Here is a 71,518-nt window from a genome sequence, read left to right on the forward strand (position 1 = left end):
GACGCTGGGGAGGGCAGAATTGTTGGAGTGACATGAGTGAGCAAAGGGAGGAACTGGTTTTCCATAGGAGCAAGGAGGGTTCCTCTCAATTTAACAAAAGAGGAGTGAGAAGACAACAAATGGGGACAGATGCTAGTTGGTGGGTAAATGTGGGTGGTGTGGGAGCTTGCGGGAGTCATTTTTTTTCTCAGTGACTCAGAAGCAAGGTCATGGACTGAGAGCAAGGATCGGGGGAAGGTGTTGAAGGTGAGAGAAGACAGAAGTTATAAAACTGACATCGAAGAGATTAGGAGCATGAAAGAAATAGAGAAATGTCACGAGTACCTAGGTAGCATCAAGGGCCCACTTGACGTCTGTTGTCATTATTTAAAGTGTGCCCATTCAGCTTGTTTCCTCCAGCCAGGTAGACAAAACATGGGTACATTAATTAGCTAGGTTAGGTTAACTGCTCGACAAACTCCAAATCTCAGTGCCTTAACCAACCAAAGTCGATTTCTCACTAAGAAATGTACATGGACTATCTCACCTAATCCATACAATGGTTGAATAACATGAATACCATTATTATGCTCTTTTCCAGATGAAGAAACTAAAGAGTTAATTGTAGCAAGCCTAAATCATAATTTTTGTTTTAGGTATTAGTTTAATTTGGGGGTATTTTTTAAAAAATTTTTCCCTCATAAGATTAATTCAGAAAATGTAATTTGGTCACTATACTCATTCATTAACAAAATATTATTAGAATCAACTATGTTAGGCTATGTATTTCAAATTATGAACCATAATATTATATTAGGAATCTTTGTCTTTTAGTAGTTGGAGCAGCATTTCTTCAGTTAATTACCAGAGCCCAGTAACTTATTTTCTAGGTAATTCTTATTTCTTATTTTGGTTTGGTTTATTCATATTCTCTCTTCTTGTATCTTGTTTAGTATTTTAATTTTCCTAAGCATTTATCTATCTTATTTTTTCAGATTTACTAGTATGGAAGTAATAACTTTCCTCAAATATTCTTAATTCAACTTCACATTATTTTTTTAATATCATTCCCGAATTTAGAAATAATTGTGATTTTTTTTTTAAATGCAATTCTTTATGTAGAATTTTCTATACCCTTTTAATATACTACTTGTAGTTTTGGCGCTTTTAAGCTATTAACTTTAAAGTAAATACAGATTAACTCAAACACCTTTACTTCATTTAAAAGAAAGAAGCTCCTCCTACTGTTTTACTGAATTAATGCTAATTGTTACATTCTATTTCATGTACAGAGAATTAGAATTCCACTTATGTAGGTAAAACCAGAACGTAAGCCATGTCTCTTAACATTCAAAAATTTCTTACATGCAATAAAAATTGCAAGTGATCATTACAAAATTATTGACTTAGGTAGTAAACACCAAGGGTCAATTCAGCTATGCTTCTTTGTTGTTTGGGTATGGAGTTCCCCTCCTTGGACCAAAGAAGAGAGCGCAGCATAGTAAAATTAAATGTGGGCTTTGGGTCAGGACACTTACTAGCTATGTGCACTTGAACAAGTAACCATTTACTGAATATTTATTGGCACCCATGGATAATTAGGCCCTTTATTAGGAGTTAGGGATTCGTGAACAAGAAACACTGGCCTCTGCCCTTCTATCTTACCCCTGGACAAGCAGAGACATGAGTTATAACCCTGGTTCTTTTATTGTCTTTTGGTAACATGTGCAAGTCACTAAAGTATTTAAGCCTCGGTTTCCTAATCTGTGAAACAGAGGTGATAATACTTACCTCACGGGGTCATTGTAAGAATTAAATGATAAAAATGCTTATGTACTAATTAAATGCTTATGTACTAATAAAAATGCTTACGGAGCTTCCCTGGTGGCGCAGTGGTTGAGAGTCCGCCTGCCGATGCAGGGGACGCGGGTTCATGCCCCGGTCCGGGAGGATCCCACATGCGGCAGAGCGGCTGGGCCCGTGAGCCATGGCCGCTGAGCCTGCGCATTCGGAGCCTGTGCTCCGCAACAGGAGAGGCCACAACAGTGAGAGGCCCACGTACCTCAAAAAAAAAAAAAAAAAAAAAAAGCTTATGTACTAATTAAATGATAAAAATGCTTATGTACTAATACCTAGTACATAAGAGGTATATAGTAACTGTGTGTTCCTTTTCTTTCTCTCTGTGCTTTTTTCTTTCTTTAGAGCTGATCTCGGGGTGGGGGAGGCGTGGAAAAGAGCCTTACCTTTAGGCAGGAGCAATAGTGCCCTTTCAGTGTAATTACAGCACCCCCAAATAATTGCATACTATATAGTCTGAGTTCCTGAAACATGGTTTTTCCCAGCCTTGGCACTACTGACATTTTTGGCAGAATAATGCTCTGTTGTAGGGGGCTGTCCTGTGCATTGTGGGGTGTTTAGCAGCATCCCCGGCCTCTACACACTAGATGCCAGTAGCAGCTCCCTGGTTATGAAAATCAAAACTGTCTCCAGACATTGCCAAGTGTTCCCTTGGGGGAAAGTCACCCCTGGTTGTGAACCTCCACATTAGTGGATCATAAATTCACATGTAGTAGGTCTTGAGCATTTAAAAAAATTAAATGGCATAAGTTAACAAGAATAGAAATCTTAGAAAGTATTACAGGCAGTCAAGTATTGCTTAGTGATATAAATTTCTGTGAGTTGTCAAAAATTTGAAAGCCACTGTACTCAGTGAAAACTTTCATATAAACTCATTTAATCAGAAAACTCTACAAAATAAGGACAGATGTTATCCTCTGTTTTACAAATCAGAAAATTGACTCTCAGATCAGTTGAATGACTTGCCCTCAGGGTTACTCAGTAGGCTAAAGGAAAGATGTGAAACCCATCCCAGGTCTCTAAACTTTTAATGACAAGGTGTAAAGGAGATTGTCACCTGAGGGCAAAGATCTCCCGAAGGGTCCACAAGGGAAGAGATATTAGAGTGAGAGGTCTTTGGTGGTGGGTCCAATCATTAAAATTTAATATCAAAATGTTAGATGGAAATTTGAATAACATTTTATCAAGATATTATTTTTCCACACTGCTAACCTTTGTATACCCACAGTTAATTGGGGAATGAATAAATTAATGAATGAACATGGACCACACAAATCCCTGTGCTCAGTCAGCCAGGCCCTCTGATCACCTCCAGACAATCAGGCAGGCTGCTCCCTTTGCCTGGAATCTCCCTCTCCTCTCTTTCCCCACTGACTTCTAGAATCAGCTCTTCAGTAGTCCTCCGAGGGACACTTTCCACAAGTCCCCAGACAGGCTGATTTCCTCCTCTGTGCTCCTTCTATAAACCTTACCAAATTATGCTGTAATTTTGTTCCACGTTTGTTCCCTGATAACTCCCTGTGCCTTTACTCCCTCCCCGTTATCCCAGAGGTAGAAACTATGCTCTATTTTAAAAACCAAATAAACCACAGCACTCACCACAGTGCCTGGCAATGCAGTTGCTGTTTAATACCTGTTGACTGAATGGAAGGAAAGCAGACAGACAAAGCAATTATCTGATACTATAGAAGCAAAAGACTGTTGCTGCTCCCTGCCGCCCTGAGGGGAAAACTATACCGTCCATTTCACCTTATGGGATGACAGCAGTGGGGGCTCTAGCGACCCCTGGTGGCAGGTGGAGGTGTGAGCACTGCAGGCGGCTCGCCCTGGGTCCAAGCCAGGCTCCAAGAACCATCTGCAGTCCCCCGACTCAGCCACCTGGAGTTTGTGCCCTCACTGCCTAGTCTTAGACCCTAAACTGTCCTCGCTCTGTGTCCCCACCTTTGGTGATAAGACTCACTTAGGACCCCTGTTAAACTGATGGCTTCCCAGGACCCGCCCTGCAAGATTCTGATTCAGCGGGCTGGAGATGAGGCCCCCAATATTGTGTATTTTTAACTAGTACCCCAAGTGATTCTCACTACCAAGGCTGTTTGGTAAACTAATCATCTTCGTTTCACTCACGCTGTAGAATTAGGGCAGTTGTTTATTTTTCAGTGACTTTACCTCCAAGTGAACTTGGGAATATATTATTGGTTAAGAGACGAAATGCTCCTGAGGTCCTTGAAGGTGTAGCTTATTCGTATTTCGAGTATATTATCCTGCAGCCTTTACCTTCCAAATGCTCCAATATATTATTGGTTAAGAGACGAAATGCTCCTGAGGTCCTTGAAGGTGTAGCTTATTCGTATCTCGAGTATATTATCCTGCAGCTTTTCCCTTCCTTGTCAGCAGCAGGGTGACTCGAGTGAGGGCGCTTTCGAGGGCGACCCCAAACCTCAGAACTGTTCCGGCCACGTGAGCCAGACCAGGCACGTGACCCCGGGGCCAGGATGACCCTGGAGTGGCATCGGCCCCAGCCCACCCCTTCCTCCAAGGGGCAGGAGTCTGGACGCAGGAAGACAATGGGGGAGGGCTTTCCTTTAACAAGACGCACTGGCTGAAGTGGCCCGGGGCAAGGAGAGCAGAGCACAATAGGCCCCACTTTCTGGCCCCCTTTCCACCAGGCGCACGCCCGAACCACAGTCAGAGGCGGGGGCGAAGTTAGGAAGCTCTCGCTGCTGGTCACGCGTCTTCCTTTCGAGCCGGACGCAGTCAGGCTATCTTCTTCATGGGGTCTGAGGGGCTCTGGTGGGAAACAAAACCGCGAACGTTTTTGAATAGGGAGGAGGTCTTCGGCCGCCCGTGGCCTGAGGAAATCCTTCTGGGACGAATAAATAGTGGCTTCTTGTCTGAGGGCCCTCGGGACTAAACAATGTTTGCTTCTGTGGGGAGGGGCGGGACTCTTCATAAAATAACACGGTACACAGAGATCAAATCTTTTGTCCAAAGGCCTCCTCTCGGTAGACGCGGGCCGCTCGGGGACCTGCAGGCCGACCTCTAAACCTCCTGAGTCACCCTGAGGTGAGCCACACGCGCAGGCGCACGACTGCTCGGCGGCAGGGGCGGGGCTTTCTGAGGCGGGGCGAAGGCCAGTCACGTGGGCCGCGAAGCCCTCTCCGCGATTTCCCTACAAGGACTTGGACTGTTGGGCCCCGCCCCTGGCCGGGCCCTGGAATGTGCGGAGGGGCAAACCCTCAGGACAGAGTCAACCATTTGCTAAGAGGAAAGGGGGGAAGAAAAGCTTACATTGTAAGAAGAGGTATTAAAAAAAAGGAAAATTCAGTCATCAGACCCGGCGAACCATTACACCTTCTTCTACGTTCTAAGTTGCCCGCTTTACACGTCCTTCCCATGCACTTGGTCAAAACTGCGCCCTTTGAGCACACCGGCAACTCCCCCGCTCCGTCGCCCTTCCATTAAACCAGGCTCACACTGTTAGCAGAGAATGGTGACTCGCTTCCTTCCGGTCCGCTAAGCGGAGGCCGGAAGAGTTGTTTGCAGCGTCTCTGGGAGTGGAAGGGAGTTTGTAGCGGCAGTCAGGGCAGCGAGGGGTTCCCTGAAGCGTTCGAGTTCTCGCGGCTGAGCAGGGTGAGTGGTGCTCGCGGTCGGGCGCGTGAGGCCCATTTCGGGGCGCATTCCCTCGGGACGGCTTGGGGGGGGGGACAGTGGCGCTCCCCCGGCGCCGGGAGCGCACCTGGGCAGGTGTACCAGCCGGTTCCCGGGTTTTGAGCCCCAGTGCCAGCTCCAGCATCGAAGGCCGCGGCCGGAAGCGGCCCAGACGCCGACTTCGCTCCTTTGCCCAAAGTAGGAGCTCGGAAAGTGTGGCTTACTCTGCTGGCGCCGCGAGCTTGAGCGACAGCAGGCCTGCGAAACCCGAGCCCAGCGGAGCTGACTCTGGGACTAAGTTTAGTTTATAACGTAAACTTGCCCGATTCAAGAGAGTTTGCGCAAAAACTGTGCCCAGTGCGCCCCCCTCACCCCCCCCCCGCGCTGCATCTGTTGTTGCAGCTGTGTGGCTACGTTTAGTGGGAATAACCACCTCAAATTAGCAACTTCCTCAGCTCAGTGTCCACTTTTGTAATTAGAGTTTTATTTTTAAGTGATATTTGGACAAAGAGGAGTTCGGGGTTTAGTTTGCGGCTCCAGAAAAACTCCAAAATACAATACCGTGTTACTCTTGGGTGGAAACTCGGGGTTAAGTCAATTTCCCAAAGTGTTTTCCTTTTAAAGTAGTTGAATAGGTTTATCAAAGAGTGTATCAGTTCTTTACAGAACTTTGAAACAGAAATAAGCGTTAGGTTGAGATTTTAACTTACATGCAAAAAGTTTTGTATCTAAAGGTGAAGAAAGTGAATATTTCCTAAGATTACTACTATTTGTTTCATGTTCTGGAAGCCTTTTGATAAAACTTAACCAGAAAAAGCTTTTTATTTAAAAAAGTGACGCTTTACTGGCAAGTGAACCACGACAAAGAATTGCCTTTGTCAAGTGCTGAGAACTTTTTGGGTGTGGCAGTCTAAGGGAACTAATCCTACCTTCTACCGGAAGTTTGCATAGGAATTGAAAACTTGTTTTAGTTGGAACGGAAGCACCAGCCTGAAAATGTACTTTTAAAAAGCCGTGGTTAGCCCCCCAAAATTACATATACTTAGCTTTGAAAAAAGAAGTGCATTGATTAAATGAGACGGTAGATTTGGTAAGCAGATACTACGTGCTCTCACATTAAGAAGTGTTTTCTAAAATGGGAGTTTTTCCTTAAAGAATATAATCATATTTCCAGAATACTATCAATTTGAGTGTTAATTCTGTAGAAAAAGTCTTAGGATTAGTTTCCATTTATTACCACTACAAACGCTGGACTCTAGGATTCTAACTAGAGTAATCAAATGTAATATTGGTATGGATTAATCCCATTTTATAAATGAAACCAAAGTATCTAGAAATTCTGAAAAATCTTCTGGTTGCCCTTGATGTGTGGGGAAAGCCTCTTTGAGGATCTTTATTTTCCATTTCCCCCATCACTTAATCTAGTCTAACATCTTCCTTACATAGTTTGTATCCCTCCTTTTGTCACAACCCTGAATGATTCTCTGCGTATTTGATCAAGCTAAAAGGATAAATCTAGAAATTCATTACCACCAACACTCCCTTTCCCTGATTAAGACAAGATTATACTCCTTCAGGTCTGTAAACTGAATCTCCTTGACTGAATCTCTTCTATATATTTAATAGAAGTTGCCTCTGTGAGTCTGTGGGTTTTCAAGTTCCATACAACATATAGCCCTTCACACCAAAGATCTTAAATTAAATGCTTCAAAAATAGACTCTAGGGGCTTCCCTGGTGGCGCAGTGGTTGAGAGTCCGCCTGCCAATGCAGGGGACGCAGGTTCGTGCCCGGTCCGGGAAGATCCCACATGCCGTGGAGCGGCTGGGCCCGAGCCATGGCCGCTGAGCCTGCGCGTCTGGAGCCTGTGCTCTGCAACGGGAGAGGCCACAACAGTGAGAGTCCCGCGTACTGCGCAAAAAAAAAAAAAGACTCTAGACTATAACTTAGGATGAGTGAGTACATAACTCGGAAATCTCAGGTGCCTTCATGGCAATCTTCCCACCCTAAATAAAGAATAGTTACATTGATGAATAAAATATTTTCAGTTTTATTTTGCCCTAGTTCATGAGAGTTGTGTGTTTGCTGAAGGCTTGTTACATGCAGAGGGTTATAGGTTGACTCGTTTGGGGAGGGTAAAAGTGGACAGCATACTAGAATCATAGCAAGGAGGACAATGACAGTATCTGTCATCAATGATCTCCTTCGGATCATAGCTCTGTTCCTTATTTGGCTTCCTCTCCGCCAGTGTTTAGTCCACCCATACTTTCAGTTTGGTAGGGGAAAATAAAAAACACCCTTTCCTTATTTTGAAATAACTGACTGCAAAGCTGAACTCCCTGTCACTATAAGGATCTGGGTTTCTGGTGGGAGATAAACTCACAGATCAGAATCCAACCTCCGTGAAAAAGTAAAGGCCCATGTAGTAACTTGCCCAACGGTATACTACCAGTTTTTGGTAGAATTAACTACCCTAATTTGTTAGAACTAAGACTAACATTTAAGTCTCTTAATTCTAAGGATGTCTTGTAGCTTTTAGGATTTTTCAGTCTTCTCCCCCCGCCCAAGTCTTTTAGAAACAAAGATCTTTTCTGAACTCACAATATTTGATAATCATGTACCACCTTTGAGTTATTTTTCATTTTTGTTACGCATTGTTTTAACTTGAGAGCCATACTCCTGGAATGAAAACTATGTGACTCATTTCATAAGTTGAACCAATCATCTCATTTCTTTAAAGTTGCCCCCCCAACTATATTTTAGGCTCCTTGAAGATAGCACACCTACCTTACATTTCTTAATTCTTAAATAATAATCAGCACTCATGACATTTAATGCACATGAATGTAATTCTGCTGATCATATTAAAGGTTGATGGTTAAGTATTGAATGAGATAAAGAAAAATTCTGTGAGACCACTGTCAGTTCTGACCCCCAAAAAACCTTTATAATGTTTAAAAACTATGTTAGAATGCATTTACAAATTGAAAGAATGCATGATTTTAAAAAGGCTAAATAGGGGACTTCCCTGGTGGCACAGTGGTTAAGAATCCGCCTGCCCAGTGTAGGAGACACGGGTTCGAGCCCTGGTCCAGGAAGATCTCACATGGCCGTGGAGCAGCTAAGCCCGTGCACCAGAACTACTGAGCCTGCACTCTAGAGCCCACGGGCCACAACTACTGAGCCCTCGTGCCACAACTACTGAAGCCCACGCACCTAGAGCCTGTGCTTCGCAACAAAGAGAAGCCACCGCGATGAGAAGCCACTCAACCCAATGAAGAGTAGCCCCCACTAACCGCAACTAGAGAAAGCCCGTGCGCAGCAACGAAGACCCAACACTGGCAAAAATAATAAATTTATTTATTTAAAAAAAAAGCAACTGTAAAAAGGCTAAATAGGAAATATATCAAAATTCAAGAAGTGGGTGTGTGTTACTTTATAATCCAAACTAAGTTTTAAAAAGGTGTATAGAGGACCCGCACCAAATTGAGTATTATGAGTTTTTTTGTTTTGTATTTTATAATTTTATTTATTTATTTTTGGCTGTGTTAGGTCTTCGTTGCTGTGCGTGGGCTTTCTCTAGTTGTGGCCAGCGGGGGCTACTCTTCGTCGTGGTGTGCGGGCTTCTCATTGCGGTGGCTTCTCGTTGCACAGCACAGGCTCTAGGTGCACAGGCTTCTGTAGTTGTGGCTCGTGGGCTCTAGAGTGCAGGATCAGTAGTTGTGGCGCACGGGCTTAGTTGCTCCATGGCATGTGGGATCTTCTCAGACCAGGGCTCAAACCCATGTCCCCTGCATTGGCAGGCGGATTCTTAACCGCTGCGCCACCAGGGAAGCCCTATGAGGTTTTGTAGATTAAAAAAATCAGTTTTATCAACCATTTGACCTATAATTTTCATCAGTTTCTTTGTTCTTAAAATAACTGACATTTGCGCGTCATTAGGGGAATATAATGTAGTCAAACAAAACAGACTTTTTAAAGATGTGTTTTGTTTTGCAAAGACATGGCATACCTAAAATATTAAAGAGACGTGGACTGGTAAATATATGCCGCTCATTGGGTCTCAACTGCTAACCCAAGTCCTGGAGTCCATTTAAGAGATGGAAGAATAATACATATATGTTATAACTCCTTGTAGTTTTTAAAACTGCATTTAGAATAGAGGGGGACATTACAGTTCCATATAGTTTAGATAATAGTGGGATTTACTGCGTCCAGAGGTGTTACAGAGTGAAAATATGCATTCATAAAAGGGTGATTAAAGGAAACTTGGAAACTAGGGAAGAGTATATATCATAACTGCTATGTCACGTAGAGTATATCTTACCAGCAACACATTCCAGTGTATCCTAGGAGTGCTATATTTAATGGACTGGAATTTGTGACTCTCCTTTGTGGAATTTCCTTCTAAAATCTGAGAACAGATTTAGCTTAAAAAAAGAAAATCTGAGGCAGAGTCAGAGCTTTTCTAATTATTTCCATAATTGAATTTAGCCTGGCTGATGTGGTGTAATCAAGGAAAGAATGTAAGTAATAAGTTTTTAAACTCATGTGGAGCGTTGTGTTCTAAAGTCACTTTGCAGTACTGACATCTAGGTAGTACTTCATTCTTTGCAATCCACAGACTTATTTTTAGAGTAAGGGCATAGTGTTTTGCTACATCATAGTTAAATGTTGTTTTCAGAACGTAAGCTTTAAAATTGTTGTCCTGGTCAGAGAGTGAAATCAGTAGTGCCTATTTTAGACCTGCTTCAAAGAATATAACTGAATACAGTGTCTCAGTCTTGTGTGTTAGAGGTTTTGCAGACTGCCATTGCCACCTCAGCTCTGAAAGATGGTATGGTAAAATTTTATTATCTGATGACTGTGGGATTTTTAACTTCAAACAAACTTTTATAGTATTAAAGATTGTGTTGAAAGGAAAATTACCTCTTCATCTTAGGTATTATTAAACATTATTTTTAACTTAAATTTTACAGGGATAAATTTAGATTAGAGAGCAAAGGTAGTTTCTGTACCTCTTAAAATGCTTTCTAAAACTTTTTAAAAACTAAAGTGCTTTAAAATTTTTTATTGTGCTCTGGTTTTTGTTTCGAGGACTTAGTCACCTCAAGTGATTTAGCTTAGCTCTGTGCAACAAATTGGTTAAGATAGAGTGGAAATATTTACAAAACTTAATTATTGATGAATTACCTTTGGAGTTTTCTATACTTTTTCAGTTAGCCTTTTAACAGATATCTTTCCTGAAGTACTTTGATTCCAGGAGTGAGGGTGCAATAAGAAATGTTAGTTGCGAGTGGAAGAATGGTATTTGGCAGTAAGATTAGGAGATGAAGACCTGTCCCATCAGTTAATCCTCCTTCCTTCTTTCTGTCCACCTTAGAATGGGAGGCTGGTTTCAGCTAGGGCTGCAGAAGGATAGACCTGTTGAAGATGAGTTAATGTCCCTCAGTACTCCATAGCACTGATGTACAGAACCCAACATTTTTTGTTTCTTGTTTTCTATATTGTTATTAAGCTAGTAGATTGGGTTATTGGTCCTTAATCAGCTGTCCAGTAGTACTGGGGACAGGAAATCTTGTTGATAATGCTCTGAGCTTTGAATTAATGTTGGTCGTAGTTTCGTCACAACTACTAAGGATGAGTGAACTCAGAGCATGAGTCTGGTTTTTCTCTTTGTAGATTGATTCTCTGCATAATGGTATCGATTAGTTGAGAGAGATTTTTGCCAAGTGATACTATCCTGTGGAATAGTCTTTAGACACATCTCTAAGTGGCTCAAATGTATCAGGAAGGTTGGTTCAGCTTACTTTTTGTTATTTCTTGTATTTCCCTTATTTGTTAGGATTTAACCGCCACCATGTCGAGCAAAAGAGCAAAGACCAAGACCACCAAGAAGCGCCCCCAGCGCGCAACCTCCAACGTGTTCGCCATGTTTGACCAGTCACAGATTCAGGAGTTCAAGGAGGCCTTCAACATGATCGATCAGAACAGAGATGGTTTCATCGACAAGGAAGACTTGCATGATATGCTTGCCTCCCTGGGTAATGATCAGTTTTAACATTAATAAATCAAATAGAATTTCTATAACACCTTTTATATTTATTTCTTAAGCCAATCTAATGATGCTTTGTGAAGCCAATCTAATGATGTTACAGTTCACTAAGATTCAAAGTCTGGAGCATTGTTTCCCAAAGCATGGTCCCCGGAACACCTGCAGATTTCTGGCCAAGTTTCAGGGTTAGGCTGGGGGCCAGCCGTGTACGTGCATGCACTGCAAACACTGATCTTGATTGTGAGAGCAGTGTTATTCCTCCTGACATCCAGTGGAACAGCACACAGTCTCCACACTCTTAATACGGATCCTATTCATTGAGAAGACTTTTTTCCGAATAGTTTTGCTATCTTGAATGCAAATAGCAAACTGTTTAAATGACCGTCTTTCTTGTCAAAATGTTTACCATGATGAATTGTTGATGCGCTTTGTGGTGTAATTATCACCCTCTTAAAATTATGACCCTCTTTTTTGTTTAGGGAAAAATCCAACTGATGAGTATCTGGACGCCATGATGAATGAGGCTCCAGGTCCCATAAATTTTACCATGTTTCTCACGATGTTTGGTGAAAAGCTAAATGGCACCGATCCAGAAGATGTCATCAGAAACGCTTTTGCTTGCTTTGATGAAGAAGCAACTGGTAAGTCTGAGGTAACCTTTAATTACCAAGTGATTTAATTTTTGGTTATGGCAACTAAAATATACAATAACTTGAAATGTGATGACATATAATACCCTTAGGTTTATACCATACCTGAGGTTTGGGGGATTTGGGGGGACAGGTTTTGCCTATGGCTTGTTAGTCACTCACTTCACTGCCTCTGCCCTTAAATACTTAATTTACAATTTAATAGGTATATTTGAAACTTCTTTAGGAAACTTATGTTCCTCCTTTACTAGAATACTTCCACAAGGGTCAGATACTCAATAAATGTGTGTCAAACCAATATCTTTTACTGGAGCAATCTTGGAAAAAGTTTAAATTGCTGTAGGCGGTGATACCAGTACAATCCTATGTTTGTTTATCAGGTACCTCTCCAGCTCTGAGAGTGTTTAGATCTGGTATCTAACCTCTCCCTCTGGAATCAGGTGCCCCGGTTTCATAATCCTGTTCTGCATAATAGCTGTGTGATTTCAGGCGAGTTACTGAACTTCTCTAAGCCTCTGTTTTCTTATTTGTAAGATGGACAGTAATATTACCTACCTCAGGGTTGTTGTGAGGATTAAATGAGGAAATGAGATAGTAGCTTACTGCCTGCATAGAGTGAACTCTCAAAGACACCCAAAAGGTTAACTAAATACATGCCCGATAAGGGGTAACTCACATAGCAAGTTTTTGAGAAGGAAGGCACACCCTCTGGTTACACAGTCCAAGCATAATTTGGGCATGGAAGCATAGTCTCCCCACTCTGGCTTTCAAGACTGCTCATTTGGCCTGTTCAAGTAGACCACCCTCAACTCTTCCTAACCTCCTTCCAGACTCCTCCATGCGTTGTTGCCCTGACTTACCTCCACCATTTCTGCCTCTGCCTTTCCTCCTTATACCACCTCCTTCCTCCTTCCCCTTGAAATCAAGACTCTGAACAGTTATTTCTGGAAGGGGTAGGGAAGGGGCAGGCAGAAGAGACCTTTTTCCTACTAAAAACATTTGTGTATTGATTGAATTTTTTACAGTCAATGGGTATTACTATTTTAGTGGAAGGGAATAAAACCATAAAAGAGTAAAGTGTCTTATTTATTCTTTAAAGTCATCTCAATGGTCACTTTCTTTATAGAGCCTTACCTGTGTTTTCATACTATTTTCTCCTGACCTCTGGGAAAATGTAAAAGTTCTCCCTTTCCCCCTCCGAAGTATTTTATGTATGTCTCTACTGGCACATACTCCACCTGAGCTCCTACTTTAGTTGTGTGCTTATTTCTTTTTTTTTTTTTTTTTTTTTTGCTATACGTGGGCCTCTCACTGTTCTGGCCTCTCCCGTTGTGGAGCACAGGCTCTGGACGCTCAGGCTCAGCGGCCATGGCTCACGGGCCCAGCCGCTCCGCGGCATGTGGGATCTTCCTGGACCGAGGCACGAACCCGTGTCCCCTGCATCAGCAGGCAGACTCAACCACTGCGCCACCAGGGAAGCCCGTGTGCTTATTTCTAATCATCACAGTCTCCCTGATCCCAGGATAATAGCTGTGTCTTCCAGCATTCCATTCCCATCCTTGTAACCCCTCCCAGCTCCTACCACAGTCCCTTGCACATAGTCAATGATGATTTTACATGATAGTTGAATGACTTGGCTGGAGATGAGGATTTATTTCTACAAGCTAAAAGTCTAAGATTTGGAGAACTTTTTTTTTTTAATCTAGGATTGAATTAGCAAAAACAATCCATAAATCTAGAGTTTCTTTTGTGAACTGACCTTACACTTTAAACTGATAGGAAATACATTATCAATGTTTTAGCTTAATTTCACATACAAGGAAGTTGTCAGATTTTTCTTTTTTTACTTTATGAATTTCAAAATTTCTGTGCTTGAATGGTCATGTATTACCTTTGGATTACTGCATTAGTGGGTCTCAGTCATGATAGCTCGTGGGATTTACTTGGGGAGCCTTTTTAAAATATCAGTAACAGATAATAAGTCAAGGGTGGCCTCTGGGGTTGTTTTGTTTTGAGCTCCCCGGATGATTCTTATGTGCAGTCAGGCTTTATGAGAACCCTGCTTTCACAAGTCCAGAGTAGAAAGCCTTCCTCTCAGCTCACCACTGTAGCCCCAATGCCTATCCCAGTGTCTGCAACGTAGTTAATGCTCAAATATCTACTCAGTGTTTTTGCACATCCTGGGCCTGAACATATTTGTTACTGAATCTAAAATTAGATTTGTTTAGAAAATTTTTTTTAATCTCATTTTACATATAAAGAAAAAGAAGGAGGTAAAGTGAAATGCCTGAAGTAACATAGCTTGTTAAAACTGGACCTCAAGACTTCAGTATTCTTTCCACTGAAGCACTTTATTGATGTTTATGATGATTTTAGTATATTTACTCGTAGAATAAGTGTGACCATGCTACTTTAAGGAACCGTGAGGCTTAGATTCCTTAATCATACTTTATGGCTTGTGGTTAGGCATAGGCTTAGCCACTGTTATTGAGATCAGGAGATGGATGTCGGGTGAGGTCAGTAGAGCAGAGCAGGTTAATGTCACTAAGCAACAGGGCATTTTCTAGGCAGCTGTCTGCTGAGGCTGACTTCAGCATGTCAGGACCTCATATTTCATACATTTGCGTGCTTCTAGTTCTTAACATATAGCCCATGCTTAGTCAAGTGTAGATGCCCCTTGCAATTACTCCTCAGAGTAGTGTGTCTTCTGATCCCTGGTTCTTTTCTCTTTAGGCACCATTCAGGAGGATTACCTGCGAGAGCTGCTGACCACAATGGGAGATCGGTTTACAGATGAGGAAGTGGACGAGCTGTACAGAGAAGCACCTATTGACAAAAAGGGGAATTTCAATTACATTGAGTTCACGCGCATCCTTAAACATGGAGCAAAAGACAAAGATGACTGAAAAGAACTTCAAATTCCAGCCAAACTTTCCTTGTTGCTACTTTGGGTATTTCTGAGACTTTCTCTTAGAGCCTATTGCATGCCCTTAGCTTTACAGCTTTTGCCTTTCTGTTGTATTTATTCTCAACCATTTGGGGCACGTGCATCTCTATAATCAGACTGGAAATGGGACTTTTTGTCATTTTCAGAATAGAAAATAGGGTAGTTTAACTTACCCCTACCTTCCCCTCCCCCAATAACTGCAGTCTACAAAGAGTCGATATATTTTTTCAGAGAAAGTTATTCACTCAATTTTTTCTGAACCGTAATTAAACTTTATAATAGAAACTTACTTGTTTAAAATTTCTTTATTTACCCAAATTGGCTTTGTTGGTCTTGGTTGTAATTTTTTATTTATTTATTTATTTTTGGCTGCGTTGGGTCTTCGTTGCTGTGCGTGGGTTTCTCATTGCAGTGGCTTCTCTTGTTGCAGAGCATGGGCTCTAGGCACGCGGGCTTCAGTAGCTATGGCTCGAAGGCTCTAGAGCACAGGCTCAGTAGTTGTGGCGCACAGGCTTAGTTGCCCCGCAGCATGTGGGATCTTCCCCGACCAGGGCTTGAACCCATATCTCCTGCATTGGCAGGTGGATTCTTAACCACTGCGCCACTAGGGAAGCCCTTGGTTGCAACTTCTAAAGAAAGGTAGTGGGAATTCCCTGGCGGTCCAGTAGTTAGGACTCCACCTGCACTTTCATTGCCAAGGGCCCGGGTTCAATCCCTGGTCAGGGAACTAAGATCCCACAAGACGCGCGTGCGGCGCAGCCAAAAATAAAGAAAGAATGGTAGTGAGGCAAATCCTAGAAAATAATATGATTTTTAGACCTCCCCCTTACTCCTGCCAGTTTTCCTAACAATCCTACTCCTCTACTATTCATTCTTCCCCCTTTTTAAAGAAATCCAATTTTAACTGCCTTTATTGAGTTTCCTGCACTTTGCCTTCCAATTTTAAAAATAATTTCCTGTAAAATTTACATGTGTATGATAGCTTTGGTAGCTTTAAATCCTAAAGTTTAACATACCTGCCAACATCACCCCATATCTGTTCTAATCTTTTGTACATAACTTCTTGTCATTTAAAGTTAGACCAGGCCACTGAGTGTAATTTTAATTTGTCCTAATTTTTAAAACAATTTTAGCCCCAAAGTTTCTATGGAATGCTTCTACCAAAAAGGCGGATTTTTTTGTATTGTATTTCAAAGTGTTGGAAACACAATATGGTTTTTGTTGGTTTGTTTTGGGTTTTTTTGTATATAGTTTCTTTTTATCACACAGTCCTCATTGAAGTACTGTGTTTATTTATGCAGAGATTCACATGAGTTCATTTGTGAATGTTTGACATTCCTGACCTGCCCGTGGTCAGAACAGCTGAAGCTACATGCCTGGGAAAGTGAGGTCATTATTTCAATCCTAAAAATAACTTCTGCTATTTGCAGGAATGCAGGACTGTTTTAAGAGTTAATCAGGAAATGGTAGACAGTTTCATTCACTTTGGGCTTCAAAAATCTGACTCTCAAGGATTCATAAGTTTAAGAAAGATCTTGAAACAGTGGGGGAAAAGTTGGGTGAAGAGGGTTGACAATTAACCTGTGAAGATGAATAATTGACAATTACTATAACTTTATGTTTTATACTACTATTAACAAGACTGTCCTTGGACAAAACTATTACCTCGTTGAATATGCAATTACTGAATGCCTTCAGGGCAGCAGACCTTTACGCTCAACAGGATAGGTGAGCTAGATTCTTTAACCTCAGGAGACCAGCTTAAAATAGGAGTAGGACTAGTAACAAGGCTGCTCTTGGCCCTTTCAAGATTAGAATCTTAGCACCTGCCTTAACTCTGCCTTTAATGTGTTCCTGAATTTTGTTCAGTGGTTTAAGCAAAGTACTTTTTCCAGGGTATAGCCATGATGCTGAAATTGTTGAACTAAATTTACATTTCAACTGAAAAAAAAAATAACTTCTGCTGTGTTAACAAATTTCCAGTCAGGAACAAATAACATTGTTTCCGTACTGAAGAAAAGGTAGCCTCATCTACTAAAATTATCTCTTGCAGTATCTCCACTTCCATTTCAGATAACTGTTCAAAGAACCAGCCCCCATTAGAAACAGTGGATAGTCTCTTCTGAATGAAATGTCTCCTCATTTAGTAATAGCATTCTCTATGTAGTAAGTAGGCTTTGCTTAAGTAAAGCTGATTGACAGTAAAAAGCTAAAGCATCTACTCCAACAGTGCATTTGATAGAAAAACTGGTCTCCACGATGAAAGCCAGACTTGAAACAAACCATTTCAAAACCAGCCTAATGGGGGCAGCCTCCTTACCCACCTGCTTATGATTACATTGTCATTTGGACTCCAGGGCCCAAATTTTATTTGATCAAGGAGCCTCCGTGACTGCACGAGAGTGGGAATTTATGAGTGCTACTGGGAAAAAAGGGAGCCGGCCAGACTATATGAGACAAGTAAAAGCAAATTCTGGAAAGGAAAGGCAACTATTTTTTTTTTTACGAAGTATGAGGGGGGAAAGGACAGCAAGAGATGTACTAGACTTTGAGAAGTGCAAGCAAGTTGTAAGAAGGATCAGATAGAAGATGGTAAAAGAGCTTAGTAGATAGAGCCACAACAGTGTTATGGAAACCAAGTGAATAATTTCAAGAGTGAGGAAGTTAGTAGTGTTAAACCACAGAAAAATCGAACACAGGAAAATTTAAATGAGGCCACTGGATTTGGCAAGTCGGTCACTTCTGCCAGAGCTGTTAAGGTAGTTTTGAGTGCAGAATCCATAGTGTAGCAGGAGACACGGACAACGCCTGGGTTTGGGGGTCAGGCCAGCTGCATTTTAATCTCATTCGTGCTACATCATGGCTTTATAACCTTAAAGTTATTTAACCTCGCTCGACCTCTATTCATTTGTAAAATTGAAGTAATGCTCTGGCTCATAATAGGAACATAATCTATTAATATATAAAGCAGCATTTTTGTGATTAGGAGCAGTATGGGTTTTAGAGCCAGACGTGGTTGAGTGAATAATGCCTGTTATTTGATGAGCTTTGTGTCCTTGGGCAGGTGGCCCAGCCCTAAGTGTCAGTTTCCTCACCTGTTTAACAGGGACAATACCCTCCACGTTTGTTGTGAAAATAGAAACACTAAAGCTAAATGGGTCTGGCACACAGTAGGTATTCAAATAGTGGTTATTCTGTTTACCAGCAGGGGCTGTTGGGCAGTGAGGAGAGGCTTGAAGGGAAGGCAGGACCAAAGAGCATTTTAGAGATTCAAGCCTGTCTGTAGACAGAGGAAGGCGGCAAACGAGTGTAAGCAAATGAGTGAAACCAAAGGAATGATGTGCAGGAGCTAGGAAGAGATAGAACCTAGATCACATGTTGTAAGATTATTCTTAGAAAAACAAAAATGGATACTGCTCCCTCTGAAAACAGGAAAGGGTAGGTGATAGGAGTTTAATCATAGTTGGAGATTAAAAGCCGAGGTTAGGAGAAAGGTCCATAGTGGTTTGATAGTAAATTGTCTCAAACTAGAATTTAATTAAAGGGTTGTTATGAGCATTTAATGAGAATATACATAAAAATGTGTGGTACCAAGTAGATCCTCAAATAGATTATTTTAGATTTCCTGAGTAGGTCCAATATGCCAGAATAGTTTGTGTCTTTCTAGATCCTCCTTAAGTGTACAATTTCTTGATTGCCCTGCAACCCTGGTTTTTATCTTTGCTGTCCTGAAAGGCATTGCTGAAGCTAATCCCATATTGAAGAAACAGCCAGTTTTCCCAAGTCCCTGTATCTTTTTATCCTAGGTTTATATGTGCCTGCTCAAATAATAGGCATCATAACTTCTCTTTCACATTTATCTACATACATCTTCTAGTTGTAGTGAATATACACCTTGTTTTTTAGTTTAATGTATCTTAAATTGTCATGTTTTGGCATACCCACCATTTTTGTTTTGAGTTTTAAGTATATTACCTTTTTTTAAACCATTCTTTTTAATGACCACAATAAACAATTATCTGGTATTTAGATATTCAGCTTTTCATTAATAAATATTGTTTTTCTTTTGAATCTAGAGAGAACACTATACCCTAGGATTATTTTTCTATAACAGTGCTATCCAGTAGAATTTTCTGTGATGATGGAAATGCACTCTCTGTGCTGTCCAATAAGGACACTAGGTCACATGTGACTATTGAGCACTTAAAATGTCTAATATAACTGAGTTTTTAATTTACATTTAAATAGTCACATGTGGTTAGTGACCACTGTGTTGGAAAGCAGTTCTAGAAACAAATATGGAGATCAAAGTCAAAGTACAGAGTGTCTCAGCTATGATCTTAATTGAGGTGGCCAGGGTGAGGGCTTATGGTATAGTAATAGACCATACTTGGAAGAGCTCTCTGACAAAGACCTCAGAAGCCGAAATGTTCTCAGGAGTGGAAAAATATTTAAATTATTGGACCAAAGGGCAGACTACAGCTAAAGAAAAGAGTAAATATTTTAGAACCAGATATGATTTCTCAGCAATTGGTTTCAAACTCCATTGAGAAAATGCATTCAGTTAAGGGCCTTGGGGCAGTGCTAACTCCGAGGACCACGTTATAAGCATCACCTGGGGCTTATTAGGAATGCAGATTCTTGCCCCACCCTCGACCTACTGAATCTGAATACCTGGGGCTGGGCTCCAGAATCTTTCACGTAGCCCCCAGGTTTTTCTTATTGGTGCTACTGTTTAAGAACTACTGCTATAGCGTGTTGAACACATGGTTCCTACCATATAGGAATTCCTGATCAAAGATATCTAATTTCTCATCAAACTTTTCTAGAATATAAGACTGGATTATTCGTTCATCTCCCTGCATCCCGCACACGTTCAGGCAATCACAAGTGCTCAACGAAGGTTTGCTATTAAGTTGACTATCTTCCATTATCCGGAAATAGTAGTATCTATCTGTAATATTCCAAGGTGAGGGAACTTGAAGGTTATGGGCACAAACAATATCTAGAACAAAAATTGAATTATGTAGCTTCGTGGTTTCGTTTTGACCAAGAGCATTATATAGTGTGTGCGCGTTGTGTGTGTGTGTGTGTGTAAATCTGCATTGTCTTTAACGACCAAAGGAAAACAAATAACTTGAATAAAGCTTCCCTGTGGTTGAAAGGGGAAAACGTCACCAGCCGTGGCCTGGTAAGGGCGTAAACCTGATAATCTGAGGGGTAAAACAGGAGGGGCAGAGGTAAATGATAGAACTCGGTCTGGGCGTGCAGTCTGTAAAGCAGGCGGAGACCGCTCGGCCGCAGCCCACTTACCTTCCCCAGTGTGGCGCGGGACGGAACCTAAAAAATTGCTCGTTTTATCTGAAGTTCAAGTGTAACCAGGTGAGGTCTACTTTTACCTGCTAACTCGGGCAGCCCTGGGTGGGCGGCGCCCGCAGACCCCCAAACCTCGAGGGCTCGCGCCCGCCCAGCCGGGTCAAATTCCAGGCCGGCTCCTAGCCGGCCCGGGAATGCGAAAGGGCCGCGGGACACGCCGCGAGCGGCGGGGGAGGAAAGCGGGGAGGTGAGCGGGCCGCGGCGCCCCGGCCGCGCTGCGCCTGCCTCAGACCGCACGGCCCGAGAAACACCACGAAAACCCAAGCCGTGGTCGTCGGCCCCAGCCTCGCGCCCAGGCGGACAAGGTGGACTCGGCCTCGAGCGGAGCGAGAACCGCAGCGCAACCCTCCACCCGGGGTTGGATCCCGCCTCGACTTCCGGTGCGACTTCCGGTCCGCCTCCTGAGGCAGGAAGTGCGGGTGTCGCCGCTCTAACGCTGCATCCCAGCTGCAGTTCCGCGTTCTTCGCCTCGTTCGTCTCGAGCAGGCAGTCCGGCTTCTGGTGCTGGTGTCCGGCCGCGGTGAGTGGCGTTCGCCCCCCGCGCGCGACACACCTGGGGCCGCCCCGGTGCCCCGCCCCTCCGACCTCTCGCCGCCGCCAGACCCCGGCCAGCGTGCCGGCCGGCCGGAGGCGGGCGGGCGGGGCGGGGCGGGGACTGCGGGACCTGTCGGTGGGGCAGGGAAGGTTGGCGAGGAGGTCCGGCCGCGGCCAGCCCGGCCCTGGACGTCGAGGGTACGGGAGGCTGGGGCAGATGGAACCGGGTTGGGGAACTGCCCTGCTGGCTGAGTCGGCCTGTCCCCTGCGCTGCGTCACCCGACGGCTTCACACACCTGGCGCCTCGGCGGCCGCAGCCCCGCTCCCCGCCGGCCCGGTCGGTGGGTTTGGGTGTCTGCTTAGCCCACAGGGCTGGATGCTTTGGGGGCACAGGGGTCCGCTGGTGCGTGGTTCTTGCCCGGAGCGCCGAGTTGATACCGGCTAAATGTAACGATTTCCGAGGGAGTTGTGACTCTTCGCAGCACCTTGCATCTTGTAAAGATTTACTTCATTCGTGCTGACTGAAGAAGAGGACAAATAGCAAAAATCAGGAAAGGTTTTCTGAAAAAGAGAATCGTGACCTCATTGAAGGCCTTGGACTTAGCCCTGGTGGGGAGAACTTAGTATTTCAGGCTGTATCTGTGGTAGGAGGTAACAAGACCAAAAGCTCAAAAGGTGTGAATTGTGTCGTGTGAAAAGGAGACCAGCCCGAACGGAACAGAACTGTAATGAATAATAGTTGGAAATAGGTAGATCAGTGGGGCCGTTTCACGGATGTCTTGCAAACTTGATGAGAAATGAAAGATTATGTAAGAGACATTCGGGAGTCATTTTGGATTCTTCACTAAGGGAGTGAGATGAAGAAAGGGGTGTTTAGAGGATTAGTTTGGCAGCCTTGGTTTCGGACGGATTTGCAGTGGTCCTTTGGTAAGAAAAGAATTGTACCATTTTAGAATTCAAAAGAAACTTATAGGTTATCTTTCGATTTATAATTGAAATCCAGCGAGGTGAGATAATTTGCCCAAGGTCACTTGAGGGGTTCACCTGCTGCCACCCATTTTCTCTGAGCATTAGGTGGACGTTCCTCATGGTTAAGTGCACGGCTTCTTGTTTGTTCTGGCTCTGTTGAATAAAACAGCTTCTGTGATGACCTACTCGATACGCATTTATGCTTTAATGAGACTCAGTGTGGACAAGAGGAACTGCAGCTTCTGAAGGACAGGTCCCAGGTGAGGGTTGCTGGGCTTAGGAAAGATAAAAGGACTGGGATCCCCTAAATGGAGCCAGTTGTCCCTCTCCCAAGATTCGAAGACAGCATATATCTAGGGATGATTTTCATTGCCGGCAGCTTTGGGGTCTTTCTTCCCCGTTCCGCACTTTAGATGTGGTGACTTTGCTTCTTACCCCCAACCAGCTCTCCACATTTTCATGGTGGAGAAATTCTGCCCCCTACACGCAGGATGTTTGGAGCTAGTGGTGCAAGCTCTGGGCTAGACTTCCTGAGTATGATCCTGCGTCTAAGCTCTACGTTTTTCTAGCTGTGGCTGCAGACAGATGATTTTTTCTCTTTGCCCTAATTTTTCATTTGAGAAATGGGGATAATAACAGTGCCTATGTAATAAGTTGTTGTGAGAATTACATATATTAATACATATGAAATGCTTAGACCAGTGCCTAGCACATATTTAGCACTCTTATTAGTACTCTTTGTTCCAGGTACTTTTTGTTATGGATTTCTTGGGGAGAGTCCAGTGGAGTTTATGCTGAACCATGGGTCAACCATAGAGAAAAGCCATATTTTGCGGAGTCATATCCAGGGGGTGATGGGAATGTTGAAGAAGGGGTGACTCTGTTGCACTTAAAAGAGGAACCCACAGAACTTGGAGAGAAATCGAATAAAAGGAATTAAAATTTGCTAACCAGGAATAGAAAATTTCCCTACCCAGTGCAAACTTGGCTGTGGCCCCTTTGAGGTTTTAAAAATTCTTCGGCTATAATTCTGAAATAAAGGCATTGCCCTATTGAATATTAAAGATGCCAAGGAAACACAACGGCTTTATTAGTTTTCTGTAGCTATATAACAGATTACCCCCAAACTTAGCACCTTAAGAAAACAATAAAGAGCTTCTGAGGGTCAGGAATTGCAGGGCAACTTAGCTGGGCAGCTCTGGTCTGGCTCAGGATCTCCTGGAGTTGCAGTCCAGATGTCAGCTGGGTTTGCAGTCATTTGAAAGAGGATCAACCTCCAAGATGGCTGACTCACCTGGCTGGCAAGTTGGTGCTGGCTGTTGGCAGGAGGCCTCAGTTCCCTGCCACATGGACCTCTCCGTGGAGTTGTGTATAGTACCCTGTAGACCTGGTGCTGGCTTTCCCCAGATTGAGTGATCTGAGAGAGCATGGTAGAACCAGCAACATCTACAATATTATGACAAAGTCGCACTCCATCATTTTCACAATATCCTATTAGTTATGAAGGGTGGCAGAATATGCCACCCCAAGATATGCCACTTTGGCATGAAGATTATTTTGAGCTGAAGGCAATTGAGAAGAAAGCAGACACAAGAAAGGCTCTTTGCCCTCCCCCAATGTGCCTAAAAACAGGACACACATTTACAAAGGTGTTCTTCTTTCCCTCTCTACCAGGCAGGACAAAGGTTACTCTCTGGAGACAACTTTAGACTCTTAATGGAGAAGGCCGTGACTTAAATCTACAAGAGAAGCCTTACCCTTGTTTATGCTGTGCTTTTAACCTTCCATACCTAGCCTCTCCCCTCCACACATGCCTTTCTTCTTTTGGCTTCAGCTGAAGATGATATTTAAGCCAGAGTTCTAAGCCACCTCTGAGAGTTGGATTTTCCCTGGGTATCTCCCCATGTATACATGAGGTATACGTGTTAATAAACGGTGTGTTTGTTTTTCTGTTATTAATCTGTTATTACAAGGCATCAGCCAAGAACTCAGAACCACGGTCAGTGCCTTCTAAGTGTTTAACTCAGTGGTTCTCAGCCCTCACTATATATTGGAATCACCTGCTGCATTTTAAAAATACAGATTCATAGACTTCACCTGTAGACATTCAGTTTCAGTTGTACTAGACCAGGACCTGGACATCACTTTTTAAAAACTTCCAAGATGGGACTTTCCCTGGCAGTCCAGTGGTTAAGACTTCGCCTTCCAATGCAGGGGGTGTGGGTTCAACCCCTGGTCAGGGAGCTAAGATCCCACGTGCCTCCTGTCCAAAAAACATAAAAAACAGAAGCAATATTGTAACAAAGACTTAAAAAAAAAAAACTTCCAAGATGATTCTAATGTAGCCAAGATTGAAACCAGAGGTTAGCTGTTGTGAGAGCCATATTTACCCGCCATGTGGTAGCAGCACCTCGCTGACTTAGATGTTTCATAGGTAGCTAATAGAATATGCTCCATGAGCATCTTTTCCAGGCTTCCAATAAAGCCATATAGCCTGGATGAAGTTCACAAGCAGTTTCTGCTTATTAATGGTTATAGTGCCCATGTTTTGATTTGCACATCAGTATAGCAGGTGATTTTGCAAAAATTTAGATTATGACCTAAATGTGTTGACACCACAACTACCTATAATACCGGTATTCCTATATCCCTGCCCTTCTTTAACCTCTAAAAATACTACATATAACCTTTAGTTCACTCTGTATCAGAAATATACAAAAATAATGAAATAAAAATTTTGAAGAGGAAGTAAGACTTTTGTTTATTCCTGTTAAGGCTTATTTGTTACCTTATATGCTATGTTCTAAATGGATATTTTTTGTAACTAAGGATGGGGTTTGGTGGGTTTTTTTCCTTTAATATTTATAGGTCAAGTAGTAATTTCACAATCGTACGTAAAGATTTCAAGCCTTTACCCAAACCAAAGCCATGACTGATAGGAAATACTGCCATGTGATAAACCCAATTGCACGGTTGCAGGGAAGGCCATTCATATCTTATTTTCTTCCCATTCCACTGTGCACTTCTAGTCTATACATTGGTTTCCCCAGCATAGTTTGAATTTATTTGAAAACAGAGTTTCACTAGGAATTAAATTTAGAGGAAAGTAGCTGCTCAGAAATCAGTGTTGGACTATATTGGTAAGTATTGAAAGTTTAAGAAATTTTTTGTGGTAAAAAAAATAACTAGCAGAATTGTATGAGGTAAAAAAATATATAGGTAAAATCACCTTTAACAAATGGCGTTGCATTCTAGCTCTGCCACCAGGTGACCTTGGGCAAGTTGTTTAATAACATATTTTGATATTCAGTTCCTCCATGTGTAAAGCAGGCATGTTGAATTTAGTGCACCCGAGTACCTAGCATAGGAGTCACTCAGCAAATGGTAGTAGCCATAAGTTGAGTAGACTTTTAATTCTCTCTGGTCCTAAGGCATTTGGGGGCTAGAAAAATAGCGAGAACAAATACATGAGTTAAACTGCATGGTGCCTTGGGCACATACTAGTACCAATAGTTTGGTGTTGCTGAAGGAAAAGTACAAAGCAGAGGATGGCTAGCGATGAGGCTGAAAGGTCATCCTAGAGCAGGGAAAGGTGTGTGTGCCATGCTCAGGAACTTGTACTTTGGCCTATAGGCAGTGGAGAGCCGACAGTTTCTCAAAAGGGAATGATATGGTCGTATTCATGTTTTACACACCTCTGGCTGGAAGATAAAGGATAGTCTAGAGGGGACCAAAAAGCAAGGAGGTTGGTTAGTTGGCCAATGAAATATTCTACACAAAGAGGTGATGAGGGCCCAGCATAGGGTGGTGGCAGAAGAATGAGGAAGATGAGCAAGTCTGATGAATATTTAAGAGGCAGGCTTGGTTCATCAGTGAGAGGGATGAGTCAGGGATGACTTGCATGTTTCTGGCTTGGTGAGGGCGTAAACGATGGTGCCATTAACTGACAGGAAACAAAGTTGAGAAAGTTTAGGAGGGGAAGATAATGAATTTTGTTTCTAACATGTTGATTCTGAATGTCTGGGATATGAAAATGGGTGCCTTTCACAAGCACAATTGGCTGTTTGACTCCACAGCTCAAGGGAAGGGTCAGCCCTGAGGATACAGACGTGGGAGTCATAGGTGTTGTCAGAACAGTGAGAGCCGATGAGATCATCCAAGGAACACAGAGTGAAAAGAATTTAATAAGCCATGGACTGTGAGAATACTCGGAAACGTGAATATTAAAGTGAGTGGAGAAGATAAGAGCCTAACAAGAAAATGGAGGAGGACCAGGCATAGAAATAGAACTGAGAGGAGGTTGGTGTCACCGAGTCAAATACAGCATTTTACTGAAACTAAATGTGATCTTCAGGAGTCTCCCTTGTTAGAGTGTAAAGTCTTAAAGGCTGGGAACCTTGGGATCTCGTTCCATTGGGACAGTTCATTTCTACTGTTACAGTTCATCAAGGCCAAGAGTTGTTGAGGCCTGAAGAGAAGAGGGATAAAACGGTGTCAAATATAGCAGAATGGTCCAAGGAGACTTAGACCAGATTTGACAATTGGAAAGCACTTGCAAATAGAGAAGAGAAAGCCAGATTGTGATGAGTGGGAAGTGAGAAAGTGGAGAAAGCCAAGATACTTATCTCAGAAGGTAAGGACAGAGAGGGTGGTAGATTCTTTGGGCGCCAGAGTTCTCTTTAGATTGACTGTTTTGCAACAACCTTGCCTCACTTTTCAGCTGAGGTTTTATTATCAGTTGATATTTTCTGTGTGTACTTTGTATATTTATATACAAATATAAATGTGCACTGGTTTTAAATGAAGTACAGAGAAAACGTAAACTGTTTTTCTTTTTAAAGAGATCATGGTGTCATTTCATTGAGCCATACCTGCTCTGTAACAGGTTTTGAGTGGCGGCTCAGACTTGCTCACGGTATAATGGCTTTTCTAGCCTTACTGGGTTACCTCCTCATTCTCGCTCCCAGGCATTTTCCATAATAAAGATCCTTGCATGTGCAGTCTCTTCTTGGCATCAGCTTCTTGGAGAACTCCAACTAAGTTTCAAAAATGTTTAAATATAATATACTTTTGGGTTAGCTGTAGCGTTTGCATGAAACAACTGATTATTTTTTAAAAATAAAGATTTTCTCTTTGGGAGGTTTTTCTAAATGACTATTGCAGACATAGTTTGCTGATACTGAGGGAGAGAATTAATTCTTGGCTTCAGATCTACTGTCTTTTATATCTTTTGAATCTTGAAGAAATAGAATCATAGAATTTTTAGCATGAGAAAGAATTTTAATCCAGCAGTTTTGGAATGTGAGGAAGAAGTAAAGCAGAGTCAAGTGCCTTGCTAGTGGACCACATTCTGTCTCCGATTGAACGTTCAATGTAACTAAGGTCACATGACTAGCTAGTTACGGGAAGGAGAAGAAATTAACATTTACTCAGGCCATGTATGCCCGGAGGGGAAGGAGTTGAAATGTTAAAGTAAGGACTCTAAGGCTGACGTGCTTCAAAACTGCAAACAGGGCTTCCCTGGTGGTGCAGTGGTTGAGAGTCCACCTGCCGATGCAGGGGACACGGGTTCGTGCCTGCGTCTGGGAAGATCCCACATGCCGCGGAGCTGCTGGGCCGGCTGAGCCTGCGCGTCCGGAGCCTGTGCTCCGCAATGGGAGAGGCCACAACAGTGAGAGGCCTGTGTACCGCAAAAAACAAAAAAAAACTGCAAACAAACTAAAACAATGTAGGTTAAAAGTCCAAGACCGGAAGTCCCGGAAACCCAGGTCCAGAATTCCCTTGCCCAGCCACTGCCCTCACCAGTCACCTGCTTTCACACTGCGAGGCTGCAGAGTTAGAGAACAGTCCCCAAGGCCACCCTCATTTCTGACACCAATTCCAAGTTTCGTTCCCCAAGACGACCCTCAGGTTCAGTAATTCGCTAGAACTTACAGAACTCACTGAAAGCTGTTACACCTATGGTTATGGTTTACTGCAGTAAAAGGATTCAGATTAAAGTCAACCAAGGGAAGAGACTCGTGGTATGGAGTCCAGGAGAATTCCAAATGCTTAGCTTCCAGTGGTCATTTCCATGGGCAGTGTTGACCTCTCCTGGCAGCAAGGCGTGACGGTGAGCATGGAGTATGGCCTGCCAGAGAGCTTGCTTGACCCTTCATAGCCATAGTTTTTACTGCGGCTCTGTCCCCTAGATACTGTCCCCACTCCTAGGCTGACTTCAGTCTCCAGTTCCTCTAGAGGCCAAGCTGATTAACACCTCACCCAGAGCCCCCATGATAAATCACATTGTTAGACTCTCTGGTGTGACCCAAGATCCCAGATATACCAGGCAGAACATTATAAGAGCTTAGAGATTACCTCCCAGGAGCTGAGGAGAGAGGCCACACCTCTCTTACAAGGGCCATTGATTTTTTTTTTTTTTTTAACCTAGGTATTACCTACCTCATAGGGCAGTTGTGAACATTGAATACGAACGACAGTGGAGCAAACAATTATTCTGGTGTCCGTGGGTTTTCAAGAAATAGTGAAGCTGAGATTCAGACTCAAGATTTTTCTGATTCCAAAGCCAGGAGTATTTTTGTGTTGTATTTATTTACATCATTTAAAACTGCAAATAAAAATGGAATGAGAAGGGAATTCCCTGGCGGTCAGTGGTTGGGACTCGGAGCTTTCACAGCCAGGGCCCGGGTTCAGTCCCCGGTTGGGAAACTAAGATCCTGCAAGCCACGTGGTGGCCCAAAAAAAAAAAAAAAAAGGAATGAGAAGTGTCCATTCTTTTTGACATTTAAAACATTGGTGGCTTTCAGTAGAGTATCAGGCCACCACTAAAGGTGTATTACGGAGAATTGAGAAGTGATGGGGAAGATGAGAAAATGGAGAGAGTTGAGTAGTAGAGTACTATTCTAAAAGTTTTATCAAGGGAAAGGGGAAATGAGGATGTAGCTAGAAGGGATACAAGACTAAAGATACATTTTGATGATTTTTTTTAAAAATATATATTTATTTATTTATTTTGGCTGCACTGGGTCTTAGTTGTGGCATGTGGGATACTTAGTTGTGGTACGCTGGATCTTTAGTTGCAGCATGCAGATTTCTTAGTTGCGGCATGCGTGTGGTATCTAGTTCCCTGACCAGGGATCGAACCTGGGCCCTCTGCATTGGGAGTGCAGAGTCTCATCCACTGGACCACCAGGGAAGTCCCATTGATGTTTTTTTTAGAATGAGAGCCTTTTGAACATGTACCTTATAGTAACTATACTAGTCTCTTTGCATATGTTATCTCATTTAATTCTCACTTGCATTAGAGTAGATATTGTGTTTCGCTGTAAAACTGAGGGTCGAGTGAGGTTCCCTGGTTTTCAGACCATTTTTTGGAAGAAACCAAGGCTCAGAGAGGTTATGCAATATTGGTAGTAAAATGAAGTTAAAAGGTGTACCTACTGCATAGGATTGTTGTGAGGGTTAAATGGGACAATCCTTGTGAAAGTAAGATGTCCGCTTTGGAGCCTTTCTCTTTAGGGGAGCACCCTGCCCTCATAACAGTGCTTGGCACGTAGTAGCACTCGGTAAATGCGATCTATTGCTATGTGCTTTAAAACTCATTCACATTTAATAAAAATGAGGTTCGTGAAGTTTGGGATGAAGCCACATCAATAATTTCTATTCTGTTTCTTCAAAACTGCTTTTGTCCTAGCTGTTTAATTGTGACATTGGAAATAAAGTTTATATGTATATTCCCACCCAAATAAAGTAATAATTCTACAATACATTGAAATATTTTTTCTCACTAACTTTAGGTGTTGTGAATTCTTTTTTTTTTGCTTTATGTTTTTATGCATTCTGTTTTGCTTTATGTTCCTTTTTAACTCTAGGATTAAACCGCCACCATGTCTAGCAAAAAGGCAAAGACCAAGACCAAGAAGCGCCCCCAGCGCGCAACCTCCAACGTGTTCGCCATGTTTGACCAGTCACAGATTCAGGAGTTCAAGGAGGCCTTCAACATGATCGATCAGAACAGAGATGGTTTCATCGACAAGGAAGACTTGCATGATATGCTTGCTTCTCTAGGTAGACTTTTATGTTCTTAATATTCCTGCTTCCCCAAAATAATTAGCGTTTTATGAATTATTTTTTGTGTGATGTACAGATATTAATCTCCTGGTCTCAAAGGCCTCTTGAGAGATGTTGGGTGGGAGGCACCATACTGAGGCTTGGCCCGTCATAAGAGGATATGCCTTTGGGGGTGGGGGCCTGGCTGCCACTGTGGCTAGGCAGGCTTCCGTTCCTGTTAGCTAAATATGATAGGTCTACAAGGTGAAAAGCCAGGGGACAACTAGATGGCAAGATACCAGAATCTTAAACAAAAAGTGTGGACAATAATATAATGTATTAAGTAATAAAAGTTGAGGACAGGTTATATGACAGAGGTGACGGTCATAAGTGATAACGACCATCTCAGGGAGGAAGGGCAGTGCTCCTAAAAAAAGGGAACACAGGGAAGGGGGCTTCCACAATTTATATATATTTTTTATAATTAAAATAAAATGTAAAGATAGAAGATTTATCGATTTATTTTTACACATTTAGCTATAGTTGATTTACAATATTGTGTTAGTTTCAGGTGTACAGCTTCAGATTCTTTTCCACTGTAGATTTATTACAAGATATTAAGTATAGTTACTTGTGCTATGCAGTAAATCCTGTTGTTTATCTATTTTTTGTATAGTGGTGTGTATCTGTTAATCCCAAACCCCTAATTTATCCCTCCCCCCACACCTTTCCCCTTTGGTAACCATAAGTTTGTTTTCTATGTCTGTGAGTCTGTTTCTGTTTTGTAAATAAGTTGATTTATAATTTTTTTTTTAGATTCCACATACACGTGATATGTAACATTTGTCTTTGCCTGCCTGACTTACTTCACTTAGTATGATAATCTCTAGACCCATCCATGTTGCTGCAAATGGCAATATTTCATTTAAAGATACAGGATTTAAAGCAAACATAAACTGCCCTTTGTCATTCTGGCTATGTCGGTGTTAATCTACTGTTCCTTATATGATTTTGTTATTTTGATCTTAAGGAAAGAGGGGAAAGTCCTCCATGTCCTGCCTGAATTGGCACTGATTTTACAGTTGGAAGAAAGGAGTATCAAGTCAGGGGGTTCTTGATAGGCCAGAATGATGGGCAGGGAAGGGGGCACAAGTCAGGGATGGCCCACAGGTAGGCTCTGCACTCTAACGTTTCTGTGCCTGACCATGAGCCAGAAAGGGCAGTTCAAGGGCCAGAGGACAAAGAGAGAGAATTTTGTTACTTTTTTCTTTTTAGTAACCACATGATTTTGTTCATCTCTGTTATTTTTTTCTCCTAGTGTGTTATTTTGAAATTTTTTAAGCCTATAAAAAGTTGAAAGAACGGTGTAATGAACACGCATCCATCCTTTACTCAGATTCATGAGCTGTTAACATTTTGCAACATTGCCTTTATTCAGAGTGAGAGTTGAGTCTTGCAACATGGCCTTTATGCAAAGTGAGAGTTGAGTCAAGATACTGATCTGACTTGTTGACTTGCAGGTAGGGTGGATCCCAGTGTTTTCCACACTCTTAATAGCTAAGTACTAAGTGTCCTTTGGGGAGCAGGTCACTACTGAAGAAGGCCACCGAGGAGAATTGAGGGCCTGAGTTGTATTACAAAGATCAAACACTCAAGCCTATCCCCTGGTCCTAGTAGATGCTCAGTTAATTTTTGTTGGATGAATGAGTGATGGTAGAGTAAGAGACTTTTGGGAACTTCCATTTTGGGGAATGCCATGCCTTTAGAGATACATATTTACCTTTTAAATCAACAAATTATATTAGATGCCTTGAATGGGTCCATAGGTGCTTAGCCTAAGCCAATTCATTTTATTTTTTTATTTTTTTTTTTTATTTTTATTGCAGTACGCGGGCCTCTCACTGTTGTGGCCTCTCCCGTTGCGGAGCACAGGCTCCGGACACGCAGGCTCAGCGGCCATGGCTCACGGGCCCAGCCGCTCCGCGGCATGTGGGATCCTCCCGGACCGGGGCACGAACCCGCGTCCCCTGCATCGGCAGGCGGACTCTCAACCACTGCGCCACCAGGGAAGCCCAGCCAATTCATTTTAAATCCCTGTGTCTTTTTCGTACCCATGTTCTCTTGACACCTTTGGGTTACACTTTTTACCCCCAAAAATTGCTGCAAGAGAGTCGGGTTAAATCTGGAGGTAGAAAAGTAGTCCTTTTTAGCTACTTTCACTTACTCGAAGAATCTTGAGATTAATTTTGGGCTAATTTTGTATCGATATGTCGAATAGGTATAATGAGTGAAGGTTGCAATGCAGTAAGACAGATGCCAACTTGGCACTTAAATTTCACCCAAATTCCTGGGAGTAAAACTTACATATGAACCATAATTCTAGATTTGACTGTCATTAGCACTTAGCTGGGTATAATAGTGAGATGCTGACATGGATGCTCTTTTCATGGAGAATCATACAAACTTAATGTTGGAAGGGACCTTTCAGATACCAAGTTTAACTAGACCATTAAACCCTAGACAGTTTCCACCTTGTCCCAGGGCACACAGTCAGTGGCAGAACTGGGATTCAAACCCACTATTCCAGACCCTTCGTTCAGTGCTGCTTTTCTGCACCATGTGGACCTCACACATGCCAGGACAAAGAGAACTCTTTGTTACTCCCACCACATGTGGCCATTCCAGGGGAATTTCTCCCAACTTCGAAGGGAGGGTCAGGGGAGTTCCCTCACCACCATACCAGAAGAGGGAGAAGTGTCCTTGGTTGGAACTGAGATTAAGGTTTCCCATCATGAACAATACTAAACAAGACTATATTTCAGCAATATGAGTAAACAGCATCTGGGGATATGTCTGACAACCAAATAGAACATAACATTGTTTAAAATGAGCTCCCAGGGACTTCCCTGGTGGTGCAGTGGTTGAGAATCCGCCTGCCAGTGCAGGGGACACGGATTTGAGCCCTTGTCCAAGAAGATCCCACATGCCATGGAGCAACTAAGCCCATGTACCACAACTACTGAACCTGCACTCTAGAGCCCACGTGCCACACTACTGAAGCCCGCGTGCCTAGAGTCTGTGCTCCGCAACAAGAGAAGCCACCGCAATGAGAAGCCTGCGCACCACAACGAAGAGTAGCCCCCGCTCGCCGCAACTAGAGAAAGCCCACGCGCAGCAACGAAGACCCAATGCAGCCATAAATAAATAATAAACAGATTGATTAATTAATTAATTTTAAATAATAAATAAAATGAGCTCCCAGTTCTAAACCAACCTAATAGTTTCAGCTTAAATGACCAACTTATAAATAAATTGTTTGAAGCATACCAATTATAGGCAACTTACTGCAGTTAGAAATATGAATATTTAGATTTTTTAAACAACCAGTATTGAAATGCCCTGATGGGTCTTTAATGTTATCAGCATTCAAGATGTAGTAATGTGGCATTACCTGGTTCATAGTTTCATGTGTGTGTTTTATTTTTAATGAAAAATAGTGAAGGAAAAGTTGCAGGAAGTATCAGTGAATGGACAGTATTCAACCTAAGCCCAGAATGCATTTTATTTATGATGTAGCAAAGATTTTTTTATGTTGTTAAAAATTGTCTTTTTTAAATGTTCTTAATGTAAGTTAATTGAAATATTAGTTTCGTGTGATGGTGATGTAACTTTTAAAAATATGTTGGGGAACATAACAATAACAATAATTATTTATTGAAATGAGTTCTTTGTCCTTAAATGTTAAAATGTGCGATTTTCTAGGGAAGAATCCAACCGATGCGTACCTCGAAGCCATGATGAATGAGGCTCCAGGGCCCATAAACTTCACCATGTTCCTTACCATGTTTGGGGAGAAGCTGAATGGCACAGACCCAGAAGATGTCATCAGAAACGCTTTTGCTTGCTTTGATGAAGAAGCAACTGGTGAGCACTCTTTGTTTATGCCCAGCCTCATTCCAGACTATGTGAAACACTTTTTAGGGAATGAGAAAGATTAGCAAAATATAAATTTTTAAAAATGAGTAGAGGGAAACTATCATTTATGATAGGACAGTCGACCAAGAATGGCTAGAACACAGGGTAGGTCATAAAGCTACACGGTTTGTGGTGTTAATCTTTGAATCTGGTTCTGAGCTTCCTGGAAGCCAAAGGGAGAATTTTCTTTTAAATAGTGTTTCTTAGACAATATACTGCTTCAAGAAACTTTAAGTTTCACCAGAAAGTATAGTTAACTAACTTGGACAATTAAAATCTTCGGTTTTTTTCCCTTATTATTTAAAAATGTGTGAAGAAAGCCCTGCTGTTCCGTTTTCTGATTTCTCTCGTTTTCCCCTTTGCTTCTGTGTTAACCCTCTGCTCAGCCACGCGCATCGCCTCCTCACATACACCTTGCATCCTCCTTCCTGCTTCCCCCTTGCTACCTATTAAAACTGCACCGTCCTTCGTGCACGTTTGGTCTTGGCAACGCTGCCCTTTTGTTCTGGGTATCTGCCTTTTTTTTTTTTAATATCTCTGAAATACAAGGTATTTTTTTTCTCCTCTGGAAAATGCTCGCTTCAAATTAATTTTGTAAGCGTATGATCTACTAACTGACTTTGTAAATGATTTAATTTAATATTAATAAAGAACTCTAAAAATAATAGGAAAAGATAAGGATATGGTTATATATTGCTTTATATTGTTCAGGTAAATATGTATGTTCTGAAATATCTTGTAAGATTGACGTAGTTGAGAACCAAATCATTAAAGTGCCGGGAAGTGTTTGCAACTCCCCTTTTTCTGCTGCCTTCCAGGCACCATTCAGGAGGATTACCTTCGAGAGCTGCTGACCACGATGGGAGATCGGTTTACAGATGAGGAAGTGGATGAGCTGTATAGAGAAGCGCCTATTGACAAAAAGGGGAATTTCAATTACATTGAGTTCACGCGCATCCTTAAACATGGAGCGAAAGACAAAGATGATTGAAAAGAACTTGAGCTAAGACTTTCCAATTACTTTGTCTTACTCTGTTTTATTTCCCAGACACTTCCCCCCTCATAGACCTGTTGCATGCAACTTAGTTTCACAGCTTTGCCTCTTTTTCGGTGTATTTATTCTAGACCTTTCTGCCACTTAGCACTTGTATAATCAGACTGCAAATGGGGATGAGGTTGTAAATTGTATTGAGAAAAAGCATTGCGAATAAAAATCAACAAATGTGAAAGCCCAGGAAAATATATCCGGTATTTCTGGTTTTGCTGGATTTTTACATTTTTATATAATAAAAATGCTATTTTGAAATAAAGATTATGCTGATTCAGATGTAATATAATGGAAAGTTAAATAACTGGTAGTTGGGGGTAGTCGTTTTTTTAGATTTTCAAGTTCGTATAATTCAGATTCCATAGTAAAACTGATTGTTCACATGTATGGGACAGTGTTCTTCAGTATAGGTTAAATAACATCATTATACAGTAAAAACTGGTTGTACCTTAGTTTCTTTCATGCTTCTGGTAAGTCAGATGTTTAAATTATTGAATGATAAATATAGAATGTATCTGAGAAAACACTGAATGTTTTACTGATTTGAGTCTAAGAACATGAGGCAAAATTCTGAAGAAAAGAATAGTTATTATTGAACATTTACAGTGTGTAAAGCATTGCATGTAGACGATTTTCATTGACTCTTCCCAGCACCCTTGTGGGATAGAATTTTATTAGCCCTGTATTTCAAGGGGAAGAACTGAGCACCAGGGAGTCAAGTGATTGATCTGAGTCTCTGTCAGAGCTGGGACTCCAGGCCAGGGCACCCCACTCCAGAGTGAGGATTCTGGGACCACCGTGCTGTCTCTGAAAAGCCCCAAATGCCTAAAAGGTCAAGATATTTCCATTACATTCTAACATAGTTTTGTAGTCATTATTGAAATTTAAAATAACTTGGGGACATTGATTGTTGGAACAGAATTTCAGAAAATTCTATCCAGGTGAAAAATAGAGGACCAAAGATTATAAGCAATATAATCTTCCAACCGCCTTCAGTTGGAAGGTGGTTCACATAGTGTAGAGTGTAGACTGGATGGAAGGTCTGAAAACCATACAGACAAGGCTGCTATGAGCTCGCTTAACATCCTCAAGGCCAAGCAATATGAGAAGTAGGAGAGAAAAACCTAAAAACAGAAAAAAATCCATTTAAAAAAAAAGTTTCCCAACGTTGTTCAACACCTATTCCCTCTTAAATGTATTGATATTCTATCTCCGTAAAATCGATGCATTTACACGTCGTTTAACGTTTGTGCTTCCGAGCTTGCTGTGGTAGGCAAATCCTTGCTATCAATTAATTTTTCTAGGTTTTTCATCATCTTTAAAAAGAGCAGTTCCACTCTCGTGGTCTAGTGCAAGAGAAGTGCTTTGCAGTTCATAAGAGCTTTCGCACTTATGACCTAATCCTCACCGCCCATGAGGTAAGTAGGGCAAGTAATATCCCTGCTTTTCATATGAGAGCTGAAGTTTAGAACAGCCAAAGCACCTGTCCGAGGTCCCACAAGAATAAGAATCCACATCTGGCTCCCTTTTCTACTTCCAAGTGTAAAGTCACGTGCAGTGTCAAAACCAGAATCACCGTGTGTAGAAGGAGAAGGGGAAGCGTACTGGGATCATCTTGACTGTCATTAACAAATACTTATCAGTTACCTGTTATGTGCCAGGCACTGTTCTCTGTTGGGGATAACTGGGGGGGCAGGACAAACAAGGACGCCACCCTCCTGGGGCTCAGCTCCTTAGTGGGAGATGAGGAAGGCACCTCTAAGTATCGTGGGACACAGAACTTGAGCAAGTGCAGAGAGGGCCTCTGAGGTGAGATCTGAATCATGAGAAGAGGGTCCCCGTGTGGAAGTCAGGGAGGATGTTCCACTCACAGGGGACGGTCCTTCCAAGGCAGACGCTGGCGGAAGCACTGGGAGAGCTCAAGGGAAGGACATAAGGATGGTGTTTGCTGCGTGGTCTACGTGCAAAATCAGGGCTTTGGGCAGGGAAGAAATGTGAATTATGTTTTAAAAACTCAACCTTGCTGCTGAGTATAGAATGGAGGGCAAGAGTAGCAGCAAGAAGACTTCCAGTTAGGAGGCTATCACTATGGTCCAGGCAAGTCAAGAGGGTGGCTTGGTCTCCAGATGGTCGCACAGGTGGCTCTGCTGCCTGACCTATTTACTCTGTTCCAGCCTTTTCTTGTCACCAGCTCTCTGGCATCATTTTAACTGCATTTATTCTTTTGCTCTGCTTAAAGGCAGATTTGAGAAGATTGGGAGGTTGAAAAAGTTTTCAAGATTAAAAACAAGAAAAACTGTCTCTTGAATGCCTTGTGTTGACCTGACGTAACCCATTCTGTTTCATCCATAGTATCTATAAAGAGAGTAGTGGAATCCAGCATGCACTATAAGGCACTCAGCTAGGACCTTTTTCCTCTCTGGTTCAATAAATATTACTGATGATGATGAAAACTCTATTTTAGTATCTTTCCTTTTTTGAGAACAACTTAGTAATGATCTCTAAAATTGACAATTGATGCCTTGGCCAACACAATTGGAATGTGTGTTTGTACTCAGGTATTTAAAACTATGCTGAATGGTTGCTCTGTACTAAGCATGTACACTACTGGCCTTTGAGGTAGGTTTTTGTTTTGTTTTGTTTTAATTATCCTTGTTCTACAGATAAAGCACTGAGGCGCAGAGAAGTAACTTCCCCAGGTTACACAGGTAGGAACCAATGGGACCATAATTTGAGTCCAGTCAGTCGAGCTCCTGAACCTGCCCTCTCAGAAAAATAATTATTGAAAGTAACACCACTGGTTTCTTACCATTGTACAGGAATTTTAAAAGCATTCATTATTGCATTTGATCCTCAAAACTCTAGGACGTGGATAAGGTAGGCATTATTATCCCATTTTACAGGTGAGAATACTGAGTTATAGACGTTATCCCACTTGCTCAACTTTATATATAAAGTACACAGTGTCTGAGCCATGACTAGCTTTTAAGCTTTTTGAGTGAGGGTGCTTCTCATTAAACCTATAATTTCCTAATTAGATAATACCTGTAGCCTGATCAACATCTTTTTCTCATTTATAAATGTATATATACTATATATCATATATATGAAAGCCATTAATATTTATAAAATTGAAATTGTTTAGTTATACATTTAATGAATCATCTTTCCTGATAAAATAATTGCATAAAAATGAAGTTTTAAATTCAGCATATATATGAATAAATAACTTGCATAAGAATTTTCTTGATTGTAATTTTTTTAACATTTTAGTGTTTTTGAAAACAAAATGTCTTACAATCAATGTATATATTCAATAGTTTATCCTTAAAAATAATTGCATCAATGTTGCATCTCAAAATTGAAAGGTCTAAAAAAAAAAATGAAGGGTCTTAAAAGATAAACATTATTTAGAATATACATATATAAACTACTGAAAAATCTGGTGTGAATAGGCTCTGTCATCTGGGAAATATGAACGAGGATGAGAAAGTTTATCACATACTGAAATTTTGGGAAAAATTTTCTTGGACAGAAAAATGGGGAAGATTACAAATTGCATACATCACTCTGTACTTAATCTCTGGGTCAATCGTTTTTAGAGCAGGCGATGTTGTCATATGCACTCTTAGAGACAATAACTAGAAGGGTCACTAGATGGCACTATTATTCTTAGTACTGTAGTAACCTATTCCGTAGTGAACTTGAGAGTGACAAAGCATGAATAATCAGAGAGCATTAGTCCAATAATGCTGTAACTTTGTCAAAATTGTTTCTTAAAAGGAAAGAATTGATGATAAAGTCTGTTACAATGAAATTCATACTATTTTGTGAACCCCAAAATGCAGGGAACGATCTCTAGGCCTCCTTTTTACAACGCAGCATTCATTTATTCATTCATTCAATCATTCGTTCACTTACAAATATTTATTGAGTGTTTTGAAAGTGCCAGGATCTCAGTGAAGCTCTGGTTATTTTCACACTGAAGTAATGACTTCTTTTTTCAAGTAAGAGCGCAGGTTTCGCACTAGTAAGACCTGAATCCTCCACTTACTGGGTCATCTTAAGTAAGCCCTTATTATTATTATAACTTCTGTTGTTGAGATGAGAAGAGTAAGGCACAGAGCCAGTGGCTGTGGATGGAAATACTTTGTAAAATCATGCTTTCTATATGAATACTATTACTACCTCAAGAATGTTGAGGACTATGTCTAGTAGTAGTTCTATTTACATAATAGACTATTAAATCACACAATCTAAGCTTATTAAGATCAGCCTCGGGACTTCCCTGGTGGCGCAGTGGTTAAGAATCCGCCTGCCAATGCAGGGGACACAGGTTTGAGCCCTGGTCCAGGAAGATCCCACATGCCGTGGAGCAACTAAGCCTGTGCACCACAACTACTGAGCCTGTGCTCTAGAGCCCATGAGCCACAACTACTGAGCCCCGTGCCACAACTACTGAAGCCTGCGCTCCTAGAACCTGTGCTCCGCAACAAGAGAAGACACTGCAATGAGAGGATCGTGCACCACAATGAAGAGCAGCCCCCGTTCGCTGCAACTAGAGAAAGCCCGCGTGCAGCAACGAAGACCCAACACGGCCAAAAACAAAAGTAATTAATTAATTTAAAAATATATATATATATGCTAAAAAAAAAGAAAACATTATTTCAAAAAAAAAAAAGATCAGCCTCAACACAAGTGACCATGAGACAGTTTCTCAGTGCAGCTCTTCCCTGCCTCAATATATGTCTTGGAAATACCATCAGAATCAAAACGAAGCAGATCCGAAGTGATTTGGCAGAAGGATACTAGAAGTGTGTTTGGGGTGTGAACGAATGGGTGTGTTTATATATAAAAAATTGTTTCAATGCACCTTGCAGGAAGCCAACCTCATCTCTTACCAGCCTCACTTCTGCAGTTGGTTTTGTTCCCAGTGCACAGTACTTCCTTTCAGACGCTCATTCTGAATGAACATGATGACGATGCATATTTACTCCCGGACGTTGCTAACCAGCACAGCAAAAATAAATCTGAATACTTTATTCACATTTTGTAATAATCAGGGTGTAAATTGACAATGGCTCATTTAGGAGGTTGCGCTCATTGTACTTTACTCAAGTTCCCTTTTTATGTGTGATCTGTTTATTCAGTTCTTATTTATGGAAGTGGATATTACGTCCGAGTGTTACGGGTGATACAGAGATTCTGATTCTGTTACTCGCCATAAGTGTTATACTGCCCAGCCCTTTGGATGCGAGTAGTAAAGGTTAGGTTTCTCCTTTGGCCAGAATCCCAACACAACTGTGCTCTCTGTCTATGCTGGAGCCACTGCAGCTGATGTCCTAACAGCTCACTGAGGAGGTCAAAGATGGTTTTCTAAAAAATGCCTCCTCTGACAGTGACGCTCGCATCTCAGAGCTACCATTGTTTGCCTTCCTGTCAACCACTCACATAGCTAAGAACTCAAGCAAACACATGAAAAAGAAAAGCCTCTATTTAAAGTTTTATTGAAAATATTCAAGATTTCCTGCTTCTTTTAGGGACAGTGAAAGAAATCCAGTGTTTTATCCATGTCAGGTCCCTACCAGATTATAAACAGTTGAGAGGAGGGTCCACTTGCTGAAAGGTGCCTTGAGAGAAAAACTCCCACTTCCCGGATTCGAAGAGGAAGCCCCCTCATCCCTAAAGTCTCCCTTGCGGTTTCGCAGCCAGTGGGGGCATCACAGCCTCCCACTCCAGGCTCTTTCTAGCTTCCACAGCCGCTGCCTCACCCAGTTTATCTGGCAGCAGGATTGGCTGCTCTACCCAACTCCAGAGCTTTTCCCTTTGCTTTAAAATTGCCCTTGAATTCAGCTCCCTTCCACTCCCTTTTCCCCACACAGTATTTTTACACCTTTGATGCCCAAACCTTGAAGGTAAGTACAAAGACAGGCATCTGTAAACACAGAACGATGCCCACATTCATGGGAATAACAGCAATCTCAAAAAACAATCATGGCAAATTTTAATCAGTGACTCTGAGAAACTTCCCAAGCAAGAAAGATTTGTGTCCCAGTCTTGCTCTACCCTCATTTCATGTCTTTTTTTTTTTAATTTTACATTTTTATTTATTTATTGGCCGCCCCGAGAAGCATGAGGGATCTTAGTTCCCTGACCAGGGATCGAACCCATGCCCCCTGCAGTGGAAGAGTGGAGTCTTACCCACTGGACCACCAGAGAGGTCCCCCTCATTTCAGGTCTTAGTTCCAGCTCTAAGTGTTTGCAACAATCTCCTTCCTGAACTGTATCACATTCGTGCAACTTTTTTTCCCCTACCTTGTATGTGAGCCTGGCCATTTCTTTCCCTGTTAAAGAATCTACGGCCCCGACCTCTTTATATAACGTCAACCCAACTAGAGCAGGAACCTGCCTCTATCTAAAAGTCTGGCCATGCAGCGCCGGCAATCCGTGAACAGCAGTTGACGGGCTGATCCAGAGCAAATCCCTCATGTACTCCTCAGGGAAGGGAGGAAGGCAAACCCATTGCCAGCCCACGATGGTCATGATGGAAAGATGTGCACATCCAGGCTGGCCCTTCAGGCTGATGGGGCTGGCTGAGAACTGAGTGAATAAAGTGAAATGGAAGGTAAATGGATGCAATCCAATTATTACAAAGAGGGAACAGGCAAGGTTGCTTTAAAGAGACGAAAACTGAGCATTTCTATGCCCTCCACAATCATGGGGGTTGAAAATGTTAGTATTCCTGCTCATCTTTTCTCTTTGGTGTAGATCCGTCTTTTGAGGCATATGGTTTTTGTTGTGATTTTCTTCGTTTTTACCACCTGTGTTCCAGATGTCTGTCAACTTCATCATTTTGCTGCTTTGCTTGAAGATTTCAAAACAGACCTCAATTTTGAAACTCTTCTGTGGCATATTTCTCTCTTATTTGAAAAGATGTGTTTGATTTAGAAAATACGAAGACATTGCCCTACTTTCTTTGCATTGGGGCTAAATTGGAAGTAGGCAGCAAAATGGGTTACCTCCTGACTAGTGGAAGAGATGCTCACCACAGCCGTCTGCTGACTGCGGAGAAGCGGCAGCCGGGATGGTGCAGGTGAGGCCAAGTGCATGTCCCCAACCTTTGTGCTTCATTATGTCACAGACGCCAGGAATGACAAGAGGATAAGGAAATCTGTGGCCTCAGTTTAAAACAGAGTCCAGATAGAGTCCATACCCTATTGAGAAATCAATTCAGTACATGCGTGTGTTCTACATGTGCACAGGTGTATTCATGCCAACATAAATGCATCAAACGTCTCTGGCAAGACATACAGGAAGTTGGTTGCTGTAGAGGTGGGAATTTGGAAGCCATGGGCCAGGGGTAAGAGGGAGACCTAATTTCGCTGTAAACAATTTCTTCTTAAAATTTGGAACTTGTGCTTGTATTTCCCATTAAAAATTAAAACATTGGATAATCATCATAACAAAAGAATATATTCTACGAGACTGGGCACACCTAAAAGTAGTCTTCTAAAGCAATTTATCCCTTTGCATGAGGAATAAAGTCCTAGCTGTCACCTCAGTTTGAAGGGAGATTAATGTGGCTTGAATATTTACTATGGTTTTACTGCAGAGATGTTTAAGTGCCAACGATGTGTTACCACGTAGGCAAATGGCTCTTGAATCCAGATAACCGTGCTATGGGAAAGACGGTGGGGATTTTGGTGTTTGTGTCATTTGGGCTTGGATTACACGTTCCTTCCCCTGTTGCTGGGAGGCCCATGTTCTTGGAAGTAACTGAACTAAGGCTGGAATAGTGGGGATTGAGAAAATGAATGACTTGGAAGAAGATACTGCAGTAGCAGTTTGTGGAGACCCTCTTTCTGCCCCCTGCTCAGACATCCAGGGCACGTGAGACATCCAGATGCACAGGACCCTTTGGTTGTGTCATCTTGGTTCACTCCTTGCTGCCACCACTAGACGGGCACTCATCTGTTTCCTGGGACACGGTTCTAGGCCTCTCTCCAATTCCTCCCAGGGTCTCCAGCATGATTCCTTCTCTCTCTTTGCAGCCGGCGCAGAACAAATAGACCAATGAGAGGACAGAACGCAGATGGCATATCTCTCATATAAGTTACCTATTCAGGTTGCTTGCTTACTTATTCATTTAATAAACATGTATGGATTCCTTTCCAACCCAGGCAGGGCAGGATGGCTCCCACAAAGAAGGGTGGTGAGAAGAAGGGCCGCTTCACCATCAACGAGGTGGTGACCAGAGAATACACCATCAACATTCACAGGTGCTTCCATGGAACAGGTTTCAAGGAGCGTGCCTCTCGGGCACTCAGGGAAATCCAGAAATTTGCAATGAAGGAGACGGGGACTCCAGATGTACACATTGATGCTAGGCTCGACAAAGCCATCTGGGCCAAAGGAATAAGGAATGTTCCATACCGTATCCATGGGCCGTTGTCCAGAAAGTATGATGACGATGAAGATTCACCAAACAAGCTCTAAACATTGGTTACCTATGTACCTGTCACCACTTTTCAAAAATCTACAGCTCGTTGATGTAGACGAGAACTAAATGTTGATTGGCCAAGAAAGTTATAGAACGGCCAAAACCAAACACAAACATACAAACAAAAATGTATGGAAAACCTACCATAGGCTGAAAACTTGCTCTGGAGATGCAAGACCTCAAGAAGTTCACAATCTAGTGGGAAAGATAGACTTTTTTTTTTTTTTAGTATATGATTGCGATAGTCTGATGAGTGTTAATGTAACCTAAGGCCAAGGTAACATAGGAGCATTTACAAGGGCATCCAAACCAGACTAGGGGTGGTACCGATCACATAGGTGACCAAGTTGGGACTGGACGGGCGTGCCGGAGTCTGCCTGTGGGCCCCACGGGAGATGGGGACTGAGTGTGTTATTGCTGGTTGGTGACAGGAGAGTGGCTGCTGTGAGGGGTGTAGGGCATTTCACAATGAGATAGTAACATAAAATGAGAAATGACCACAGCTCATCAGGAACCGCAAATTGCCCGCATGGCAGAAACATAAACTCTGAGACAGGGTAGGGAGTATAAAGGGAAGAGGAGGGGCTTTACATGTCTGGCTAAGGCATTTTTGAAAGGATCAAAGTGGGAGAATGACAAGACTTAACAAGATATGCGTTTTCAAAGATAATTGAAAGCGGTAGAGGGAAGGTATTGGGGTGGGAAATGTTGGAGGTGGGAGACCAGTTAAGTGGCTTCTGTGACGTTTCAGCCACGGGGGGGATGAGGTGGTGAAGGGGGGTGGCAGTTACAGGAAAAGAGAAGAACAAAGGTGAAACCAACAGCAGGGGCAACTCTGTGACCTTCCTTCCCTGACACAACGGGATTAGGATGTCATTGCAGGTCTACCCGAAAGGAGCTTAGAAGAAATGACCAGACAGTATCCAAGCACGTGGCAGATCAATGCCTAGGTAAGTAAGTAGCTCAAAGTTAACTAAGAAGAGGCAGGTAAGGGATAAAGCCAGCTGGGATGGAGAGTGTAGGGAGAAAGTGCAAGCAGATAGATACCATGGGAACCTGATTTAGTGGGACCCTTGCAGCTGGTGAGTGTTCCAGAAGCCCTAAAGGAACCAATACGGAACACATCTATGGGTGTGGGGAGGGGTCTAGGGTCACTTACCTCCTGACTTGGGTCACTGGGTGGGTGGAGATACAGCAGTGAAAGGTAGAAAGTTCAGGAAGAAAGACTTTTGGGAAGAAGATAATGAGTTGAGTTTTGAGCTTTTTGGATTTTAGATGCTTGATGGCCATCTGAGCCACATTCACTCTGGAAAGCATCTAGGTAATGCAAGAGATGTGATGGAAGCTAAGAGAAAAGAGTCTCAAGAAAGAAGAAACAATGAAAATGTCCATTGCTTCAATGAAATAAAATAGGTGTCCATCTGGTTTGACAAAAGGAAAGTAACCAGTGATCTTAGTGAGAATGTTTTTGGTAGCGTGGTGTTAGAAAGTAGATTACCAGATCACCTCTGCTGAGGACCTAAGGGAGAGAAGAGAAGGTTGTTGCAGTGGGAAGTCAATTTGATGCAAAGTTTACCTCCAATCAGGTGACCAACCGTCCCTGTTTGCCCGGGACTGAGTGGATTCCCAGGATGCTGGACTTTTAGTACTAAGACTGAGAAAGTCCTTGGGCAAGCAGAACAGATTGGTCACCCTGCCTTCAATCCCACTACCAGAAAGGCTGTCCAAGAGTTCATGAAATAGGCTCAGAAAAAATGAAGACGCTTGGGACTTCCCTGGTGGCGCAGTGGTTAAGAATCGGCCTGCCAATGCAGAGGACACGGGTTTGAGCCCTGGTCTGGTAAGATCCCACACGCCGCGGAGCAAGTAAGCCCATGCGCCACAACTACTGAGCCCGCGTGCCACAACTACTGAAGCCCCCGCACCTACAGCCTGTGCTCTGCAACAAAGAGAAGCCACCTTAATAAGAAGCCCATGCACCACAACGAAGAGTAGCTCCCTCTCGCCACAACCAGAGAAAGCCCGCGTGCAGCAATGAAGACCCAATGCAACCAAAAATAAATAAATAAATTTATTAAAAACAAAAAAAATTAAGACGCTTGAGGGAATTCCCTGGTGGTCCAGTGGTTAAGACTTGGCACTTTCACTGCTTTGGGCCCGGGTTCAATCCCTGGCTGGGGGAACTAAGATCCCACGAGCCGTGTGGCGTGGCCAAAAAAAAAAAATTAAGATGCTTGAATCACAAGGTTTACTGAATAAATTTAAAACGCACAGCAAGAAACAAAGGGAAAGAGATGAAGGATGCTATCACCATGAGGAGAGGGTGCAAGTTGGGTGTATGAGCCACAGCTCTCTCTCTGTCTGTCCCTGTCTGTCTCTCTCATCTTCATTCCCTGCTGCCAGTATGGTCACAAGGTCCAGAGTTGAGGGTGAGCAAGGGGACTCAACAGACTGAAAGTATCTGGAGCCAACACATGCTTACTCCTTCCAAGAGATGGAGGGACAAATAGCTTGGACACAACTGAAACTCACCAATAAGTTGCTGAAAAGCTATGGACTTATCTTTGTATCTTGGGCAGAGGTTACATGTGGCATAAGGATGATACATGATCTGTGCTTTATTAATGTTTTAGGTTTAAGTGGTCCTTCTATCCCTTCCTATCTACAAGTAGTGCTCTGGTTTGTTCCATCCTTTTCGTCTATGTTTATCAAACATATGCTCTGTTTATATTTATATTTAACAGATTTCTAACTTAGCACATTTGCTATCATTCCTCAATATGTTTCATGAGTTTCATCTGTTATTCTACTTGTTTGATTCCCTTGTTATTTACAGCACAGTTGAATATTCTCAAATAACGTGATAAAATCATGTTATAGAAGTGACAATAGCACCAGTAGACTTTTCATTCTCGAAACTTGGCTGTTGTGAAAAAAGAAAGAAAGAGTATTTACTAGAGGGATTTAGATAATCGTAAGAAAAATTGTTTTTAATAAACTGAAGTCACCAAGTCAGAACATAAGGTGTTTCAACCAGAGACCTGAGAAGTTAATGGACAAAGCATGATCCTTGGGAGAGTATAAAAGGATGGAATCCAGATCAGGTGGGAGATCTCATCCTCTTAGACTAGAGGGGAGAAGGAATAATAGTGGACAAGACAAGTGTGTTTCCAGTGGTGGACTGGGTTTACCATTCTGTCTTAGTTTTCTTTGTGAAGTAGCTTGGCCATTAAACAATTATTTCCAGGCACTGGTTGATTTACAAATATTTACTTTTATTTAAGGTGTGGTGGCCTTGTAATGTATCGATTTGGCTATGCTGAACTACTTTCCCTAGAATTTCATTTCATGTATAGTTTGGGTTATGGTGGGTCCCAAGGGAGATTCTTGTGAGATTTGGAAGGCAGACAGGAAAGGGCAGCCGTTCTGTAGCTCACACACGTTGCTGCCAATGTGCTGACTCACCTCATCAGCATGAAGCAGCAGCGGCACCGGCTCTACTTCCCCTGAACCAGGTGCCTATGTTCAGTTCCAGGAGGAAGGGCAATGTCAATCATCATGGGTTTCAGTGTGTCCTGGGTTGCAGCACATTCTTGATCTTCCTCAATTTACACCCATTTTCCCTTCGTAACTCCCCACCATCTAGACTCCAGGCTCCAGTATCAGTGAGAAGACTTACAGAGATTGTTTAACCAGTCCCAGCAAATGTGTAAGGCCAAACTCCTATAATATAATCTCCGGAGACCATGCTTGAGTTTATGCTAATGACATGACTCAGGACAGGGGCTGTCCACGTCAGAAAGATCAGCCTTATGATTAGAGGGTTAGGATTTTGAGCCACATGATATCAACCCAACAGTTGACCTCCAGGGAGGGTGAGGAGGGCTGAAGACTGAGTTCAACCACATGGCCAGTGATTCAATCCATCATGCCTACAAAATGAAACCCCAATCAAAGCTTTGCACATGGAAGCTCTGCTGACTTTCCTGGTTGGTAATCCTGTATCAATGAGCCAGGAGGGTGATGCTTCCTAAGGACATGGAAGCTTTGCATTCAAGACCCTCCCGACATTGCCCTGTGTGTCTCCTCATTTGGCTGGTCTTGAGTTGTAACTTTTATCATAAAACTGTAATCATAAGTATAGTGCTTTCCTGAGCTCTGAGTCATTCTAGCAAATTATTGAATCTGAGGGGGTAGTGGAAACCCGTGAATTTGTAGCCAGTGGTCAGGAGCATGGGTGACCTGGGGACCCTGGACCTTATGGCTGGTGTCTGAAGTGAGGGGGTGTCTTGTGAAGGAATGTGCCCTTACACTGTGAAATTTAACCTAAATTCAGGTACTCAGTGTTAGGATTGCACTGCAAAGAGAAAATAATATAGTAACCTCCCATGTGGGCATCACCTAGCTACAACAGTAATCAACTCATGGCCAATCTTGTTTCATCCGTAACCTCCACTGTGGGATTACTTTGAAGCAAATCCCTGTTGTGATAGGATTTCATCCATAAATATTAAAGTAGATATCTCTAAAAGATAAGCCTCTTCTTTCTTGCTAATAACTACAATACCATTAATTTATTTTAAAAAATTCATTCCCTAATATCATTGCATACTAATAGTCAGTGTTCAAATTTCCCCTATCATCTCAAAAAATTTTTTTATATCTGGTTTGTTCAAATCCAAACAAGTCCCCACATTGCATCTTGTCAACAGACCTCTTAATCTCTTTTCATCTGTAGGTCTCCTTATCTCTCTCTCTCTTTTCTTGCAATTTATTTATAAAAGATACTGAGTGTCTTTTCCAGTAGAGTTGTATTTTCCAACTTTAAAGTACACACAAATCACTAGGGGATTTTTTTCTTTTGCTTATATAAATGCATTTTTAATTTTTAAAATTCTTAAATTAATTTTTATTGGAGTATAGTTGCTTTACACTATTGTGTTAGTTTCTGCTGTACAGCAAAGTGAATCAGTTATACATATACATATATCCCCTCTTTTTTGGATTTCCTTCCCATTTAGGTCACCATAGAGCACTGAGTAGAGTTCCCTGTGCTACACAGTAGGTTCTCATTTGTTATCTATTTTATGCATAGTACCAATAGTGTGTATATGTCAATCCCAATCTCCCAATTCATCCCACCCTCCGCCTAGGGCATCTAATTTTAAAAGTAGATTCTGCTTTAGAAAGAAAATTTGGGGGCTTCCTTGGTGGTTCAGTGGTTAAGAATCCGCCTGCCAATGCAAGGGACACAGGTTCGAGCCCTGGCCTGGGAAGATCCCACATGCCGCAGAGCAATGTGTGCCACAACTACTGAACCTGCACTCTAGAGCCCGCGAGCCACAACTGCTGAGCCAGCGTGCTACAACTACTGAAGCCTGTGCACCTAGAGCCCGTGCTCCGCAACGAGAGAAGCCACCACAATGAGAAGCCCGTGCACCGCAATGAAGAGTAGCTCCCACTCGCCACAACTAGAGAGAGCCTGCACAGCAACGACAACCCAACGCAGCCAAAAATAAAAACAAACAAATAAATAAATTTATTTTAAAAAAAAGAAAATTTGTTGTGGGGCCCAAGATTCTGCATTTTCAGCAAGCCCCCAGGTGAAGTGGATGCTGCTGGTCCATGAACCACACTCAGACTAGCAAACTCTGGAGCTCTCTACAGTCTGGATTTTGATGATTGCATCCCCATGATGTCATAACCATGTTTCTCTGTCCCCTCTCAACTGGTGGTCAGGCCATCTGGATGAAGGGGAAGTCCATTGTGTGTAAAGCAACCTGTTGTGTAACTTTTAATGCTCCTTCAAAAATGTATACTTAAGCAATCTGAAAGTTTTCCAGTAGTATTTTTCTTACCCTCCCAACCCTTTTCTATGTTCTCTCCCATTTAAAGTTTATGCCCAATGTATTCCAATGGCACTCAGTAAAAATACTTTTTAGGGAAAGGAGGGAATATATCCAGTGGTTGTAAAGTTGGAGGACATACCAACATGACATGGAAGACAGCCTAGATTAGGCGGAAGACAAGAAGAGAAGCAGCTGCAAGACTGACTTGGGTAGAAGTAAGGGCCCTTGGATAGGGGAATGAGGCTGGGTGAGGCTGGGTGATAAGAGTGGGGCAGAGGTTGTGAAGATCCATTGCACACAGCCATTCTCAAAAGCCAGTCCAAAATCCCAGAAGCACATGGGGGCTTGCTAAAAACAGTTTCCTGTTCTGACACATCAAATCAGAATCTCTGGAGAAAGAGCCTTGGAATATGCTTGGCAGGCACCCTCTGGAGACTCTGATGTAGAGTGGTTCTAGAAACCACTGAACTATATCGGATGCCACACATTGCTGTATGTGTGTGTGTGTGTGTGTGTGTGTGTGTGTGTGTGTGTGTATAATTTTTTTTTTTTTTTTTTGCCATCTTTCTTGCCAGTGAATGCTCTGAAGTACTCATTGACCAACTGCTAGGTAGCCCTAGGATAAAATATCACCTAGTGCTTTCATTCTCGGTGGGCACGTGGTCGTCTGATTACATGATGTTTAATTTAATGGCTGAGACATTAAAGCCCAGTGGTTAAGAGCTCCGACGAATTTAAACTCTGAAAAGTGTGTTGTTTACACTCCAATACGTGGCACCATTCCCATATCAATTATGCTGGATTTTCAGATTAATTAGATGACCATAGAGTTGCCAGGCTCTGAAGGAATTGGACTTCAGACAAGAAAAATGGAAATAAATTTTGTAAATTATTTACAAGTTTTACTCTGTTTTCAGCCAGACCTCACCAAAAAGAGAAAAAAAGTAAAGACAGAGGAACCTTCTAGCACAACGGCGAGAGTTTGCTGGGCTGTCATGGGCTTGACCTTCCTGTCTCATGGGCTTGGCTGTCTCACACAGCTCTAGCTGGCAGCAACCTGGCTTGGTTGTGAATATTATCCTTATATGGGCTGAGTCATCCGGAGGCAAACATGGACTTGCAAGGATGTGAGGGACCCTCCTTGTTAGAATGTTCACATTAGTTCCTCTTTCAGCTACACATGCCAACCACACATGCTGCTTCATCCTCTGCCAGTAAGATTCCTTTTCCTCTTTCCTTGGCCTGGCCACTTGTCACTTCCTTCTGATCTTGCGTGTTTCTTTTCCTTTGTCACATCTGGCCCTCACACCAGTTCAGCCTGCTTCTAATCCTGTGTTTATTGGCATTCCCAGGCATTTTCAGAAAACGTGTAGTGTTTCTGCTGCATTAGAACACTGAGGTTACAGGAGGAATTGAATTGAGGATGTTGATTTTTTTCAAGACAATTACTCTTCAGTTAGCGGGTCCCGTAACACCAGTGAATTTTAAAGCCGGAACAAGTTTTACAGATGCTCTGAAAAGTACTAACTGTTTTCCCCTTGAGCCCAGATGACATTTGGGCAGAAATGGAATGCCAACTTTTGTCAATATTCTAAGGCAATAACATGTAGGGGGTGACTCTGGTGTCATCTTCCCACCTCCTTACCCACTGGGAAGTCATAGAGCACATTCCACGGCCAAGTTGAAATGTTTTCTGAATGATTCACTCTATCCTCTCCCGTTGGGTCATATATCAAGGGTAAGAGGAAGGACTCAAATCAGACTCCTTAGGTTCGAATCTCAGAAATCACTACTGTACCATTTTCCACAAAAATGTAAACCTCTTTAAGCCTCATTTTTATCATCTGTAAAATGGGGATAATATTAGCACCCACTTTGTAAGGATGTTGTGAGCATTGATTATTATAATCCATGGTAAGCACTTAGCATAGCGTCATTATAAGTACTCAAGACACTTCAGTCACTAATATTTTTCCAAGGTTTGTTGATAAATATTCTGCCTCATACCACAATATTATCATGAATTATAATGTCATTTTTGGAAAAAATCTGTTGTCAAGAATGTGATCACTGTGAGAAGAGAAGACTAAACACAGAATCAATGAATCAAATTAAACATTTCATGACTTTTGATATTATTTAGTCCAATACGTTCCTTGTTTATACATCTTCTAGCCTTTTAGGCACATAGACTGGCATCGTAGGTTGATCTTGCAATGACTGCCGTGTGCCAGAAAAAAGACTAAGTCATATTATCCTGATATGAGTTGCCACCTACGATCATCACAGGAGAATTTCAGAAAGTCGGCTAATTTTAATCTTCTACTTAAAAAGGAAGTGTCACAACAGCAAGCATTTGTTCGATTCAAACTCTGATTCTATATATCCCAAATCATTGAGTGAGGAAAATGTCTTTTAAATTTAAAGTAATAAAATACACGTGATAAAAGATTCACAGAGTAAATAAGGATGTAAAAGCAGAAGGAAAAGTTTCCCTACCCCTGCCTCCTTTCCACTCCCAGAGGAAATTAAGACCGACAATTATTTGTTTATCTTCCCAAATGTTTTGTAATGCACATTCGGGTTTATATCCTGGAAGCTCTGTAGTTCAGTTTGGTCTCAGTGTTCTGACAAATTCTGCTATTTGGCTTCATCTTTGGCTGTGGAAGACTGAACAGTCAAATGCCAACTTACTGTCAGTCCTGGCACGCTTAGTCTTGTGCGTGATCAATTAGCATCTACCTCAGGGGGTCTGCAATCTACCACCTTCAAGCCAAGTCCGGCTTCTTTTCTGTTTTTGTAAATAAAGTTTTATTGCAACCTATCTCACCCATTTGTTGAGGTAATTGTCGATAGCTGCTTTTAAACTAGGTGGCAGAGTTGAGTAGTTGCAATAGAAACTGGCCTGCAAAGCCTAAAATACTTCCTGTCTGGCCTGTTATGGAAAATGTTGTCCATCTATGATCAGGCTATCACCATAGCTAACTAATCAGCATAAGACCGTCCATCCACACAAGGCAAGTCATTGATTGTTGTCATCTGAACAATCACTTTTAAACATAGGAGCATTCTAGATGTAATTTAGAGAGAACTGTCACCCCAAGTGTTTTATGTTGAAATTCTTTCAGTTAAAGTATAAGTTTGAATTTAGCATTGCAAAGGAAAAATGTTGAAATAACCAATGTAAAAGCTGTTAAGTTTGTGAACAAAAGCCATCATTTAGAATTTTCAAATAGTTAAGTAAATGAGACAATAGATCATCAGTGCAAATACTAAGACAGAGTTCGATAACTTTAGGAAAGATTAAAAAGTCCTTTTTGAGTTCACAAATGTTTATTTAAAAATTAAGTATCAATACAAGGACAGCAATGGAGATTAGAGTATCAAAATTCTAGTATCTGTAGACTTGTTTGAAGTGAATGAACAAAATAACCCTTAAGAATTTTAATTATTTGTTATTTAATTCCAGTTGGGCCATGATCATTTCAAGAAAAAATAAATTCATTTGGGAATTCCTCACATCTTCTCAAAATGAATCAAATGCAGAATGTCAGCTTGTTATCAGTTCAGACTTTCCAAAGAAGAAAAACTCCAAAATCACATGTAACAATAGCCATCTATATTTAGACATAAGAAAGAATGTATAGAAGTATATATTTAGACATAAGAAAGAGTGTATACACGTATAAGAAAAAGGAGGGACCTCAAATTTTGTTCTCACGCTTCTAATTCAACAGGGCAGGCTCCATGGATGAACCCTGAGACCATTACGCTCAGTGAAATAAGCCAGCCACAAAAAGACAAATACTGTATTATTTCATTTATACCATGAAGTCCCTAGAGTAGAGATATTCACAGAGATGGAAGTAGAACCGTGGTTGCCAGGGGCCGTGAGGAAAGAGGATTGGGATGTTATTGTTTAATCAGTTACAGAGTTTCAGTTTTACAAGATGATAAAATTCTGGAGATGGATAGTGGTGATGGTTGCACAACAATGTGAATGTACTTAAGGCCACTGAACTGTATCCTTACACAAATGGCTAAGCTAGTAAACTTTATGTTATGTGTGTTTTACCACCATTTTAAAAAGATTCTATGAGACTACTTTAAGAAGACAATCCTTTACAGCTTTAAGTCTATCGAACTCAAAAACTTAAACAGAAGCTTGTTGAAATAACTCCTATTCATTGCCAACCATTTTCAATAACTGAAGTAAAAAGATTCTGGAAAGTTGACCAATCTATGAATCTTAGGCACAAAGTTCCTTCTAGAAAGCATGTTACTGAAAAATGACTTCCTGAATTGTATTCTACTGTGATGAAAAAAGGAAGGAAGGGAGGGATGGAGGGAGGGAGGAACGAAGGAGGGGAGGGAAGGAAAGATGTCATTAAAGATGCTGGTTGAAAGAGCTATTTACCTGTTGGAAATGTGCAATACAATGACCACAGGAGCTGCTCACCAGCTGACCATGCTGTGGAACCACTGTTCATGTACCACGATGGCAATCTTTAAAGATGTGACTAGTACAGTTTTAACAGTATTTGAAGTTGTAAAAATAAGTCTGGAATGAAGTTCATTCTATGATGGTATAATCTGTTCCAGTCTTAGTTTTAACTGAATACTGATTTTTAACAGCCCTCCTTTTGGAATTCAGCCAAACTATGAAGTTGGTGTTGAAACATATATAAAATCATGTGTATTTTTTAAATGTACATGAGTGAGACCAAAGTATTCATGCTATATTTATTTTTTAATGAGTCATATACCTTGGATATCCTTCCGTATCAGGATATACCACCCCGAGGTACTTATCCAAGAGAAATAAATCCTGTGTCCACACCAGACTTGTAAACTGACATTCACAGCACCATTTGTAACAGCTCCAAACTGGAAACACCACCCAGTGACTAGCAACAGGTGAATGGCTAAACAATGTGTATAGCATTTGTACAGTGGAACACAAATCAACAATAAAAAAAAGAATGAACTATGGATACAAATAACAACATAGATGAATCTCAAAATACTTATGCAGAGTTAAAGAAGCCAGGCAACAAAGTGTATCTACTGTTTAATTCAATTTATATAAAACTATAAAAATGCAAAATAATCTATAGGAAGAAAAAGCAAATCGCTGGTTGCCTGGGGACTGGGAATGGGGAGGAAGAATAAGGGAGGGAGAAGTTACAGAGACACAAGAAACTTTGGAGGTGACAGGTATCTTCACTATTTTCACGTGGTCACGGTTTCATGAGTATAGACTGTGTCAAAACTGATCAGGCTACAAATGAACTTATCTACAAAACAGAAATGGAGTTACAGATGTAAAAAATAAATTCATAGTTACTGGGGAATAAGCAGGGGAGGGATAAATTGGAAGATTGGGATTAACACGTACACAGTACTATATATAAAATGGATAACTAATATGGACCTACTGTGTAGCACAGGGAACTCTACTCAATACTCTGTAATGGCCTATATGGGAAAAGAATCTAAAAAAGAGTGGATATATGTATATGTATAACTGATTCACTTTGCTGTACACCTGAAACTAATACAACATTGTAAATTATACCCCAATAAAAAATTTTTAAAAAACTGATCAAATTGTTTAAATATATGCAGTTTATTATATGTCAACTATATATCCATAAAGCAAAACAAAACAAAACGAAACAGAAAACGTTTTTAGGAGTTGGTAGTGTGGTTACTCACACGTTCCACAAACCGACATTTGTCAAGCTTTTAAAAAGTAATGATTTTTATATCTGTTGATGACATTAGCCATTTTCAGTAAAGTGTGGCAAATATTTCCTTAATTTTGTTCCTTTTTTTAAAAAAAACTGTATGTGATTTTTAGCCAGATAGAAACCTTACATTTTTATCAAATTAAATGCATGTCTTCTATGTTTTTGGCTTGTGCTGTTGTGCTCTGCTCAGAAAGAATCCCTACTTCAAAATTATATATTTACAATTTTCACAGACGTTTTTTTGTGGTTTTTTTGCGGTACGCGGGCCTCTCACTGCTGTGGCATCTCCCGCCGCGGAGCACAGGCTCCGGACGCGCAGGCTCAGCGGCCATGGCTCACGGGCCCAGCCGCTCTGCGGCATGTGGGATCCTCCCGGACCGGGGCACGAACCCATGTCCCCTGCATCAGCAGGCGGACTCTCAACCACTGCGCCACCAGGGAAGCTCTCACACACGTTTTATTCTAGCATTTTTATTGCTTTATATTCTACATAAAATTCTGTCTTGAATTTAGTTTGGAATAAGGCAGAAATTGAAACTTATTTTTTTCCCCTAATTACTTAGCTGGTTGAATTAACATCATTTATTGAATAATCACTCTTGTCCCACTCTTGAGATTTTTATCATCTCAAAGTACTTAATATTTGGGGGGGGAGGCAGTGGTGGGAGAAGCGGAGGAGCTTCACCTGGGGCCTCAGGCTCTCATGCTGGTGGCCCTGGTGGTGGCTCTTTTTGCTGTCCTTGGGTTAAAACTCCTGCACCAAAATTCATTACACTTTACTGGCAGTAAATACTCTTGGATTCTAGCTGCTCTCCAGTTCAGAGTAGATCCATGAAGCTCTTGCTTCTGATCCAGGAAAAATGTAGACATTTATTTCCCCCTCTTCATCTCTGCTCCATCTGCTGATAGCCTCTCCCTGGCACCCATGCCTCACCCCTACCGATGGAGGAACAAAAAGATTAAGTGAAACACGTGGGTTAGGAAAACCTGCAGTAGGGAAGGAGGGGCTTCAAATACAGCTTTCTGTATCTTTCTTCTCTTTGTTTACTTCATTTAATTTGCGGGGAGATTCTGGGACCTATCTTCACAAGTTTTTCATCTTATTCTAAAGTCTCCTTCAAATATCCCTAGATAGAGACAAAATATTTCATTGCAAATTGTTTGGATAAATTTATCAGAATAAGAAAAAAGCCATCTCTTTATGGCCCCCATGTCCCCCTCCTGGAAGCTCTGGTCATCCAGGCTGACATCTCATGACTCTTACTTGTCTGAAGATACACAATTAAATTTTTCTTAGGAAACTAATTACTGGATCATTTATAAAATTAAAGTTTTACCAAATGTAATAACATCCTCTTCTCTTGTGCTGTGGGCTGTTTCTCAGCTCCTAGCTCTGTCAGTTATGGTGATCCCTAAGTATTTTTACTCAATAAATAAAGACATTTATGACACTTTAAAATAGCCCTTCAGGGACGCTTCAGAAACTATTTTTCCGATGGATTTTATCGCATTATACTCATCTTTTGTATTTTCCTCCCTAGACAGCCATCTCCTAAAAAAAAAATCAGACTGGCCTGTAATGATAATCTGACTCATTTCAAAGGCTGGATTAGAGTGCTAATACTAGTAAATATAATAATTATAACTAACATTTATTGAGCCCTAACTAATAATAACCCTTGCTTAAACACAGGTAAGCACTACATAGAAGTAGAGATATTTATTTCAAAATTAGACTCCACTTTAGCATGAAAATGTCCTTCCTTTGCTCCCCCGCCCACCCCTGCTTTTTTTTTGTCTGCTCCCAGCTGAATGTGGGATCTTAGTTCCCTGACTAGGGATAAAATCTGCGCCCCGTGCACTGGAAGCACAGGGTCTTAACCACTGGACTGCCAAGGAAGCCCTGCCCTCCTCTTTTTAATGGGACACACATTCCGCCCCCCAAATTATAATACTGGCCTCAGCGCCCAAACAGCGGTCAAATATTGCTTACTCACTTTCTTGCCCACAATCCTGAGGAGATGCACAAAATTGCACCTTCCTGTTGTGTCTCTCTGCTTCCCTTACCTCTACTACGCTTTGGGCTGGTCACACAGATGTACCAAAACGTGGTTGGTGACCACAGCAATTTGATTTTTCACTAACATTGTTCAGTAGCTTTGCTTTTTTTTGGGCGGTTGGGTAGGGCTGTCACTTTATATCCATATTTTGGATGTGTAGAGGTAGGCAGAGCTTTTCCTTTTCTTTTTTCACCCTTTATCCAGAAAATGTAAATTCTCAGGGAATGTATTGGTCATTTTGGTTTTCATTTGAATGCCCACCCCGGTCATGAGAGAGGAGTTGAAGTCTTTGTTTTGTCTCAAACGCAGAAATCTCAATTTACAGGAAATTGAATAGCAAGCAGAGTTGTGATTAGTTCGAGCCTTGCAATGGTCAACCTTGATCTGGGGAGACTTCGTACCTCTGTGAGAGCAGAAGCAGGAGGGCAACTCTGCACCCTGCTGCAAGCCAGCTCCTGCACCTTGCGGGCTCACTATGAAAAGACGTGGCCTTTGGGATTGACATGTATAAAATGGATAACTAATAAGAACCTGCTGTATAAAAAATTTAAAAAAAAAAGACGTGGCTTTTCAGCATTTGCCTGTCACTCCTAATTCTCATTTCTAGAGCAAAACATCATTTTGTGTCAACCTGAGGTTTCATCTCTAATCGTGAGCATTCTGATTTTCTTTGACCACTCTGGAATGTTTGTATTTGTTTTTAAGCAGTGTCAAAAAATATTTGTAAAGAGTAGTTTAAAGGGTGTAGTGCAGCGGGGAAATTATAGATTTTAAATAAATATCAATTGTCATTTTTGCTTCCACCATTTGGTCTTTTGATGTTATAGTTTTACACCAGATCAATGGTGAATCTGATCTTTATCATTCACTACAACACTGCAGGCAGTTTGTATCCAAGTGCTTCTTAAGCTTTTTTATTCAAGTCCCAGCTCTCTGACCCTAAGAGGCTGGGGATAGGGTCACTGTCTGCAAGAGGCACAGCTGTCTCCACTGCCATCTCCAGCCCCCTTAGCTTCCTTTAGCAAGTTGGAATTTTCTCCATGCTCACATCCCCACACTGCGAGAAGAGATCTGCTCTAGGTAGGTGGAATCACACGAGGTCAGCCAATGGCCGGCTGGAAACAACATCAGAATTCTGGACCGGGCTGTACCCGATTTGGAACTCCCCTACCCCCAATCCACTAGCACACCATACCAGGCACTCCCTTTGGAAGACGTTCATTTTCAACATCCTTTAAGTTGGTGCTTTGGGACACCACAGTAATTGCCCCCAAACTTTAAAAAAAAATCCATTTCAAGGTCTGCTTTTCTCCCTAAAGTCTTTATACTCAACTCTGCAATCTTACTGCATTTATTCTTTAGTGTTAAATAAGAAAAAATAATGTTTCAATATGTGTATTCTTAGATGTTATAGGCTATACACCCATTTCGGTGACTACGTAAAGGTAGGCATTGATTCCAAGTAAAAGCAGTGAGAAATACAGCAGGTAGGGAACATAGACCTTAAGACTTAAAAAAAAAAAAAAAAAAACAATGGCCCTCTGTAATGCTTTTCCTCCTTCCGTGTAGTTTTCTCTGATCTCTAGAGCATGCCAAAAGTTCAAGCACTAATAAACTATAAAAAGAGAAGCGGAGAAAAATTCCCCGTTTAGAAGAGAGGTATTAAATGAAAGGTCTTTCACACAATAATTTTTAAGAAAACACAGTGAGGAAGGAAGATAATAAGAGGATTTTTTTTTTTTTTTTTTTTTTTGCGGTACGCGGACCTCTCACTGTGGTGGCCTCTCCTGTCGCAGAGCACAGGCTCCGGACGTGCAGGCTCAGCGGCCATGGCTCACGGGTTCCAGCTGCTCCGCGGCATGCGGGATCCTCCCGGACGGGGGCACGAACCCTCGTCCCCTGCATCAGCAGGCGGACTCTCAACCACTGCGCCACCAGGGAAGCCCAGTAAAAACTTTTAATAGCTATGAGGCCATTATTCAACATATGTGAAGTATGATGTTTTTCAGGAAGTGGTTATTTAACAGAGACCTAAATTGATTGAATTTTCAGGTGCTTTTGGAGCAATTCCCCAGAGACAACATCAAAGTAGCAAAGTGCGATGGTCAGTCACTTGACCGGGGGCCAGGGAACTAGACTTCTCCTGGCCCGGTCACCAGCTTGCTCAGCCACTTTGCCTAAGTCGCCTGGACTCTCGATTTCTGGCCCTCCATTTTCTTATTTATGAAAAGGGGTCACAACTCTAAAATTATGAGAATATACAATTTTGAATTTTATAAACACTCTGATTTGCTGTATTGGACAGTTAACTAAGGGAAAGGTGATTAAAAAAATATAAAGATGTACATGGTAAAAAAACAAAAACTTCAAACAGCACAGAAAGATATAAAATGAAATCTCCCTCTCCACCAACTTCTAGTCCCCTACCCTATATTGACCAAATATCCTTAGTATAATTACCTATCCTCCAAGAAATTTTTATGCAAGGATCAATGTATATGTATATAGACTTTAAAATGTGTACACAAATGGCATACTGACTACTGTTTATATTTTGCCCTTTTTTTCTGCTTAATAACATATCTTGGAGATCTTTCACATGAAACATACAAACTTACCTCATTCTTTTTAACAGCTGCACCATTATTTCATTGTTCATCATAATTTATTTAATCAGTTTCCTACTAATAGGTTTCTGGGTTATTGCCAGAATATGTCATTGCAATTAATGCTGTAATGAACATCTCTCTATGCATATAAAGAAGCAGACTTTTGCAAATATAATATATACCTTAGGTAAATATCCAGTAGTAGAATTACCAGATCAAATGATAAGTGCATTTTAAATTTTGGTAGACTCTGAAATTACTCTTCCTAAAGGTTTACCAATTTATCTTTCAACCAAGGCTGTGTTCAAGTGCCTATTTCTTCCTACCCTTACCAACACTGGGCATTACCAATCTTTTACATTTTTTGTCAGTTGTACATAAAAATATGGTGAGAGGTAGATTTGAAGGTCAGAATTAAATGATGTAAGATTATCGATCTTTATGTATTTCCTTGTATTTAGCTCAACAGAGAGGTTCCTTTCATCTTTGTTTGATGTTTTGCATTTATCAGCCTGTTGATTTAATTCTATGATAACTTTGGAAGTTTAACAATTAACCAGATTTACTTATGCTGCTAAGGACCATCAAGACCCACCTTCCATTTGCATTGGGTTTCAGGCCCTCATTTAATTTCAGAAAATTTGCCCTAATGCGGCCATCTTCTGCGATTTAACTGATACAGTTGAAGACACAATGGATACTTCACTCGCTACATTGTGTCCTGAGACTTGAACAGTGAGTGACAGGGCAGCTCCCAGAAAACCCAGGTTAAAAGGAAAAACAGATCATGCACTGATCTGTTTAACAGATTTCTCAGGTTCAAATCTCATTGTAGATTTTCTCTCTGATCTAGTAGAGTTCATCCTAACAGCTACTTGCTACTCCTTCAAAAAGGGCAGAGTGCCATGCTTTATCTTGATATTGCTTCAGGCAAAAATATGTGTTGACTATCACCTATGTTATTTTGCATCTAGCTTCCCAGACTTCCGTGAACACAGTTGGTAGGAATCTATCTGTTTACAGAAAGGAAAAATGACACTCAGCAACGACCAGGGATGAATTCAAAGGCATTACATTGGGGTACAACTGAAATACAGTTTCAGACTTGACAACCTTCAGTGCTTTGAAAGTTATCACACACAACTAACTTGCACTACTCCCGTAAGAAAATTCTAATAATCTCTAGAAGTTTTTACAACTTTCCTTTGAGCTACAAAAATAAGCATCTATCTGCCATGAACAAAACTCCAGAGTTCACCGATAAATGCTGTGTGTCGTTTAAGCCCTCTGAAAAGTATCTGAGAGTATATATGCCACAGGCATGGTTTTTAAAACAACCACAGTGAAACCTGGGAAAGAAGAGATAAAGGAAAAGAGAAGAGACAGAGAAGGAAGGAAGGAAAGGGAAATGGTGAGGGTGCAACTGAAGAGTGCAAGGTCAGCCAGGGGTCAAGGGTGAGAGGGTAGGATTATTTTCAAATTTGTGTTGGTCCAGCCTAACTTTTTTCTCCAGTTATACAAGGTCACAGGTGTCGATTTAGAAGGTTCTCTTAGGACATGATGGAAGAAATTTTCACATATTGAGGTATGGGGAAGTCATTCTGGCTTATACCAGACTTGGCTTGAACTTTCTGTTCACTAGAACAGCCTGTGTTATGGGCTGTCAAGCACACATTGTACATCTGCTTTAACCATTAAAGAAAAGAATGCTTTTAAAAATCAAAATGGAGTAACTATGGTTCAGGCATCCAAAATGGAGCTAAGTAGCCATCGTGGGTGTAGTTTCAGACACATTCCTGCATCACTGGGAACTTGAATTTTCTGAACTGTATCAAACTCAAGGACACCACCAGCCGTTTTCAAAACAATATCTGCTAGCTGCTGCCAGCTGCAAACTTATGGTCTCAAGGTCTCCCCTTGTAACTATGCAACCATTTTGGATCCCAACTAATCCTTGCTTAATGAGTGCCCTTAACTTCTTGCCAGCTCCAATCCTAATGCTTGACAAACAGCTTATGTAACTTTGTGGGTTTTGCCTACATATCCTCTCTCATTTTGCGGTCTGGAGGAACACGATTCAAGTGCTTCTTAATCTGTGTTTCCCACACTATAGTCCTCAGTCTGGCGCGAATAAAGCTCTTTTCTATTCCTATTGTTTACTGAGTATTTGCATCAACAGATGCCTACCAGTATTATTAGATCTGTAAAATGGAATTCATATTACTATCAATATATTTAGAGAACACTTGGAATACATGCTAACATATGGGAGAGAAATAATCACTTTGGGGAATATGGAGCAGAGGTACTTTTACCTATTCTCTCAATAAGTAGAATCCAAAACCCTGGACATTATATATGAAAGATATAAGAAAATTCAGAAGTGGAGAGGAGAAGGTGGACCACTTAGGGACCTCGAGACACAAGGAACAACAGGTGGTGAGTTCCCTGGTTTGCTTTTTCCGTCACATAGCCAAGACTTGGAGCTGAAGAAGCTACCAAGGCAGAAGTACCAACAGACACAGACAAAAACAGCAACAACAACAAAAGCCTGTTCTTTCCAGTCAAAGGACCAGGTAAGGAGTCGCCTCAGAAGACAGAACACTTTTAGAAAACAACCATTCTGGTTCAGTCAAACACTCTAGAACACATACTGTGTTCATGGATTGGAACACTCACCATAGTACAAGCCCTAGTTCTTCTCGAATTGATATACAGGTGTAACACAATCCTTATCAAAATCTCAGTATGATTTTTGTACATATAGACAAGATTGGCCTAAAATCTATACGGAAAGGCGAAGGAACTAGAATTGCTGAAACGATTTTGAAAAATAAGAATAAAGCAGAGGGACTCAGGTTACCCAATTTCTATCAACAGTTGAATCGTTAAAGAAACAAAATGTGGCATATTCATACCATGGAATACTATACAGCAATGAATGAATAACTACAGATACAGGCATGAGATGAATGAATCTATTAGAATTATCTAATTTAGGGTGAACAAGCCAGACACAAAAGACTATACATGCTGTGATTCCATATATATAAAATTTTAAAGCAGGCAAATGTAAACTATATTATTTAGGGGTAAATACTTAGATGGTATTTATCCCTAAATAATATAGTATAATAATGTATAATAGAGTATAAAACAAAGCGAGGAAATGGTTTCCATAAAAGTCAAGAAAGTAGTTACTTCTGGTGGGAGGACAAGAGATATGAGGGGGTTTCTGGGGGTGTTTGCAGTATTTTATGTATTTTATTTCTTGTAATTATAGAAAGTGTGCTTTACACTAATGTCTTAAGCTGTACAGTTATATTTTATGCACTTTTCTATATACATATTGCACTTTTTCAGTGTAAAGTTGCTTTGTATTTTTTTAAATTTATTTACTTTGGGCCGCGTTAGATCTTCGCTGCTGCGTGCGGGCTTTCTCTAGTTGCCGTGAGCGGAGGCTACTATTTGTTGTGGTGCGCGGGCTTCTCATTGAGGCGGCTTCTCTTTGTTGCGGAGCATGGGCTCTAGGTGCGCAGGCTTCGGTAGTTGTGGCACGTGGGCTCAGTAGTTGTGGTTCACAGGCTCTAGAGCGCAGGCTCAGTAGTTATGGCGCACGGGCTTAGTTGCTCCACGGCATGTGGGATCTTCCTGGACCAGGGATCAAACCCGTGTCCCCTGCATTGGCAGATGGATTCTTAACCACTGTGCCACCAGGGAAGTCCAATGTAAAGTTTCTTTTTAAAAAAGATTGCTCGTAGGCTTCCCTGGTGGCGCAGTGGTTGGGAGTGTGCCTGCCGATGCAGGGGACACAGGTTCGTGCCCCGGTCCGGGAGGATCCCACATGCCGTGGAGCGGCTGGGCCTGTGAGCCATGGCCACTGAGCCTGCGCGTCCGGAGCCTGTGCTCCGCAACGGGAGAGGCCACACAGTGAGAGGCCCGCGTACCGCAAAAAAAAAAAAAAAAAAAAAAAAAAAAAAGAAGCAGCAGGACTAGGACATTAATAATTGGGATGGAGAACAGCAATTAGAGAAGACTGAAAGTAAATGGAGGCGGAGGAAAAGTCAAGATGTGGTAACCAGTCTCTAAAGACGGCGCCGAATGAATCACACCCCCGGTGGTGTAGTCCCACATGAATTCTGGGATGGTCCATTAAAACTGATGGAATGAGATAGGAATGACACTACCCGACTTCCAAGGCTAGGTCAGAGGAAGGTTTGCCTGGGTCTCTTGGAATGAGAACCCAGCTCTCATACTGGAGAAGTCCAAGCCACCCAGCTGCACTTACGGCTAATAGCCACACCACCTGCAGCCTCACGCAGGAGGTATCTTGGGTGTCTAGTCCCATAGAGCCACCAGATGACTGCAGTCCCAGTCAATATCTGACTTCACCTAACACAACCCACAAGTAGTACCCGCCTGAACCCAGTTAACCCACAGAACTGCAGAAAATAGTAACAAATTGTTATGCCACTAAGTTTTGGGGAGGTTTGTTACACAGCAATAGATAACCACAACACAAAGATAACCCAACAGTTTGGAGCTTGGGGGACTGGATGAATAACGATACCCTGACTGAGACAGACAGTGTGGAGAAAAAGTAGGTTTGTGTCGGAGAAATAAGTTTAGTTCTGGACTTTGAGATGCCTGTGGAACATCTAGATGTAGGCATCCAGTAGGCATTTATTTATAGTGACAAGGCTGAAGCCCAGGGAAGAGATCCCGTCTGAGGATAGAGATTTGGAAGACATTTCAGCATATCGCCGTAAGAGTATAGGACCTGCCCAAGAAGTAGGACCTACTCCTTCAAAGACTAGTCCTAACATCACCTCCTCTAGAAGAACCCAGGGACACTGGTTTTTAAATGCCAACTCTTTCCCAGTAATTTAGTAGTTCTTTGAACCTATCTTTTCTATAGTCCTTACCATACTTCCCTATCATTATTTATTTACATGTCTGTCTTCCCTGATAAATTGTGATGTGATCCAAGACAGGAATATAACTTGATCATCTGTCTCATAGTCCTGGAAAGCAAGAAAACCTTCAATGGAAGAATACATAAATGAACAAAAGAATAAATGAAAGACCACCCTCATCTTATACAGATAAAAGTCAAATAAACACATTAAAGGGACTTCCCTGGTGGTCCAGTGGTTAAGACTCTGCACTTCAACTGCAGGGGACACAGGTTCAATCCCTGGTTAGGGAACTAAGATCCTGCATGCCATGCAGTGTGGCCAAAAAAACAAAACAAAACAAAAAAATTAGGAAACATAAACATAAAAATGAATAGGTATTCAAATGTAAAATAGATAGCTAGTGGGAAGCAGCCGCATAGCACAGGGAGATCAGCTCCATTCTTTGTGACCACCTAGAGGGGTGGGATAGGGAGGGTGGGAGGGAGACGCAAGATGGAGGAGATATGGGGATGTATGTATATGTATAGCTGATTCACTTTGTCATACAGCAGAAACTAACACACCATTGTAAAGCAATTATACTCCAATAAAGATGTTTTTTAAAAAATGAATAGGTATTAGTTGCTAATATCTTACTGAATAAGCTGATTTCCTACTAAGATGAAATTAGAAAATAGTGCAGTATATGAAGACAGAACTGAAAAGAATGTGTGTTTAGTATACATTTCACTCCTCTTTTGGACTTACTGCTTCCAGGGACTATTTCTAATTACTGTGCACAAATTTATCTATCTGCTACTTAATCAGGAGAGATTTTCCCACTAGGTTTACAGATTAAATTTTGAAGATACTCTTCTTTTTGTATGAATTGAGTAGTAGTAAATACAAAACAAAATAGAGAATGCCTTAAGAGTTTGTGAATTACAGAGCTCTGTGGGTTTTTCTCTTTACCCAATAAAAGACTTAAAATAAATAGCTTTGGGTACTTCTTTTATAGAACAATATTGACTATTCCAGGAAGTTATTAGGACCACCTACTTTAAAACCTTTGATCTTTATACCACAGAGTGTAATGTATTTTATTTAACTCAATAAAGTATAATTGATTTATTTAGATTTTAAGTAGAGTCTGTATAATAATTCAAATCATATGCCCATAGGCTACCCTATAATTTTTGTTTCCTATCCTTCTCTTGAGCAAAGAAAACAGCTGTGTTTATCCATTCGTGGCTGACAAAATCCATTTGTTGGTATTGTACTATCGAAGTTACAAACGCCAAGTCTGGCAGCATTTTAATTTCGAATTATCACATGTACTTGAATGAATCTTTAGAGAGAGAACTGCCAATTTTGAAGGGCTACTGAAAGTACTAAAATATTAATTAGACAGGAGGTCTGCCAAGCACTTGGAAAGCCCAACTCCTTTCACACATTACACACTAGACCTAGGAGATTTGGGGAATTTTTTTGTTTTTTTTTGTTTTTCTGTGGCTTTGATCTCGGGCGGCCTCAGCCTGCAGCGGCTTGAAGCAGGGTTTTGGTTCCCCGCCAGTGATTGAGGTCGGGTTGCGGCGGTGAGAGCGCTGAATCCTAGCCACTACACCAGTGGTCAGTGACAAGGTCCTGACCCCACGGCTTTGCAGAAAAAAGAATTCCCACAAAGACGGGAAGTCATGAAACAAGTAAAGTGTTTATTAGGAGGAAAAAGAGTACGCGTGGGTAGACACATGGGCGGACTCAGAGAGAGAGTTGTGCCCCCGTGGTAGTTTAAATCACTTATATGGGGCATTTCTTCCGTGTTTCCTTTGGCCAATCATCATTTTGATTTGCTTGGTTCTGAGTCCGTATTTGGTAGATCTCAAGAACCTCCCATGTGTGCACGCGCATCTCTTAGCCAAGATGGATTCCAGCAAAGAGGCCTATGGGTAGATTGACATCACTCTGCTTTTGGCCTCCAAGGAGCTTTATAGTCGGGAAGGTCTCCTTGACCTCGAGAATGAGAAATATGTGGTGTCTTATCTTTTATCTGGGCAGGGCCCGGTCTCCTCAATTATCCTGCTATTATGGAGTTTCTGTCCACAGGGGACGAACTCCATCTCCTCAACTTGGGGCCCGTCTATCTCCTGCCTCAGCTTAAACGACACGAATTTATTTTCTCACAAGTTCTGGAGGCTGGAAGTCCAAAATCAAGGTGCCAGAAGTGCTGATTTCTCCTGAGGAAGATTTGGGGAATTTTAACAATAGGAGAATATTACTTACTCAGAGACCTTTGAAATCTGAACTGCTGAAATCAGGAGTAGCTAGAGCTTCATCCAGGGTTAGGGGTTGTTGAGAAAGTAGAATAAACAAAATTCTGTATACTGTTCAGTGATCACTATCACAGAAAAGCTGGCCGGGCTTTTTTTTTTTTTTTTTTGCGGTACGCGGGCCTCTCACTGACGCGGCCTCTCCCGTTGCGGAGCACAGGCTCCGGACGCGCAGGCTCAGCGGCCATGGCTCACGGGCTCAGCCGCTCCGCGGCATGTGGGATCCTCCCGGACCGGGGCATGAACCCGTGTCCCCTGCATCGGCAGGCGGACTCCCAACCACTGCGCCACCAGGGAAGCCTGTGGCCAGACTTTTGATTGGGAATTTGGAAGAATGGAAAAACTACTAAAGATTCTAAAGAGAGCCCTAAAAATGATCTAATTTATAAAGACTCGGCTTCTGGATTATTTACTCCTTCGATAGATGAAGTGTCTCCTGGAGTTGCTGACCTTCCCATCTCCAGGAAAGCAGCGTCCGCTTGACCAGTGGTGCTTCCTTTTTTTAAATCAGGAAGGAAGCTCCCTGCACATGCTTTACCATTGTCCGTGATGGGACTTCTGCCAGTCTTACCACCCCAAACCTGTCTCCCCTTACATCCTCCCCAGCCTCACATCATGCCCACTCCTATTTAAAATCCTGGCTTAGACCGTTGTTTCTTAAGCCTGGCTACAAGTGAGAATCACGTGAAAAAACAAAGTAAACCTAATGACTGGGTCCACCCTCATGGAGTCTATTTTAACTCCAAGCACCGGCTAGTGTTAGCACTTCCCCAGGTGACTCTCATGTGCAGCCAGCGTTGAAAGACTTCAATCCCGCCTCCTCTGCCCCAACCCGTCCGCTGCCACTCCCCGACTTCACATCCACCTCTGAAGCTCCTGCACCACATTCCACAGCGGTCCCGGCATCACCTCACCTCTGAGTCACTTCCCGACTTCCCCAGGAAGAAAAATCCTTTGTCCTCGGTGCCCCGTTATGCACTCAGCCGAATTCCATCAATGCACCTGGAGTTAGTTAACGAACTTTTCCCTGGACGCGTCTCTGCTTCTGCTGGACGGTGAGTTTGTAAATGTAGGGTTCAGTCAATAAGCGTTGCCAGGAGTAATGAAGGACAAATACAAACTACTTAGAGAACTCCATCTTCTCTCGTTTAAACCTGCAGAATCCCTTGGGGGAATAGTTCCAAGATTGCTGGTATTCCAAAGCCTCATATATTCTCCAGATTCCCCACAGCAGATCTGTCTGTGGAGATAAGTGAGAGGGGGTGGGGAAGGGAATGGCCAAGGCTTTAAAAAGGCACCTTTAGGCCCAACTGCTGGAACATACCGTCTTAGGGTCTTTGCAGTCCATTTTGGTATTCTGGAAATAACAGTAATAGAATGGCTATGTACCAGCCACTGTTCTAAGATCTTGTTTTTTCCCCAGCTTTACTGAGGTATAATTGACAGATAAAAATTGTATATATTTACAGTGTACAATGTGGTGCTCTGATATATGTATACATGGTGAAATGATCCAGCTAATACATCATCTCCTATAGTTACCTTGTGTGTATGTGTGTGTGATGAGATCTATTCTGTTAGTAAATTTCAAGTATTCAATACAGTATTATTAACTGTGGTCATGATGCTGTATGTTAGATCTCCAGAATGTGTTTATACTGCTTGACTGAAACTTTGTACCCTTTGACCAACATCTCCCCATTTCGCCCTCTCCCCAGCCCCTGACAACCACCATTCTACTCTCTGCTTCTTTGAGCTTTATTTTTTAAGATTCTGCATGTGAGTGAGATCATGCAGTATTTGTCTTTCTGTGTCTGATTTATTTCACTTAGTATAATGGCCCCCAGGTTTATCCATGTTGTCTCAAATGACAGGATTTTTTTCTTCTTTTTTTTAAGACTGAATAATGTTCCATTGTGTATATAAGCCACATCTTCTTTATCCATTCATCTGTTGATGGACATTTAGGTTTTTTCCACATCTTAGCTATTGTGATTAGTGCTGCAGTGAACATGGGAATGCTAATTCTGACTTCGGTTTCTTTTGGATATATACCAGGAAGTGGAATTGCTGGATCCTATAGTAGTCCTAGTTTGTATTTTTCTGAGGAACTTTCGTACTGTTTTCCACAGCTTTTGGACCATTTTGTAGTCTCACCACCTGTGTGCAAGTGTTCCAATTTCTCCATATCCTCGTCAACACTGTCTGTTGTTTTTCTTTTTGATAAATAGCCACTCTAACAGGTGTGAGGTGATGGGGCACTGTGGTTCTGATTTGCATTTCCCTGATGATTAGCTAGATACCAATAATATCCTCATCTTATAGTTAAAGAAATCGACAATAAAATCTAACCTGTTTTACTTCCTATTTGCAACAACCCTGTAGAAGAGTGAAGCTCAGGGGTCAAGCAAGGTCAAGCAAGGTCCCAAGGCTAGTAAGTGGAATCCAATCAGCTCTGATTCTTAATTGTTGAAATGTTGGAAGCACTGCCCTACAGATTTTAATAACCCCTATGTCCATGAGATGCTTTCGGCTGCAAATAATAGAAAACTACCATCCAGATGCATTTAAACAATGAAGAAATGTGTTCTTTTTTCATAAAAAGAAATCTGCGATAGGTTTACACTGGGCCTGATCTGCAGGTGGTGCTTCTGCTTCCTTCTCTTTCTCTGCTCTTCCCTCCACATTGGGTGGGCTTAATCCGGGGGTTGGGTCCTCTCACCAGATGGCCACAGAAATCCCCGGCATCACATGTAGTGACGACAACAGGCTTTTTGCTCATTGATCATTTCCAAGGGGGTGGCATAGCCATGGTCAAATGGAGGAATAGAGTGGGTGTTGGAGAGCCAACTGCTGTCTCCATCACTCTTTTTGTTTGCAGTGCATGTTTGAATTTTCAGAATTCTTTCATGGTGGTTATAGCTTTTGATTTTCACAACCACCTATGTGAAATGTGAGTTTTGGGTTGTCCTCAGTGGTAGTTTTGTATGCAGGAAAAGATTAAATATTAATATTAATATTCAGTATCTTAAAGTACACTTTAATGGTTCCTTATGCTTTTAACTTTAGCTTACACATTATATTCTTATAAATCTAACAAATTTGGCAATTATTTTAAAGAGATCATTAATTAAAATGGTCCTATTTATAAGCATAATCAAATATTTTAGGACTTTTTATACTGCACCTATAAATGTAATATATATCTGATTTCATTAAATAATTGTCTGACTTAAAAAATAAAACCTTTCTTACCTGTGGGGGGAGGGATAGTTAGGAAGTTTGGGATTGACATATACACATTGCTATATTTAAAATAAATAAACAGCAAGGACCTACTGTTTAAAAAAAAATGGAGAGGGGACAAGAGAATGACAGATGAGATGAGACTGGCCATGTGTTGATACTTCTTGAAGCTAACTGATGGATTTGTAGGGATTTATTACACTACTCCTTCCACTTTTGTGTATGTTTGAAATTTTCTATAATAAAAAAGTTAAAAAAATAAATAAATAAAACCTTATTGAACACTATATAATTCTCTTTTTTTAATTTATTTATTTTGTTTACTTTTTAATTTTTGGCTGCATTGGGTCTTCATTGCTGCGTGTGGGCTTTCTCTAGTTGCAGCGAGCGGGGGCTACTCTTAGTCACGGTGTGCGGGCTTATCATTGCAGTCGCTTCTCTTGTTGTGGAGCGTGGGCACTAGGCACACGGGCTTCAGTAGTTGCAACTCTCAGGCTCAATAGTTGTGGCTCGCAGGCTCTAGAGCGCAGGCTCAGTAGCTGTGGTGCACGGGCTCAGTTGCTCTGCAGCATGTGGTATCTTCCCGGACCAGGGATCGAGCCCGTGTCCCCTGAATTGGCAGGTGGATTCTTAACCACTAAGCCATCAGGGAAGTCCCACTATATAATTTCTTTTTTGAATTTTATTTTATTTATTTTTTTATACAGCAGGTTCTTATTAGTCATCAGTTTTATACACATCAGTGTGTACATGTCAATCCCAGTCGCCCAATTCATCACACCACCACCCTCACCCCCCCACAGCTTTCCCCCTTTAGTCTCCATACATTTGTTCTCTACATCTGTGTCTCAATTTTTGCCCTGCAAACCGGTTCATCCGTACCATTTTTCTAGGTTCCACATATATGTGTTAATATACGATATTTGCTTTTCTCTTTCTGACTTACTTCACTCTGTATGACAGTCTCTAGATCCATCCACGTCTCAACAAATGACCCAATTTCGTTCCATTTTATGGCTGAGTAATATTCCATTGTATATATGTACCACATCTTCTTTATCCATTCGTCTGTCGATGGGCATTTAGGTTGCTTCCATGACCTGGCTATTGTAAATAGTGCTGCAATGAACATTGGGGTGAATGTGTCTTTTTTTTTTTTAATTAATTAATTTATTTATTTATTTATTTTTG

The 71,518-nt window shown here is 41.7% G+C and overlaps 3 protein-coding genes and 1 non-coding gene across 6 annotated transcripts; 3 read left to right on the plus strand and 1 right to left on the minus strand.

Annotated features, from left to right (window-relative positions):
- The first annotated feature begins 5,306 nt into the window (after positions 1 to 5,306).
- Positions 5,307 to 15,423, plus strand: LOC101289494 (myosin regulatory light polypeptide 9). Of its 2 annotated transcripts, none has more exons than XM_004275928.4 (4): positions 5,307 to 5,466; positions 11,328 to 11,526; positions 12,017 to 12,178; positions 14,921 to 15,423. In XM_004275928.4, the coding sequence occupies exons 2-4, from the start codon at positions 11,343 to 11,345 to the stop codon at positions 15,091 to 15,093; spliced, it is 519 nt and encodes a 172-aa protein (XP_004275976.1). In that variant the 5' UTR covers positions 5,307 to 5,466; positions 11,328 to 11,342; the 3' UTR covers positions 15,094 to 15,423. The 2 variants fall into 2 exon arrangements, with proteins under 2 accessions (XP_004275976.1, XP_049554268.1); XM_049698311.1 differs by lacking the exon at positions 5,307 to 5,466 and adding an exon at positions 10,192 to 10,319.
- A 5,449-nt stretch (positions 15,424 to 20,872) lies between these two features.
- Positions 20,873 to 35,347, plus strand: LOC101290058 (myosin regulatory light chain 12B). 2 transcript variants are annotated; one of them, XM_012535255.3, is made up of 4 exons: positions 20,873 to 21,030; positions 29,885 to 30,080; positions 33,825 to 33,986; positions 34,856 to 35,347. In XM_012535255.3, exons 2-4 carry the CDS (start codon positions 29,900 to 29,902, stop codon positions 35,026 to 35,028), a joined length of 516 nt encoding a protein of 171 aa, XP_012390709.1. In that variant the 5' UTR covers positions 20,873 to 21,030; positions 29,885 to 29,899; the 3' UTR covers positions 35,029 to 35,347. The 2 variants fall into 2 exon arrangements, with proteins under 2 accessions (XP_012390709.1, XP_012390710.1); XM_012535256.3 differs by lacking the exon at positions 20,873 to 21,030 and adding an exon at positions 26,289 to 26,312.
- TRNAG-CCC (transfer RNA glycine (anticodon CCC)) lies at positions 29,136 to 29,208 on the minus strand. The gene has a single exon. It is a non-coding gene; the product is annotated as a tRNA-Gly (tRNA).
- A 149-nt stretch (positions 35,348 to 35,496) lies between the features above and the next one.
- Positions 35,497 to 50,335, plus strand: LOC117203706 (60S ribosomal protein L31-like). The gene has a single exon (XM_033439356.2). The coding sequence runs from the start codon at positions 43,276 to 43,278 to the stop codon at positions 43,579 to 43,581; it is 306 nt and encodes a 101-aa protein (XP_033295247.1). The 5' UTR covers positions 35,497 to 43,275; the 3' UTR covers positions 43,582 to 50,335.
- Positions 50,336 to 71,518: the final 21,183 nt, after the last annotated feature.

Source organism: Orcinus orca, chromosome 15 (genome assembly GCF_937001465.1).
Source record: "Orcinus orca chromosome 15, mOrcOrc1.1, whole genome shotgun sequence".
NCBI lineage: Eukaryota > Metazoa > Chordata > Mammalia > Artiodactyla > Delphinidae > Orcinus > Orcinus orca.

Coding starts and splice junctions, on each gene's coding strand:
- LOC101289494 (XM_049698311.1), top strand. Junction 11,527..12,016: donor TGATATGCTTGCCTCCCTGG/GTAATGATCAGT, acceptor TTTTTTGTTTAG/GGAAAAATCCAACTGATGAG. Junction 12,179..14,920: donor CTTTGATGAAGAAGCAACTG/GTAAGTCTGAGG, acceptor TTTTCTCTTTAG/GCACCATTCAGGAGGATTAC.
- LOC101290058 (XM_012535255.3), top strand. CDS start 29,900: ATGTCTAGCAAAAAGGCAAAGACCAAGACCAAGAAGCGCCCCCAGCGC. Junction 30,081..33,824: donor TGATATGCTTGCTTCTCTAG/GTAGACTTTTAT, acceptor GCGATTTTCTAG/GGAAGAATCCAACCGATGCG. Junction 33,987..34,855: donor CTTTGATGAAGAAGCAACTG/GTGAGCACTCTT, acceptor GCTGCCTTCCAG/GCACCATTCAGGAGGATTAC.
- LOC117203706 (XM_033439356.2), top strand. CDS start 43,276: ATGGCTCCCACAAAGAAGGGTGGTGAGAAGAAGGGCCGCTTCACCATC.